The sequence below is a fragment of the Varanus komodoensis genome, unplaced genomic scaffold, assembly GCF_004798865.1.
Source record: "Varanus komodoensis strain SLA01 unplaced genomic scaffold, ASM479886v1 scaffold94, whole genome shotgun sequence".
Taxonomy (NCBI): Eukaryota; Metazoa; Chordata; class Lepidosauria; order Squamata; family Varanidae; genus Varanus; species Varanus komodoensis.
Window position 1 is genome coordinate 951,097 of NW_025336646.1, and position 71,349 is coordinate 1,022,445.

At 45.0% G+C, this 71,349-nt stretch overlaps 2 protein-coding genes across 9 annotated transcripts; one reads left to right on the plus strand and one right to left on the minus strand.

Moving 5' to 3' along the window:
• Positions 1-3,887: 3,887 nt before the first annotated feature.
• ERI1 (exoribonuclease 1) lies at positions 3,888-17,536 on the plus strand. 2 transcript variants are annotated; one of them, XM_044418939.1, is made up of 8 exons: positions 3,888-4,085; positions 6,161-6,348; positions 7,723-7,933; positions 8,674-8,757; positions 9,969-10,078; positions 12,205-12,319; positions 12,892-13,121; positions 15,228-17,536. In XM_044418939.1, the coding sequence occupies exons 1-8, from the start codon at positions 4,002-4,004 to the stop codon at positions 15,244-15,246; spliced, it is 1,041 nt and encodes a 346-aa protein (XP_044274874.1). In that variant the 5' UTR covers positions 3,888-4,001; the 3' UTR covers positions 15,247-17,536. The 2 variants fall into 2 exon arrangements, with proteins under 2 accessions (XP_044274874.1, XP_044274876.1); XM_044418941.1 differs by lacking the exon at positions 15,228-17,536 and having other exon boundaries at positions 12,892-14,751.
• A 30,631-nt stretch (positions 17,537-48,167) lies between these two features.
• Positions 48,168-67,628, minus strand: PPP1R3B (protein phosphatase 1 regulatory subunit 3B). Of its 7 annotated transcripts, none has more exons than XM_044418917.1 (4): positions 67,436-67,628; positions 66,120-66,220; positions 54,240-54,349; positions 48,168-52,857 (listed from the first exon to the last, which is right to left on the minus strand). In XM_044418917.1, the coding sequence occupies exons 3-4, from the start codon at positions 54,287-54,289 to the stop codon at positions 51,969-51,971; spliced, it is 939 nt and encodes a 312-aa protein (XP_044274852.1). In that variant the 5' UTR covers positions 54,290-54,349; positions 66,120-66,220; positions 67,436-67,628; the 3' UTR covers positions 48,168-51,968. The 7 variants fall into 7 exon arrangements, with proteins under 7 accessions (XP_044274852.1, XP_044274854.1, XP_044274856.1 ...); XM_044418919.1 differs by having other exon boundaries at positions 67,474-67,627; XM_044418921.1 differs by lacking the exon at positions 67,436-67,628 and adding an exon at positions 66,959-67,361.
• Between the last annotated feature and the right edge of the window lie 3,721 nt (positions 67,629-71,349).

Here is a 71,349-nt window from a genome sequence, read left to right on the forward strand (position 1 = left end):
TGATCCTTCCACAGTGGGGCACTGAGCAGTCAGTTCAAGAGGAACAAAAGGTGAAAACCCCAAAATGTTTGACATGGACAAATTTCATTGAGACTTCCCTTTGTTACCATTTCTGATTGAGGAAGTGATGCCAATTTCTTCGGGAGCTCAAGGACATGTTGGATTTGGAGTGGACACATCTATTCGATGGCTTCCTGAAGGAGGAGGGAAACTTTATATGCCCCTCTCTTTCAGGGCCAATTCCTACCTTCAGAGGTAAGAGGTCTTGTGCCTAGGAAATACAAGCAAGCAACCTTGTTTGACTAAAAAGATCACTTAGGGTTGGGGTTACTGGGTTGTATCCAATGATTGCCACCCATCAGCAGAATGAAGACCCCAGGACAAACCCCAAATCTCTTCTGGAGGGTTAAGGAAGCCCACTCACAACAATGGCTTTAAGCCATTATTTTGTTGTTACTCTTGCAATTGTTACTAGTATTATTCACTTATACAGCACTTGAAATTTTCTAAATGCTGTAAAAGATAGCAGTCCTTCACTACACACTTAGCATCTGAAAGATGTGATACAAAAGGAGAAAAAGAATGGGGAGGGGAAGCAAGTGAATTCAGGCAGCAGTTCTTGAAATTAAGTAATTTCATCAGTCTCATCTGGTCTGGGCAGGTAGGTAGACCTCCTTGCCTTAAAGAATGCACCCACAGTTAGTTCCCTGGCTGACTACAGAAGCTATGAGGTGATTTCCTTCAGTTTTGCAGACCCAGGGCAACTGGTTGTTGGAGAAAACTGTGTTTATGGCCGGGGTGTTAGTGCGTTTGAAGCAGTCTTCCTGAGCTCTTCCTTCCCTGGCTGATCAATAGAGCCAGCCCAGTCTTTTCCTTGTCATGTTCTTTTCTGGAAGTCAGGCTGAGGCTCCCCAGTTTCCCCTGGTCTCCTGGTTAGTGGCAAAGGCCAGAACGTATCTCACTTCAGCTCTGAAATCGAGGACAGCACTAAGTTGTCACTGCAATGTACAGAGGACTACTGGGGCATTAATTACATCATTGGCTGAATCCAAATCTATGTTACATGTCTGCTTTTTCTGCAGATACTTATACTGCCACCCTGAAGCCAGACATAGATGTTTTGACAAGCCTTTAGAAGTAAGTGACACTCCTTGAGCAGAAAAAATGCTTTCATTTTCTAAAAACCCCTTTATTAGAAATGTATAAAACAGTACAAAAGGTTTGCTGAGTTCTAAAAGGCTTATGAGTTCTGAAAATCTAAATTTCAATTCATTGCTTGCCCCCTGGTGGCAAGTGGAAAAAATACAAACAGCAGAAGGTTTCCATGAAGATGCTCATATAGCATCTTCACAAGGCTTACATAGACTTGCCAGACTGTACTTTTTGCTTGAAATAACCATTTTGCCTATGCTAACAATTTCTTTTTGCCTGTCCTTTTGTTTGAAAGGGTTTTTTCAGTACTAGATCCATACTTAGGTTTGGAGGTAAATTGTTAACTAGAAAATGCACTAGCCACTAGTGTTTCAGTTGTGTATGAAATTTCCTATTCCTAAATTCTCTTAATTCATTATTAAGTTGTATGTGTGACTGAAAACCACTGTCTTTGTGTGTGTGTTTTAACAGTCTCATTTACATTTTTAAAGGATTTTCCCAACACAGGGACCAAGCCAGAGTATGTGCAAAGTGAATCTCTTTCTCCAAAGGAAATATTTAAAGCAGGTGAGCCGTACTAATGTATCGAACACAATATGTGCCATTGTCCAATTTTCAGAAGCAAGTGATCACTCAACAGTTTGCTCAGATATAATATTACTGTCCATCAACACAAAACATCCCCAGGCTATAAATATTAGAATGTGTCTATGCACTTGTCCAGTATGCACTCGAGAGAAGAAACAAGATCCATAGATACATTTTTCTATAGCTACCAAGATACCTATCTCTAATCGCTTGGAGGACCAAACATGGGAAATATAAAAACATGAATGGGGATGAGATCAAACGAGAGAAGCTATGCTGCTATCAGACTTAATGTGATCAATAGAGTAAACTTAGAGACTAAGAACCAAAGGTTCCTATCTGAGACTCATCACACCAGGGTTTTTCTGCCAATAGACTATCCCATTATGAATTGCTGAAGGCAGTACTCTGGCCTGAGCTGTATCTGAGTATTCTTTAACAGGCTGCCCTTTGCTGTTTTAAAAGCCAACGGGGTAATTGTTCTTTGGGTCAAAGACAAAAAACTGCAATGGGTATCAAAATATATGGGTAGCAGCAGCTGCAGTGTGTGAAATGATCTATCTTCCACTAAGAAATGTAAACCTAGGAAAGGAATTCAGTCACTGTCAACATTTTAGCAAGGGATACAGAAAAGGCAAAATTGGGACAAAATAGCGACAGCTGCCAAGGACAGGTAACCAAAAAATAGTGTTAGGATTCTGTCCCACCCTCTACAGAGGTCAGACTGGTTGGTGCACAAAACGGGAGTTTTTATGTAGCAGCACCGTATTATGGAATTCCTTTATTAGGAAGGCCAGGTTGGCCACCTCATTATCAGTAGTGAATAGTGTATTGTACTGTAGAATACATTCTCCCAGAGGTTTTAATGAAATGTACCACCACTCTGTTTTGTAAGAAGATATCCTCTCCTTTCTATTTTCTGTATTTTATTTTTAAATCTACTTTACCTTGAGCATCCACTGGATGGGTGGGCAATGTATACATTTTTCTAATAATAAATAATAGGCAAATAGTAAAGTAAGGCATTTCTGTCTAAACAGGAAGTGTAACACTTTCATCTTGTTCTTTCAGTGTCTGAGGAAGGCAACTATGCTGAACTTGTAATAATATGCAAATATATTTAATGTCATAGACCTGCTGATATGTAACTAATTAGTGGACACACTAAAAGTAGTAACAAACTAATTTGTTAACAGATCAAAAACCAGTACAGAAAGGTCAAGAAATTGCACTGGTCCAAGGTGGAGATGGTTCAACTGTTCCATCTACTAATAATACATTCATGTCCAATGTAAAGGCTGCAGACAAAAACAGAAGACATAAAGCTAATAATTCCAGATCTTCTCTTTGCACCTTAATATAAATATTCCAACCGACTCTAATGATTTTTATGCTAGAACCTCACAGCCAACCCAGAAGAACCCGGGAGCAAATCTATTCATATTTGCACAGAAGAAATCCTACAACTCTTATGGTTTTTGAGATGAGACGACCAGAACTGTTTCCAGATTTCCAAGTGTGGCCATACCCCATAGATGTGGATAATGGCATTACTTTATTACTTTTTTTATTCTATTTTGGAGCAATTTGCAGCTCGCACGGAATTTGCTCTTTTCGCAAGCGCTGAGTACTAAATGGAAAGACGTTTCCAATGAGTTCTCCATCTGGCTACACGCCCTCGAGTCTGGCAGGCTCCTTTGAAACCACTGCTTGAACCTGAACCAGCTGACCACCTGCTATGACTTAGCCTTCCCAGACCTGAAGCGCCCCACAAATACTGGACTACCATTCCCATACTTCCCAGCAGCTGCCCAGCGAATTTGGAAGTTGAGGTCGAAGGCTTCCGAAGAACGCCAGGTTGGGGAAGGCGGTCATGTACACACGCGGGGGGGGGGAGGGTTCACGACGCGGCATTGGACGAGAGAGGAAGGGGCGGAGTCAGCGGAGGAGAATGAGCCAACCAGGCGCGTCTACTTCTAAAGGGGGCAAGGCAAGGAGGGGTGGAGAGCAAGAATTGTAATGGTGGTTTTTGCGCGCGAACTCAGATTCAGATTTCCTTCGCGCCGTAAACCCATGGAAGCCTTTCCTCCGTAGGCCCCGCCCACCAATCAATCATCAGAGCTGGGTGGAGCCAATGCGAGACGAGGTTCCGTCCCTTACGTCACCTTCCCTCCCTCAATTCCCTGCTTCTAGTTTGTGCTTTTTTCTTTTTTTTGAGTTTAATCTTCCGGGGCTCCCGCGTGTAGCGCGGAGACGGAGAGATGGAGGAGCAAAAAGAAAACGTGCCGCAGCAGGAGCGGCCCGCAGAAGACGAGGAAGAAAAAGCCGAAGGTCGCGGCGCGCTGGTGAGTCTCGCAGCGGCCCCCGCCCCGCTCGCGCGAGGAGCCCTCCCCTCCCCCACAAGCGCTGGCGTCACGGGAGCAGCGCGCGCTGAACGAGAGGCGCGCGTCACGTGAGGCGGCGGAAGCCCTTTGAAAGAGCGCGCGCGGCTCGCCCGGAGCGTCCCGCTGCTCGAGTGCCGTTGCGGGTGTCCTGCAGAGACGCTTTCAGAGAAAAGCGACTTATTTTATATTGTTATTTTTTGTATTTTAACTTTATGTTGTGAGCCGCCCCGAGGCGGCATAGAAATGTTTTAATAAAATTAATAAATAAATAAAAAGTGTCGGGGCTGAGTTCCGAGGAAGCCAGGCAGACGTAGGCTTAAGGAGTTTATGATTCCAGTACCTGTGAGGATTACCCGAACTGAGCAGAGCACCCGATCCTTCCGCCATACACAAATCCGCTTTATCGATGCCATTCACTGCACACATTTCTGTGCCGGTCCCCAATAAGTTTAATAGAGCGACTAGAGTCATAAGATAAAATGATCGGTGATCAACAGTAAAGTTTGGACACTGTTGACTGAGACATGCTAAAGGGAAAGCTTAGACATAGGTGTATGACTTAAGCAGGTATCTAAAGATCAAAGCTGCAGGTGCTTGTTTAATGTCCAGCTATTGTCATCTCAGCTGTGAAATTTAGGGAGGGATTGGAGGGGACTCATTCTAAACAATTAGGTCTCAGAAAACTTTGCTAAACTGCTAATCATTCTGGCCTACCTTAAGCCTACCCCTGATTAAAATTGAGTCATTTTTTGCTTGATTGGAAAAAACAAAACTCTTAAAGACTGTCATTTGTTATGACAGAGCCTGTGACACCTTAAAGGCTAAACTTTTATCCTGGCAAAGGTTTTCATGGAGTTCCACTTAAGATGCCCGGAGAGCTGTCAAAGTGATTTTGCTATATTTGCCTAAAACTCTCACTCTGGAGAACTATTGTATGGTGTAATGGTTAAGGGCACTGGAGTGAGACCCAGGAAATCTCAAAAAAAAAAAAAATCGATTTATATCCTGCCTTTTTCCTACAAAGGGCTCAAGGCAGCTTACATCATTCTCCTTCTCCATCTTATCCCCACAACAACAACCCTGTGAGGTAGGTTGGGCTGAGAGTCTGACTGGCCCAAAGTCACCCAGTTGGCTCCATGGCCAAGCGGGGACTCGAACCCGGATCGCCTGAATCCCAGTCGCATGCTCTTAACCACTACGCCACACTGGCTCTAGTCCCCATTCAGCCATGGAGCTCACTGGGTGACTTTAGGCCTGTCACAGACTCTCGGGGTTGTTGTGAGAATAAAATAGATTGGAGGTGGAGAATTATCTAATCCTCCATGAGTTTCTTGAAAGGAAAAAGGAAGGGTATAAATATAATAAATAAAAATACCTCAGAAACCTCGCAGGTTTGTTGTGAGGATAGAATAGAAAGGAGGAAAACCATATAAGCCATCTTGGGTTCCTTGCTAGAGGAAGAAAGAAAGGATAAAAATGCAATTCAGTGTAATAATAATAGTGTGCTGATGGCATCTGATGAAATGGGCTATGGTATACAAAAGATTATGCTTAATAAATCTTTCAAAAACCACAAGACTCTTTGTTGCATTTGCTGTAATAGACTAACACAGCTTATCCTATGGAAATTTATTTTGGTACCATATGTATTAACACGTTTATTTGTCTACATGGTTTTGTGAGACAAAAGACAGTCCACCATTCATGTACTGTTATCCTGAGCTAGATTTCAATAGAAAAATTAAATCCATACAAATAAAGTGGACACTTAGGAAGAGAAGGGATTTCATGTACAATTCCTTTGTGGGGGAAAAACGGTTATTACTCTGATGTAGATCCAAGTTGGAATTAGTTTGGTGTGGGAAGAATTAGAATCAGCACAAGATTGAGCCTGACAAATTTGCCTGTCCATACTTTTTGTATAATACACTGGCAAGTCCAACAGATTTGTTGAGTACAATTATTGTTTTAACCTTTTGAGGGTGAGAAAGAATGTGTTGCTTGTCTTGTGTTTTTTTTCTTTTCTAATCACATAGCCTTTTAACCAGAGTAAGCAGCGCTGTAGATTTGATTACCAAGATGACAGCAAAAACAAATCAATGTGCAGTTCAAGTGACTTCAGTGACCCAGTTTACAAAGAGATTTCTCTGACAAACGGCCATATTAATAGAATGAGCAGAGATGAGCTAAGAGCAAAACTTGCTGAATTCAAGCTTGACACTAGGTAAGCATTTGTTAAGTGCCTGTCTTCTCTGAGAACACAGAATTATGTACCTAGTTATTTATTTAGATGTGAGCTGGTATTAAACCTTATGGTTTTCAGTTCTAAGAAGCTTGGAAATCTGGGAACCTGGAAAAGGAGTAATGACAAAGGCAAATGGCAAAATAATACAATTTAAGTGGAATGGTGTTGCAGGCTGTGTAGACAGAGAAATGTTTAAGATAATCTAAGCTAACCTTTCTCATTCTGGTCACTTCCAGGTATTTTTAACTTCACTTTCCATCAACATTAGCCAACATGGCTAATGGTTGGGAATACTGAGGGTTGTCCAAAACATCTGGTCTAGTCATAGATACTTAATTTGAACTCCATATGAACTATTAGTGATATGGTTTGGAACACCCAATTTATTTATTTACAATACTTTAAAACCACTAAATAACCAGAGTTCTCTGGATGTTGTACAGTACATTAAGTTAAAAACAGAACATAAGCATTAAAACAACAAAATAAAACCAACAGCAAATAATAAAACCAGTACAATAACATAAAAACATGTTAAAACCAGTAGCAGCATAGAGTACTAAAATCACTGAAAACTGTTCTAAAAATGCCTGGAAGGATAAAATGGTTTTCACCTTGCATCAGAAATACCACTATAGAGGTGCCAACTTGGCTTCTCTAAGGAAAGCACCACAATTGGGTAGGGGCACCTGGAGAAGGCCTGAAGTGGTCATCTTAATGCCTGGATAAGGCTTTAAAAGTTGAAACCTCAACCTGTTTTGAAGACAGGGATACTAAACATTTAAATAAATTGTTTTAACGGGGCCTTTAAATGTATAAGTACAAATCTATTTTTGAATTCTGTAGTAGAAGGATCAGGTAAAAGTCTTACAAGGCTACTTTGGTGGGGAAAAGGAATTCCAGAATGAATTGTAGACTCTAAGGGTACACTTCTATATTAGTTTATGCAAAAAACAAAATGGTTGGCTACAACTTGTAAGATTTATTTCTGTTTAAATATGGATAGGATTGTGCCCTAAAATTCTTGGAATATCTCAGGGCACGAGAGTGTTTTGTTTTTTTTAATTGTTTAAATATTTTCAAACCTGCTTTAAGGTTGTCATGTCTTTCTCAAGGGAAGTTGCATAGTAGAAAGAATTTCCTTCTATGGCCTGTTAACTTTCAGCAGATGAAAACAGGCTATTACTGTAATTCCCTTTAGGGGAATTCACCAAAGATAGTGCTGAAGTTTGAAAGGAGAGCAAACATGCAAAGGGACTGGTGTATATTGTCTCTACCTCAACACTGTGTCCATCCAGTACTCTGAGTAGGTGATGGATATAAGCACCATGACATGTTCTATTTCTTTGGCAGAGGAGTGAAAGATGTATTGAAAAAGAGGCTGAAAAACCACTATAAGAAGGAAAAGTTAATGCACAAACAGCCTGCAAGTGCAGATAATTACTATGATTACATCTGTGTTATTGACTTTGAAGCAACTTGTGAAGAAGGAAATCAGCCTGAATTTCCACATGAAATCATTGAATTTCCTATTGTCTTATTAAATACTAGGACATTAGAAATAGTAAGTGGCCATGTTTCTTCTTGTCTTTTATGTAATTTTATAGCTGCTTCAAGTGGTAGAAATATCATTTTAAATGCAACATGTTAAGTCAGGAGGCTATATAGCCTTTTTTAAAAAGAAAATAAACAATATCCCTAAGAAAGTATCTTTTAATAAGTGCTTTCTAATTAATTTAAAGGAATTTTGCCCAGTCGATGATTAAACTATGTATGTTCCTGATACATATCTGGAGCCCTGCATGGGCTGAAGGAATACTTTCAAGTGGGACATAGAGCTAATGAGGATAGAGCTGAGCAACATAGCCAAATAGCTTTGCCAACTCCTGCGCAAAGCTCAGCTTCATTATCCACAGTTGTGGGTTATGTAGTTTGCTCTGGAAGCTGCATCCATGCTTTAAGACAAGCACACCATGCCTGTAATGGTTTGTGCATAATCCTGTAATAGTTATGGTAACAGTCTTGATGCTGTTTGTGAACTAATGAAGATAACTTGGAGGCTGTTCTTATCCATGGCAACAAGGCTGACTGGACTTCTCTTTCATAGATAACAGATGGAAATATTGTAGTTTCAGTGTTAGTTACTGAGGTTCAGATACATTAATCTTTATTTCATCTGGTTGCTTACTAGTTGTTACCTTAATTAGTAGCCTATTTTTCTACCAAAATTCTGTAAAAGAATGGATAGTTTGGGCTTTTGCTGTATTGGTGCCAAATCATCTATGTCTTAACTTTATCTTGTAGGAGGACACATTTCAACAATATGTGAAACCAGAGATAAATCCTCAGCTTTCAGATTTCTGCATTAATCTGACAGGCATCTCCCAGGTAACATTGTTTACAGTTGACCAATCAAAAATATTAATGAAACAGAAGGCTTTAAAAGTTACTAGGGCTCAGGTTTCAGAGCACTAGAATTCAGTGCAAAAAATTGCTTAGGTATACTAATGGTTCCTTGACTTTCCATTCTTTTTCTGGTTAACTTCTTTTCAAACAGTAATTCAAGCATATTGGTTATATTCTATGCCAATGTATCCTGTGGAATCATGGGGTTCCTTTGCATGCCAAGGATAAAGTTCTAATTGAGAAACCTTGAGAAACAGTTTTTTTCCTGTTTAAAGGCATCTTAAACCAATTTCTGCCATCATTAATCTTTCTTTGCAATGTGCAATCACAGGACAGTGCTGAGTTGGTTTAATTGTTTGAGGTTTCTTTAGCCTGTACTCACTGTTCGGGTAGGACATTGGCAGAATTTAACCTAACTGGGGAATTAACTTAAAATGTATCCTAAATTTAGAGGCTCATTGGGAAAAGGATTTCTTAGCTGACAAATCACATGTGTTTGTTTTTTGGAGGCTAAATAAGTTGAAAAACACTGTTCTGGGGATAAGGCAGAATATAAGAGTTAGGAATGAAGCTTCCCAGAATTTATAACATTTAGACAGTAAGTGAATCTGTTGGGGTGGCTTAGTAGCTTAGATTTCAGTAGCTTTTTTGCATCTTCAGTACCTGCTTGTAGTAGGAATAGCCACAAAGTATGTTTGTGGTAAGGATATGCTTTCAAATTCATTATGTTCTTAACAGTTTGGCAGCAATGTATTACCAAACATACCTCCCTAAATCCCTTAAAAGAAGATTACACTTTATAAAGTCTGTTGTTCTTAACTATACCACACTGGCTCTCAGGGAAAAGAGGGCAGAAAGAAATATAATAGAATTAATTCTATTCTTTGGCTATGGTAGTAAAATAAAGAGGAATAATTTGGGATAACTCTAGCCCTGCCTATTGCTAACACGAATGTAGTGCTTGTATAGTAAGGGACAAATTCCTCATTCCTGCTCCAAATTTCACAAAATAGCAAATCTAGGTTTTTTGCTGGTAGATTTAAGGGCTTTCTAGCAAAGTATGGGTATGTCTTCTCCAAACTTCCCTTTTGCAGTACTTTTAGGCCTCAAAATGTGGCATTTGAACTCCTTTTTAAAAGTTGGTTCCCAGTTTGCAACATTTGTATTTTAATAACTTACTGGTATTTTTCCAGGATCTTGTAGACAAAGCAGTTGAATTTCCAAATGTTCTGCAAAATGCTGTCGATTGGATGAAACAGAAGGAATTAGGAAGTAGATATAGCTATTCCATATTAACTGATGGGTATGTATGTAAAGAACTACTTGTGTGTCCAGTTGATGAAAGTTATTTAACTGTTTAATACAAAGCCAGTCATTTTACTGCCATTCAAGGAATAATGTATTACAGAAACAAGGCTGTGTTGGTATTCCTAAGTATTTCTCCATTAGCTTTCTTGACATTGCATCACTGGAATTGTTAGCTGGCCACAAACACATTCAATTTCTCTTTGACAATTCAGAGAATCATTTACTAGTTAGGACTTTTCTGCATAGAGGTTGCAATCCTATTTCTCTTTATTTGTAAGTATTTCTGGGCCAATGCCAAAGTAGGTTTGGTCTTGCCAGTGTCCTCTGTGAAAGGCCTTGAAAGTTATTCCTCCTCTTCAGCACTGAAGTCTGCTTGTTCACTTTCTTCTTGCCTTGGCCCAGATAATGATGGTGATGCAAAGGCATAGAAGTTACTTCTTGTCACCAACTCTTTGCTTGCTATGCAAGCCAGTAAGAGCAAGGATAAGAAAGAAGGTGAAGAGCAAGAGCAGCTGGTGACCATGGCAGCAAGAGGATGGACTGAAAGACGTGGTCCACTGAAGGCATCCCATCCCATCCCAAGAGCCGCCAAAAACCTGGAGCTAGCATTGATGTCTGTCCTTTTAAAATTTATTTATTTATTTAAAACTTTTGTATGCCGTCCCTTATGGATAGCATCTCAGGACGGCTTACAATCCTTATACTCAAAATACAATAAAACAACCATATGCATAAATAAATAACATAATACCAGTAAAAATTTAAATCAAAAGCGAATGTTAAAATGTTAAAATACTTATTTTTAAAATAACAAAAAGGTTTTGACCTGGCGCCAAAAAGAATATAAACTTGGCACCAGGTGAACCTCTCCGGGGAGTGCATTCCACAACCTGGGCGCCACCACAGAGAAGGCCCTGCTCCGGGTAGATGTCCTTTTTACCTCCTTCAGGGAGGGTTCCCTGAACAATTTTAACAAGAATTCCCAAGGCTGGCTTTGTATAGAGTAATACAAAACATTGTTAATCAAAATAATGAAATGAGTACAGTGAATAAAAAGGTGGGAAATTAAAGAGAATGACATAGAACGACATCACTAGATAAAAGTAATAATATCCACATGAAATTTGGGGCAAATTAAGCTTTTTACTGGCAGCTAAGCAGAGTTGGTGTTTGGGGAATGCGTCTAGGAATTCCGTAACAGGCATCGCCTCAGAGGAGCCTCCATCTCTGGTCACCACCTGCCTAACTTCCAGAGGTTGGGGATTCTAGTAACATCATTCCTCTGTTTTGCAAACTTTGGCGGAGGCTCCATTCTGTGCGCCATCACTGTGACCAAACCACTGTCAAAAGAGAATTCCTTCTCTGTTGTGATGGCATTTAGAATGCTGCCCTTAGGGAGACAAGAAGACCAGTACCGTTTCTGTTTTCTTTTCTGCACCCATGTATTTTGAAGACAGTTTTGACATTTAAAATTGAATTATATGCCCAGTATAATTATTTTAGATGGGTTGGGTTTTTTCCAGCTAGTGGGCCTGTGGGTTTTATATCTTTGCTTACCTCTTAGAGTTATTGTTGCTTGGTTCATGGACAGCAGAACCCAGTTTCTTCAAAATGTGCATGTGTGCTAGTCATCACTTGATGCTCCTGCTTCCAGTGGGAGTAATGGGACAAGCCAGGGATGGAACCCAAGGTTTAATAAAAATTCAGGTTTCCGATGCTACGAGCACTCATACACTAAACAAGCTCAGGACAGAGTGATTTTGGGTTATTTAGCTGCTCCTGCTGGGATAAGGAACCAAATGAAAGTGATTAAGCAGCAGCAACTGGCTTACTGACTTGTTCACAACAATACAGGTTGAAAAAAAACCCCTACATTGTCATTATGTGCTCACCAATCTTTTATAATTAAGTGCTTACTGCTGTAGGAGTGCCTCACGCAATGAAGGACCAATTCAGAAAGTTATAAAATAAAAAAGACCTTTGAAGATTATCTAAGCAATTGAAAAGGTTCATATGGAAGCTGATAGTCTTTCAGAGAGTTCTCATATGTAAGTCGCATTGACAGCAAAAAGTCTCATGATATCAGCACCTCGGTCTTAAAATACTATGCTTTTTTTTAAGGTCCTGGGATATGAGTAAGTTTTTAAATATCCAGTGTCGTATTAGCCGTCTGAAATACCCTTCTTTTGCTAAGAAGTGGATCAATATTCGCAAATCCTATGGAAACTTCTACAAGGTTTGTTTCTAGGTGACTTATCTTTTCTGAAAAAAATCAGAGTATATATGGGAAAAGTGAAAGTCCAGCAAGCTCCTTTCCTGTATTAATCAGAGGAAGGAATGCAACTGTATGTTCTGACTAGAAAGGATTTGTTTAAGGTCTTGTGTAGTGAAAGCTTCCATTCCAAGTCAGTACATAAAACAGTGTCAAAGTTCAGAACCTAAACTTAGCTTTTTGTCAAAAACCCAGAGCTGCAGCAACTTCAGTAACTAGATATGTAACTTAAATTAATTCTGCATGGGACAAAATTATAGAAGATATTCTGTTCCCCATCTTTATTTAGAAGTACTTGTGCATTTTTCATCATTACTGCTATTAGTTTATAGAACCCTTTGCCTGGGGGACTAACTCCAGACCTCCAGATTCTCAACATGGCCATGTCCATTTCATCTGAGCACTGACAGGCCTTTGGACTGAAAGAACTTCAGTATCCCTCTTATAGACCATGGAAGATGCTGGGAGGTTTCCCTCCCTGTCAAGAGAGTCCTTTTAGCCATTTCCACTTTAGTACAGTTCAATTCTCTTGCCAGGTGCCCAGAAGCCAAACTAAACTATCAACTATGCTTGAAAAGCTTGGAATGGATTACGATGGACGACCTCACAGTGGGCTTGATGACTCTAAGAATATTGCACGGATAGCAATTCGCATGCTTCAGGATGGATGTGAGCTCCGGGTGAATGAGAAATTACATGGTGGGCTGCTGCTGACGGTCTCTTCCTCTGCACCACTAGAAGGAGCTCCCGCACCACAAATGCCAAGGTTTCGCTAAAAATTAGAGATTGAATTACTCTGTATTGAGTACCAAATCCAGCACCACCTAAGATTTCAATAGGCTGTTTCAATAGACAAAAAAAGTGTTTGTTCCTCTATTTTAACATCTCTCTGATACGTACAATTTGACACAGTACCACAGAAGTATTTCATAATGTTTGTTAATTTCTTGTTCCTCTCAGATGATCACCTGAAAAGCATAATCCTATGCATGTTTAGACAGGAAAAAAATCCTACCTCTTGTATCCCACAGATGCCTAGGTGTTGATCAAGGTTAGAAATTGAGTTATTCTGCATTAAGTACCAAATCCAGTATCTTACAGAATTTGAACAGGCTGTGCTAGTAAACTGCTGGTCGAAGAATGCTGGGAACTATAGGACTTTTTCCTGCCTTAACAGGCATAGGATTATGCCCTTAATCGGATATAAATTTTCCTGGTAGCTGTTAAAATAGTTTCTTATAAAATAAAGTCAAACTGAACCACACAGTTTGGTCCGCAGATGTAATGCTTCTCTTTATCTGACCATTAAAAAATTGGTGGTAGCAATAAAGTGGAGAGATGCATATTTGCTGCCTTTCTTAACATAAATGTATCTGCTTGACTTTGTAGAGCATTGACCAAATTCGTTTCTATTTGATAGATTATTATTTTTGTAAAACAGTGAATGTTGTTTAAGTCTGTCCCTCTTTAGCCTAGTTAATAGAAAATTCATCCTGGAGTAACAAACATTTGTCCTTTTTCGTATTCAAAAAGTTACAGGGCTCTGTCAAATTTAGCCACAGTTAGGCACTGTTTAGTCTCTTTAAATTCAGCTGATGAGTTAAGCATGTGATTAACACTCTCCCTTTGTACTCAGTCAACAGAAATATGCTTAAATTTGGCTGCATCACATTTTTGCTAATTTTCCTCCTTCCATTATCTATTAAAGTGTGCAGTATGACACAGTACAGGGTTGCAATTCCATTATAAAAAGATGAGCAAAAAGGCATATTTTTGTAATTTTGTATAAGATTTAGCTTGGGATCTGAGGTACCATGCTTTAAAGCACCATGACCATTATAGCATCTGTTAGTTTTGTTTCATCTGTCCAAGAAATCCCCCCACAATAACTAACTGTGCCCCACAGTTGTGATGCAAATATACGAGTGTAGATAGGCTTTGTGAGTAGTGAGGCAGGAATAGTGCCACTTTAAATCTATTCTGGCTGTCCTTGAGTCTGTTGTGCTAGATCAAATAGCCAGACTCGATACATGAAGCTGTAGCATGGAACAGGCTGCAGAATGGCACAGCCTAGCCTTGCACAGGATGGCCCTGTCAGTGCTCAAACCACAGGAAGTGATTCGGGGACCATTTAGGCAAGTCTCAGTCGACCGTATGGACCTAGTTCGTAAAGTGCAAACGTTTCTCATCTCAACAAGAATTCCTACCCAAGAATGTATGGTCTCTTTTGGACTAGTTAATGTTTCTCATGATTTTTTGTAAAGTAAATCCCCTAACAATGTATGTAGTTACAAATGCTACTGAAAAGTTCCATAAATCAGTAACTGTTTTGTGCTACCTCTTGGAAGTAAAAAGCAATTTAACATTTTTGGTAATAAAGAGGATCAGTGTTAAAAGCTGGTGTCTGCCTCTTAATTTTCTAATTGGACATCATGCCATTAGATTCAGTGTCTCTGTGCACATGTCATGGTAAGCCGCTTTGCAAATAAGCTACACAGTGTGGGCTATTTAGAGAGCAACCCATGATTTGCCCAACAGACTATTGGGCTCATTGTGGCTTGTTCTTTCCCTCCTTCCTCCTTGTTCTCCTGCTGGTAGATCAGTGTCCTTTCCATCAGATGCTGTTTTATCTCTCCTTCCCTACTCTAATCATGACCCCTTTTCATTTGTGACTGTGGTGTTGTTTTTCAGAGCCTCAAAAAAGTGCAGTTGGGGCCGTTTTTTAACATTACTGTTTTTCCATCCTCAGAAGATGGTGCATTTGTGTTTATTCTTTTATGATGATGATGATCATTTTTTGCAAGAGCTTGTGTGTACTTACAGCTGTCCAGTATGAAAAGACTAGCCCAATCAATTTTCTTGTCTGTTTCAGCTGTCAAAGGGAGCAGTGAAGTGCTGTGGGAAACATACCGACAAGGCAAGCCTGCACATAAGCACACTTACGCACCATTGCCAGGGGTCAATTGCCTAGGTGTCAAAATGCTGTTTAGGGGAAAAAACAGGAAAAGAAGGTACAACCTAAAAGGAGTGAGGGGCAGGGGGAGACCTGCATCTGCCCCTTGTCAATGGGATCCTCTCATTGATCTGAGAGTTCTTAATCGCCACCTTTTCAATATTTCCTGCGCCTCTGTCTACTCCAGAAAAGGAAGATATTAACTCCCCATTCCCCTTCTTTCAGAGTGCTTACATCTGCAGTTGTGTAGTTCTTCCACTATGAATTCACAGGTATTCTACACCAGTAGTTGCTGATCCTTTCCTTTCAGGGAACACATACACCACCGCTTACTGCAGAATTTCCAAGTGCTGTCATAGGATTCTGAGGTACTCACAGGATGAGGTAGTAGTTAGAGGGGCGTAGTGGTTAGAGTGTTGGACTGGCCCAAGAGGATTGGATGCAAATCCTGACTTAGTCATGAGACCCATACAGTTAAATGAAGTAATTCTATGAATGACACGTCTCAGCATGTAATCTGAAATCCATCCTGAATTCCCTAAGATGAAGATGGGTACTGCTGGGCAATCATATTTATTCATTACACTGTATCAGGGAAACTGGTCTGCCACTGCTGAAAGCATTCCTTTATGCAGCACATGGAATTCACTGCCACAAAATGCAGTCATAGCCACTAGCTAATGGCTTTTAAAGGGGGTGACAGGGATTGGTGATAGAGGATATATTTATCAACAGGTATTAGCCATGCATTTCAAGTGGGGATCTACCAGCAAGCCTTCCAGGATTCTCCATTCCATTCTCTCACCCTTGTTTTCTGTCCTTCCCCTCCTGCAGATGGTCTGCATCCCATACCCAATGAACATGATCAGTCCTCAGTTTTGGGGGGTTTTTTTCCTCCCTAGAATTTATTCCCAAAATATTTTTTGTTACCTCTCATTTATTTGTGGATGGATGGATGAGGATTCACATGCAGATAATGTATTGTTAATATATAGTCCTGATGGTGGACTTTCAGATGTATCTGATTAGAAGCAAAAGCTGAAGGAAGCAAAAGCTAAAGCAGACTGACTTTCAGTTTGATCAGACTGGGCTTCTCTTATGTTCTGGCATTGTCCTCATGTTGCAGCACCACAGATCTCCTCCTCTATAGTGCATTCTTAAATGGACGGTACTTTTTTAAAAAGCTTGAAACATGGTAGCACACATGGTTACAGAAAAATGCTGTCAACTGAAAAGATATCCTCAAATTCTCGTGCAGAGGGTGAGCACAAGGTTATCAAACATCTGTAAACAAAACAAGATTGCCAGGGATCACCTGCCTGCTGAATGTATTATGGGATGAAGGCTAAAAAAAGAACAGCTGCCCCAGGGTAGCCTTGATTCAGTTCATTGCAAAATCCTTATCTAGGGGGAGGATCCAGACAAAGTTAAGTATATTTAAGGCCTTTCAATTTCAGTGAAAGAGCTTTAAGCAGGTGTCTCAATCTCCCATTGAAACCAATGGAATGTAAAGTTGCTTAACTTTGGCTGGACTGTGCACTGAATTTCCAAAAAATTCTGTGAACAGTCACATTGGAAGCATTACCGATGTGACAGTCTGAATACAGAACCCCATCCGTGTAGCAGTGCTCATGTGCAGCATGTGGCTGGATGCACTGGTAACATCAGTTGCTACACTTACTAGTTGATCACAGCTATAGCAAACCAAGGCCATTATGTCAATCTGTTTTCTAATGCATCCTCCTTCAGTAGATTTTTGAGATATTTCCACCAACTCCTTTAAAGCCCACAAGTGTGGTTGCTGTTAGGCTCATTTTGTCTTTTACCTGATTTATTTACTTTACCATTCCTGTAACAAAGTCCCAGCTAGATTACTCAATAGCCAGTGCAGGCAAACAAGTCCAGTGAATACTGTGTCCTGACCTCTATTACAAAATTAAAAGTCTCATTAACAACTGCTAATACAGAGAACTGTGTAATTTTAATGATTAAAAACCAAGGGCATGATTTAGTCAAAGTTGAGCTCTTTTCAATATAACTAATTTCAATGGAATTAAGTTTAATTCCCACCCCATGAACTTGCAAAATGCTTAACTTTGCAAAGACTATGGCACAAGTTGGCTGTGATTAATTCAGGGAAGAGAGCCTGAAATCACTGTAGGAAAACAAGAGAATTTAATTTCCTTTTCAGTTCTAGACATTAGGGAAATGGCAGAAAATAAAACAGCAATGATCAGAAATTTATTGGATTTGCCTGGTGCCGTCCTTATATTCTTTTCGGCACCAGGCAAATACCTTCCTTTAAAAAAATTAATAGTTAATGCCACTGAACCTTCTGTTTTGTATTTTTGTCTGTATTTTATTATGTTGCAGTTATTTTTTATTGTGTTTTATCTTGTGACTGTAAGCCGCCCAGAGGTGCTGTGGCAGAATTGGGCAGCATAGAAATGTTTTAAATGAATGCTTGAATGAATGAATTCATGGTCCATACACATAGAAGGATTAAATAATTAATTAATTTTCCGATTTATATCCTGCCTTTTTCCTACAAAGGGCTCAAGGCAGCTTACATCATTCTCCTCCTCCATCTTATCCCCACAACAACAACCCTGTGAGGTAGGTTGGGCTGAGAGTCTGTGACTGGCCCAAAGTCACCCAGTTGGCTCCATGGCTGAGCGGGTTCTCATTTCTACTAATTTGCCCATTTTCAGATTGTGTGGATTCTCTAGCCAAGCATGCTGGTGTAATCAGAGATCTTTTATACGAGGTACCTGTGCCAGTCTCATGTATCTGCAGAGTGCTTCCACCATCGTCTTGAGCTTCATGCTGCAGATGCAGCTTTACTGCATCCGCTTTAAGTACAGGCTGCCCACATGCTCTTTTGGTCATCCTATAGCCACAATTATAGAAAAGCTAGAATGAGGAAACAAACCATTAAAAGTATTTGTTTCAGGTCTAGTTCAAATTTAGTGGCACCTGAGGTTGTTCTGGTTCAGGCTAATAAATGTCCAACAATTGTACTGGCATCACAAACCAGTTTGAGATCAGAGGACACAATCTAAGTATCAGTAATACAAGCATACATAATAATAGGCCAATCCTAGAGCTCCTGAGCTTCATCTGAGCGACCATACAATATAGGGACTCCCTGCTCTAATGCTGAGGAGGAAAAGTGGACATTTCATCGGGGGAGAGAAGAATGGCGGGGCCAGGCAAGAGTTATCCTGAGGCCTCTGCAGCCCTGCTGAGGATTCCACCTAGACGAGGAAAAGAGCCATCCAGTGCAAAATGCCACTGCTTTTCTTCCCCCACTACAATAGATAATTGGAAGCCTCCAAACCAGGGAGTCCCCATCCTCACAAGTGAGACTGTTCTAATAGTGAAAATAGTGGAGCACAACAAGTCAGCACATTAAAGTAATCTAAATTCATTTTTTGACTGGGTAACCTTGATGGATTCTGGGAACACTATCTACATAATCTATCTAGACTTTAGCAAAGCTTTTGACAAAGTGCCATACAGCATCCTGATTAGCAAACTAGCAAAAGGCAAGCTAGATAGTGCAGCCATTAAGTGGATCCACAATTGGCTGCAGAACTGGACTAAAGGAGTGCTCATCAATGGCACTGGGGAGGAAATATTTCAATATTTTTGTTAATGATTTAGATGAGGAAGTACAAGGAAAGAGAATTAAATTTGCAGGTGACACAAAACTGGGTGGAATAGCAAATACCTGGGAGACAGAGATAAGATACAGGGTGATCTTGATAGGTGAGAATGCTGGGCAGAGAGCAACGGAATGAAATTCAGTAGGGACAAATGCCAAGTCCTCCGCTTAGCAACAAGAAACCAAAAAACACTGCTACAAGATGGGGAACTCTTGGCTCAACAATACTGTACATGTAAGGATCTTGGGGTTGTTGTAGATCACAAGCTAAATATGAGCCAACAATAATGCAGCTGCAAAAAAGGGCGAATGCTGTTTTGGACTGCATTCACAGAAGCAGCCCAAACATTTCCAAAACAAATGAAGTACTAGTTCCCCTATACTCAACCCTAGTCAGATGTCACCTGGAGTACTGTGTCCAGTTCTGGGCACCTAGAATGATTTAGGGACTGGAGGCAAAGCCCCATGAGGAAGGATTGAGAGAACAAGGCATGTTCACCCTCAAGAAGAGAAGACTGAGCAGTGATATAATAGCACTGTACAAGTGCCTCAAAGGCTGTCAGAAAGAGGAGGGGCAGGTTCTCGATCACCCCCAGACTGCATGACACAGAATAACAGAATCAGGTTAAAAGAACCCAGATTTAGACACCAGGAAGAATTTCCTCACTGTCAGAGCAGTTCAACAATGGAACCCTATTGCCTAGGGAAGTTGTGGGCTCTTACTTGCTAGAGACATTCAAACAGCCTCTGCACAGTCATCTGAATGGGATGGTGTAACTTAGTGTCCTGCAACAGCAGGGGTGGGACCTCATGATCTTCCTGGCTCCTTCCAAATCTACTATTCTTTGATTCTACGATTCTACGATGCACAAAACAGAAATTGTTAGAATTAATTTGTTTCACAGATCTGAAGTGTTACTGATACTGCTTAAATAGTACAAAAAACAGGGGAAGAAACAACCACATTATTATTAAAGAGGAAGAAATCATTACAGAACTGTCACTGTCATTCGTTCACTTTCAAAAGTATTACAACAGGTGTTGCACAAATGCTGGTTTTAGTCAAACTCTATTTTTGAATCAGTAACCTGATTTACAAAATGAATCTTTCAAGATCATTTTTCACAGGGGTTTTCAACTAATGGTTCGAATTCTGTTCCATTTCAGAAATAAAGAAATGGATGTAGCCATTTTTGCCTTTACTTTGGTTGGACACCCTGAGAAAACAACTAAAGATGTCTAGAGAATTAAGCAGGTGGGGGAAAATGGGAGATTCCTGAGGCAGGTTTGGAGACCAAGTGGCCTTTCCGATGATGCTGGATGGCAGCTCTCCTCATTCCACACCATGGGCTATGCTGGCTGATGGGCCTGACATCTGGGGGTGCGCACAGGTCCAGTTCCCACTCTAGGGCCAATGGTGGTTTACAAGATGGCGACCCAAGTGGAAAGAAGGAAAGAATGGTAGAACTTGAGCCATCCAGGCCGGAGCAGGCCATTCATGGAGGCAAAGCTGGCAACTGCTTGCTTGGGGGACGGTAAGTGAGGATGCCTCATTCAGCTTTGCAACTGTTCAGGGGAACTAGAGAGCTTTCACAGTTCTTGGTCATTTGTTAGGCTATGGTCATGCCGCTCGGCATACAATGAAATGCCAGGTTTATGGGAAGCAGGGCACAATACTCTGGGCTAGCCATGCATCTAATGACATTGGGTGGCTGCCATTTCAGATAGAAGAAGAGGATTTTTTTCCATGCAGTGTACACTTCGCATGACATTCATTAAGAAGAGGATGTTGTGATGACTGACAACCTAGATTTCAATAATGTATCATGCAATTGATGGAAAATCTGCCTCAGTGACTCTTAGCCTATTTTGTTTAATATCCAACCTGAATGATGACATTTCTATCATTTTTGTTGGTCCTAATTATGAGTTTTGGATTTTCGTCATAGGTAGTAGACCTCTGTTTAGTTTGTCCTTGGGGACACACTGTACCATTCCGCTTTATTGGACGGCTACTGCTGGGGTGGAATAGCAAAAAGCCGACCTTTCAGCTTGATCCATCTTCTGTGCTGCCCTCACCCAGCTATTGATTTCTGCTCTGAGAGGCAAATAAATACTTTCCCTACTAGTTTGTGGTTGGTTTTTTGGCAGGACAAATACTTTATACCATGAATCAGATGTGTCTCCCTCCACACACCACACACACAAACTCTCTCTCTCTCTCTCTCTCTCTCTCTCTCTCTCTCTCTCTCTCTCTCTATTTTTGGTGTTTCCAGTTGCTTTACCACATTTGTTTCCTTTTCCCTCTGGCTATGCCTTTGCATCAGCCTACCTGTTGTTTCAGGGAGGACTCTTTCTTCCCCTCCAGACATGTCTTTTGCCACATTACATGACCCACACCTGAGAGGTCCACTCCATAACACGATGGGCTTCACAGTTTGGGTGGATGCACTCTGAAATAGGCAGGGCACTATGAATCAAAGGACATTATAATAAGTAAGCTTTTCAGTGGTGGCATCCCAACCATGGAATTCCCATTCCCATGGACCCCATTCCGCTGCGCTTTAGGCAACAACTGAAAACATCTTTGTTCACCCAGGCTTTGAGATTTAACTGGGCCCTCAGTCTTTGCTGCTTTAAGACTATGTGAGTTGTACTGTGTGTATGCTTTGTTTTAGTTTAGCACAGAGACCACAACAAAGTAATAGTAGTAGTAGTACTGGAAACTTGAAACTTGTGTTCTGCTCTGCCTGTTTGGGTCCCACTGACACACCATGGCTTCTTGTGAGTCCCTCCCCGTGGTCTCTGTGCATCACACATACGGTGCAGTGCCTGCATGGATCCTGTGGCTGGGAAGATTTCCCAAATAAGTGTTTTGGCAGGAATCCTTTCCCCACTCCAGCATTCGTATAGATGGAAGGAGCTCCCACCCATTCCCTCAGTTCTTTGACCAGCCTTTGGTGCCCTGGGAAGTTCTACTTTTTCTCTCTTTTAGTGAGCGTTTTTTCCTCTGTGCTTCTCTGTTGTCTAAAATCTTTTTACCACAGAACATTGCATCATTTGCTCTTTCAAATGTCTTAACTGTTACCCTTTCCCCCCTCTTGCCTCTTAATATGTGTGCGTGCATATTTTTGAAAAAGAAAACCTCTGCTTTCCTCTCACTTTCTCCAGTCCCTGCTTGTCTTTTCTATGGCGTGACACAAAAACTCCCGATTGGGGGCTGCATATTCAAAACAGCAGCTGCACTTGCTGCTTTCTGGGTTGTCAGGTCATGCAAACACTCTTTATAAGTGCAACATTTGTCAAACCTTTTGCCACTTTAATTAACATTTGCTGGGGAACAGAAAAAAAATTGTGTTTGGAGGCTAGATATGGGTGATCAGCTTCTGGTTGTCCAGTCCTCCTCTGAATAATTTGATAATGTCTGACTTCTGTTTTCCAGTTCTCTCGCTCAGGGATACTGATCAAGTGAGATTCTCTAATGGCAAAAGGGTTCACTAAGATATGCCAGGTGAAAAGAAGCTCTGTCGAATTAGACTTTTCTGGGAACTATGGAGCGACATGAAGAACGTTGCATTCCCAGAACTTCAGTTTTCAGTTTATAAGTTTAAAAATTTCTAGCCCATTAACTGCAAAGAGATGCTTGAAGGCATATCAGTCCTGCTTGGTGAATTCTCAGAAAGCAGATGAATTGATATCTAACGATCACAGGGTGGGATGTCATTGGGCTGCTTACCTTTGTCCATGACCAGAAGCAGCAGCATAAATGATGTAACATTTCAAAGAAATTCAGACTTGCATAGGTTGTAGCATTCAGCTTTACTTGGGGCAAACTCGTTCACCTTGTGTAAAATTAAGGCTTCGATCCTATGATCTCTGGGACAGCACCCAAAGTATCACAGGCAAGATGGATCTCACCTTCCTTGTGTCCATGGAAAGGTTGACAGCCTTACTTTTTTGGCGCTGGCATCCTTTTATCTGAAGGGGGGATGATGGGGCATATCGATTATCCAAAGCTCTCTGCCATGCTCCAACAATTGGGAACATTTGCACTGGTCCAAAAGCAGTGGAAGGGAAGAAGTCATGGCAAATGCATTTCCTTTCTCCCTTTTGTCCTGCCCTCAGGAGCTGAGCTTTTCTACACAAGGCTGTTAATCACTGTTTTCAGTCTCATCACAGAACTGAGATCCTGGTTCTGCCCAAAGAGATCTTTACATTTCCTGCTTTTTGCTCCTTAACCTCTAGGAGAAGGTTATACAGTGGAATATTCCCTACAAGTAGGAAAATACATTTTCTTTCACTTGCAGAAATAGCACCCCATTTCCCCTGTTTTTAAAAAACAAACCAACCTAGGAGGGTGCACGTAAAACCTTAGGGAAATCGGAGGTTCATGGCATCCCAAATGAACAACCTGAGCTTCAACTAACTAGTTCATACCAATGTGTTCGCTCCTGCACTCTTGCATGGAAGGATGCTTCTCTCACATCTTCCTGGCTCACAGCCAGATTGGATGTTATTCTGGATACATTGCCATGGCTGATAAAGGCAGGCTCTTATCTACAGGCATACAAACGTCTGTAGTTTCCTGGTGTGCCCACAGGAAACATGACTGAGCCCTTGTGCCAGGGACTTGAGCCATTTCAGAGCGGCATATGAATGATGGGGAACTGCTCATTATTGGCCACGGTGGGGTGGTGGACACAACACAACAGCTAAGGATGGAGCTGGGGGGGGGGGGCAAGGCCCAAGTGGTTGCCTACAGTTGGGCCTTGCAGCCCAGTGTTCAACAGGTGCCACATTTGGCTTGGTCCCAGGACTCATCCACTGGCTCCCGCCTGGTGAATCACAGGCAAAGGACTCCTTGACAACCTCCTCCCCAGAATGAACCTCAAGGTGGGCTTTAGTGGTGTTTCCCCTCATTTGTGTCAGCTGCCTGCCTGTTGCTCTGTCTCTTGGGTCACTGGATACAAGCAGCCAGGGGACGAGGTGCATAATCCAAGGCGAACCCTGCCAGAGTCTCTGTTGCTATTCTCCCCATGAGACTAGAGGGTTCAATGAACCTGGGACCTCAGACGGAGAACAACCATTGCCAGTAGCCAGATGGAAAGCCACGAGGGACCAGGCTGAGACCCTGGGCTACCAGTTGCTTAACCCTGAACTCTTTGTGTGTGTGTGTGTGCATGGACATGATTGATTGTGCCATGGTTCCATAAAATGTTGCACCCCCAACCATACAAGCACAGTAGAAAGCTTTTTAATGGGAGCTGTACTCCCATGCCTCTGCTTGTGTCAGCATCTGGGTCACTCTGGGGTTTCACTTGATGGCTAGAACCTCAGTATTGGCAGGATGGGTCCAAGGCCCTGCAGGAGCTCTCAGTCTCCTGATGAGTGCCAGTTGGGAGCCCTGGTGGAAGAGCTATAGAAAAGGAAGCACTTCCCTCACAAACTGGTCTCAGCAACACAGGTCTGCCTGTTTGTGGTAGCGCCTGCATCTTGCCTGACCAGATCCCGCCTTGCTTTCTCACCTCAACAGTGCAGGTCTTCCTGCTAGCTGTGCTGTGGTTCACTCCTCGCACCTGGCCCTTGCTGCATCTGAACCTTTGCCATGCAGGTTCCTTGCCATTTTGCCTGAGCGGTGCAGGTTCTCCTGCTCACTGTGCTTTAGCTCCTGCATCTTGCCTTACCCCTGTCATGCATCCTGCCCAGTTATCCTGCCTCAAGTTATCCTGCACCTCTGTTTGTCTTCCTAGTTCTCAGTCTCTGGCTTGTTCATGATCACGTCCTTGTCCCGCTCTGATACATACTTTGGGTTCCTGACTTTAGCCTGTTCTGTGATTATGACTTGAACCTTACTATGGGACTGCGGACTCTGTCTTGCCTGACTTTCTGTTGCCCTGGTCCAACTGTCTCTGTCTTGTCTCCTGCCACTCACACCCCAGCTTGCAATGAACAAATTTCCCCATCTGCTTTTACTTGCATTCTCCTCTCAGTTCATCTTCACTCCATTTAGAGCTTTAGACGTGGATCTGTGGAGATCACCCAGCCACGCATGGTGTGGACACAGCCATGTGTTTTATTTAATTATTTATTTGATTATTTATTTATTCGATTTATATCCTGCCTTTTTCCTACAAAGGGCTCAAGGCAGCTTACATTATCTCTCCTCCTCCATCTTATCCCCATAACAACAACCCTGTGAGGTAGGTTGGGCTGAGAGACTGTGACTGGCCCAAAGTCACCCAGTTGGCTCCATGGCCGAGCGGGGACTCGAACCCAGATCCTCTGAGTCCCAGTCCCATGCTCTTAACCACTACACCACACTGGCTCTTGTTGGCACTTTTACTTTCTAGAGAAGTGCAGTGACTACATTTCACTCTCATGCACAGGTTGAGTTCACACAGCATGACAACCCAAGCCATGGGGTGGGGGCGCTGGTTTATGAAGTGCTCACAATGAGCCCAAAAGGTGATTGGGCTCATTGTGGGTACTTCACTCACTCACTTGTGGCTCCTAGCGTGTTGGGGCTCACCCACAAGTTCAGAAAACATGATAGCCCAACATGGGTGACAACAATCCTAAAACAAGCCGTGAGCACTGGAGGGTACTTAGTTTGACAAAACAAGCCATGCTTGGTGAAGCCGCCCTTGGTCGCACGCCACACAACAACCCAGCTGTGATAACAAACAAGGTGTGTTCCCATGTTGTCCCAACCAGGTCATCTACTGGGTTCATGCAGCATTGATTGCTCAATCAATCATGTTAATCAATAGCTGGCTGTTGTGTCATGCAAACACAAGGGCGAGTTACCCACTGCGGGCAGCATTTTTCAGACCAGCCATGTGGAGAATCCATGGGCTGCTACAGGCTTTATTTTGAGCACAATAGGTTCTTGTGTCACCTGAACCTGACAAGAACCGCAGCCAGTAATTCACTCTGCAAAAGTGGCAAGAAACCCCTTGCTGCTTTCTGAGCTATCCTTGCCTACCGCCACGTGTCCCAGGAGTGCCGAGGAAGCACTTGGGTGTGACTGACACAGGCATCCCCCTTCTCTGCTGCAACACTGAGCCATTTTTGGCTGCCAAGTCCACATCTGGAGGGCCTTGAGCTACCCTTTCAAAGTAACCCATTCACGTATTGAAGCAACTTCCTGGGTTGCTTCCCAGCATTTTCCTTTGAAATACAGAGCTCTGAACTTCCCATCTCATCCGTATTAAAGCACTAGTCTGCTCACGTGCCAACGGGTGGCCTTCAAGCCTGCACTGGGGAAACGCCTAGGGCAGTGGTGGCGAACCTATGGCACGCGTGCAGCAGCGGGCACGCAGAGCCCTCTGTCGGCACCCAAGCCAAGTCGCCCCAGCATCACCCCAGCAGCCGAGCATTGGATAACAGCTGTCAGAATCCCGGAATCTCAATTTGAAAAGTGGGAATAAAATTCGGGTTCGTGGGAAAGACCAAGCGTCCAGACCATCTGAGGCTTTATTGTTTTACCCCCAAGGTTCCTGAGGTACACTCACGATAATGCATGCATTACCAGGCAGGCAGAGCTGAACTCTGCTGCAAAGCTTCAATACCATTACAGGGCATTTATAGGTACACAGGTACAGGGCAATTGATGACAAAATGCAGAGGTTACAATAAGATTCTGAGGTCATCACATACAGAACAGATAAAGAAATGTCAGTCAATCACACAGTAACAATGAGATTACAATATTTCGAATTGCCTGTATTGACACTTTAGTTGAGTAACTTGAACCCATCTCCAGGTCTGCTCAGACATGCAAATTCAAGCCACTAGAAACTATTCATGATAAGCTCAGACCCCTATCTCGACTCTAAACATTCTGCATGATCAGGGCACATGAAGCCCTCTGGGCTATCAAAAGATTATTGTAAACTGAATTCCAACAATGACTATTTATAATGTATATTTGGGCTAAAATGGCCTACTGTAGCCTACAGCTAAAGGTGAGAGAAAGGAGTGGGGGAATGCCATTTTAAACAGTGACAGCTTGGTTTTGAGAAGGAAGACAGGATTTGATCCCACAATGCAAAGGCACACAGGAGTAATGTTTTTCAGACAGGATTTACCCAAATTTTCCCAACACAGCACACATAGGGGTCATGCGCATGCTCAGAAAGGAGTAGCAGTGCCAGACGATGACGTCACGAGCCACAACTCATTAGCCGCGACTTATCCGAGCTTTTGCATGGCCGGTCAGTGTGCTGTCAAGGATATATATATATATATATTTGCTTGGACTGGCTGCAAGTTGTTTTTTCTAAACTAAAACCTCAGTATTCAGGTTTTATTGCAGTGTTGGCACTTTGCGATAAATAAGTGGGTTTTGGGTTGCGGTTTGGGCACTTGGTCCCTAAAAGGTTTGCCATCACTGGCCCAGAGGGTGCTCACTGACAAGGGATGGCAGGAACCCCTGTGGACATTTCTCCAGCTTAGGCCGGTCATTCAACTCCCCCTCTGGGTTTCTTTTAACTGGACAGGGAACCTGAACTGTCAGGGAAATCAAGCTGCAAAGGCTCTTGCACTAAGCAGGAAGGTGTCATGGAGCTTCACCCTGCCCCCACTTCTCAGCAATATCCTCAACTATTCCTGTTTTCCCCTTTACAGCCCACAGGGGAACTGCTTTTGCCATTTCCCCATAAAGCGGAAACGGCTTTGTGCACAAAGTTCTCCATCAAAATCAAGGCTGCTTTAATAGGGGGCTTTCAGGGAGATCTCAAGGATTCGGACTGGGATGCACTCAGAGGTATATCCCAGTGCAAATCAACTTCCTGCTCCCCTCATCCCAATTTTAAAGGGATCTGGAGTTTGATGCAACCTGGAGAGAGAAGTGAAAGACCCATGGAAAATCTGATGGTAAGTCAGGCTCACCATAATATTCTGCAGAAGAACCACCCATGTGGCAAATTGCCTCATCGGGTTTGCATGACGCACAGACCAGCCCATGTTTTCACACCCTCTAGAGAAGCTGCTACAGTGCGAATAAGCATTCCAGATCTGGGGTATGGACACAATCGTGCTTTGTCACTTTTGCTTCCTAGAAAAGTACAGTGTCTAGACTTCCATTACGGAGCAAACACACACCCTTGGAGAGGCTGCTGAAGTGCAGAGGAGAATTTTAGCAAATAAAGCATTCCAGTTCTTCTTGCTGTGCAGTAACAAGTCAAACAGGTTGGACAGTCTGTCTACAATTTAGTTCTCCTCTGTTTGCTTTCAAGCAATGATTTAGCTTCCCGGGTCTGCCTTTTGTGCCCCCTTTCCATAATGTTTACTTTTTGTCTTGCAAAGATGTTTATGGAGATTAACTTAAGTATGGTTTTCCTTCCCATTGAAAGAAGTGGCCCAACTGGAAGACAAGGTGAAACAGCAGATTGTGTGAGGCCACCTGAACCAGCAGGTTTTCTAATTCCTTTTCTTTTTGAATCCAAACAATGGGGAAATGAGGCAGTTTTGGCTGCTTGAAAAAGACATTTTATATAGAGAGTGTCGGATAAAAGATCCTAACATCTTGGAAGAGTTTAATAGGTTTTTCTAGTATTGGCATGAAAGTAGTAATATGGATTGGGATTATATATCCAAGTGATTGTGATAGCACTAAAATGTTTGCTTGTTCAACTGCGCATATTTTACTTCATAAAATGTATTTTTAAAAGGAATGGAAGTTTGCACCACATTTTCAAAAGGGCAAGGGCTGGCAACAGTCCGCATGATACAGCAATGTTTTCTTTGGCCTTGTCCAGTTGAAGCAAATGAAACTTATCTGAATACCACCTTCTAGGCTACTCATTACAATAGTCACCATTCTTCAAAAATATTTTTTCTGCAAATCTGCTTACCCCCTCCAGTGTTTCTTTGCCACTGTTAATATCCTTGCTTGTCAATTTAGATCACCCCCTCTCTTAATTGACTTGACTTACGCCATCCTGCAGCCAAGGTAGGCTACATAGCAAAATGTTCTCATCCTGCTCAATGTATGAAGCCTAGTCAGCTTGCACAGTCAGTGTGAGCTGCCAACACTGACTGTGGTTTTTGTTGTTTCTTATAGTGAAAAAGTAGGTGAAACTTGGAGTGAAAGGGGAAGTTAATGGTTGCTCCATAACAGTTCCAAGTACTCCACACTAAATTCTCCTCTCGCAAGGGCTCCTGCCCTACCAACAAAGAAAAACAGGTGGCAACCAAGGATTTAAAAGACACCACCAGTGGGGAAGGGAGGCACCAGGAAAAGGAAGAGCACGACGCATTATACAGTATTTGATACATGTTTTGCAGGCAATTCAAGCCACTATTTCATCATGAACAATCTTGAGAATCTTACTACCACTCTATACGACTCTGGTGCGCCCACAACTGGAGTATTGTGTTCAGTTTTGGGCCCCTTGTTACAGGAAGGATATAGCCAGGTTAGAGCCAGTGCAGCGTAGGGCCCAAGGTTGGTGGCCAGTTTGCAGGGAAAGCTGTATGAGGCGAGACTGAGGGAACTGGGTCTCTTCAGCCTGGAGAAGAGGAGACTCAGAGGGGATCTGTTGTCGACATACAGGTATGTGAGGGGGTGTCACACGGAGATTGGTAGAGACCTGTTCTCCCCTGCAGAGGAAGGCAGGACGCGCTCCAGCGGAGCAAAGCTCAGGGAGCCAAGGTTCAATTTAGATGCCAGGAAGCACTTCCTGACCGTTAGGACCCCGAGGGTATGGAATGGGCTTCCACGGGACGTGGTTGAGGCCCCATTGGTGAAGGTGTTCAAGGACAGGCTAGACATCTTCAGGGCAATGCCGTGGCAAAGGCTGACTCTCCAGTGATCCCATTGCTTTATCCCCGCCATTGATTTTAATGAGACTGCGGTATGGCTAACGTGCTGGATGTTGAGATCAATGACATAGTCTGGGGGGCTTATTCAAAGCAGCTCCAGTCATGCTGCAAAAGGATTTGGAGATTTTGTTTCAGAGATATTGGACTCCTAGGGCAGAGCCTGCCAAGATTCCAGAAGAAAGCAACGCGGTTTAATTATTCGAGCTCCAAATTCATTAAGCAGCAGTATAATAAGCAAGTCTGAACTCTGCTGCCTTTGCAGTTTGCTAAGGCCCATTGTCGCTGCTGCCAAGCAAATATTTCTATGGTGGATTCGTCAGGGTGACATGCCGTGGCTGGCCAGGTTGCACGGCCCCTTGCATGTCTCCCCTCTCGGCAGCCTGGGAAGTGTGCAAGCACTGGGCAGAGTGCCAGAGCCCCAGCACTCGTGGGAACTGACACAACCCCTTTGTCTCTGCGGCTCAGTAGCTCATCCCTTAATACAGCCCACCAAGTCAGCCCCCCGTCCCGGAGAAGTGCCCGTCGACCCCCTCGCTGCCACCCCAAAGACAGGCAGGGCAACGTGGAGAGCCACCAGCTCTGACGAGGGGGCGACGTTTTTTCTGAGTGTGCATTTTCCTTGACGGCCTTCCCTTTAGGGGGAAGTCTTTCTGGGGGTGTGGAAGATTCTTTCATCATTACCCCGTTAGAGAAGTACGTTCATGAGGCCTGACCTCAGCCGTTCCGCTGCAGGAGATTGTAAGACAGCAGCTGCGGAGCACAATTACTTGGATTTCCAGATCAGGGCTTGAATCAGCAAGGATTATTTCTGAGTAAATAGGCGGAGAAGGTTATGCTGGAGTTCCTGACCTGCTTGCCAAAGATAGGTTGTTGGGAATTATTCCCCCATGGCAAGTTCCTGCATTAGAAAGACTTGCAGTTGGGTCCAGCACAAACTTTCTGCTTGAGGAAGGGCCTGATGCCCAGTTTGGGGCATGTCCCCCTCCCGTGCCTACCATCAGCTTACCTTGTTCAGCAGGGTGTCCTAATTCTTTGCGTGGCAATTTCAGGGGGCAGAAGGGACTGCTGCAAGAAGAACAGGTGGGAAAGTGGGTCCCATGAAAATGTGAATCCACCCCCTGGATTTGGGCACCCTGTTTCTGCTTAGCCATGTCTTTTCAGAATGGAGCATTTGGACACATATCTCCTCCAAATGACCTTGACCAGGCAGATAGAAGGGATGTGAATTCATCTATTGCTATTTCATATTTTGCAATCTTCAATTCCTTGGCACTCTACTAACCATTTGTTGTAGGAATATTTAATCCTTCCTTCCTCCCTCCCACCACTTCCTTTAAACAGAACTCATAACTCTTAGAAACTTTTACAATTTTAGAAAGTTTCATATCTCATGGAAAATGTCACAATCCCTTTATTGGGACACTGATTCCCGTTAATTAACATGGCACTGGATGTGGCTGGAGTTACGCAGGAACAAAGTTCACACGTCATGCTTGTTAGCACCGGAATCGCTTAGCAAGCGCTATTTGGCCAAACTGTTGCCAATCAAAGGGGGTGCTGAGCTCCCACAGTGTCACTGCACATGTGAAGAGGGTGAGGCATGGTGTCACCTGGCTATGCTGCCTAATTGAACGTAACTACTGGCCATGTTCCCCAGCAGCTTTAGCATTCATAAGAAATTCAGTGGGGTGCACCAGCAAGATAGCCATGGCCAGCAAGTGAAGTTCTCTTCCCAGAGGGGGAAATAAGCCATGGTGCGTACTGGAGAGATGTGCATAATTACCCTAGCTTGCTGCATTGTGCAAACACATGGAAAAGTGGGTTGGTACCATGGTTAACAAACCATTCGGACAAACAAACATGCCATTGCGGAGTTCTGACGTGGCTTGTTAACTGCAGCAACAACCCACCTTTGTTGGGCTTGCATGGCACAGGAAGCTGAGCTGCTGAGGGTGAGTGTTTATTTATTTATTTGTTTGGGGGATTTCTATCCCATCCTATACAAATGTCTCAGGATGGCGATACAAAACAGTATAGTGGCAACATACAAAAATATAATATAATATTAATATCCAATAAAGCCAATATTATAAACCACAGTTAATCCTTAAAATACAGGGAAAATAAAAAGGTTTTGGCCTGTTGCTGAAATGAATAAAGCACTGGAGCCAGGCGCACCTCTGGCAGCAGGTTCCAGAGCCAGGGCGCTACCACAGAAAAGGCCCTTCTCCGGGTGGCTGCTCTTCTGATCTCCTTCAAAGTGGGCTCCTGCAGAAGGACCTCAGACGAGGATCTTCGATGGGCAGGTCTATACAGAAGGGGTATGCGAAGCCTGCCCCTGCCATGCCATGCCATGCCGCCAGTAAGCATGGGGGGGTAGAAGCCACTGTGGCTTGTCACCCGCACCTCACGCGCCCTTCTTTGCTACCTTCGGCAGATGGTGGTGAACTCATTTGCGACCGAGTCTCATCTACATGATGTCCGTTGATGTCTATGGGTAGCTTTCACTCCCGTTCCGGAACCAGGAAACGACCTAGCGACATCCTGAACTGGTTTTCTCTACCCTTTTGTATCACAGTGTCTCTTCCTCCTTCCTTTTTTGCCAGCCGTTCTCACTGTGCTATTTTTGCTGGTTCTCTCTGCACCCTCTGGGGAAGTGCTCCATAATTATTGTTTGCATCTTCTGCAACCCCAGGATTGCTCTGTGCCTGCATATGCCCCCCACTTAGGCACGGGTGCAGCCGTTTCACTATGTGAGCATTGGCTCTCTTGCCTGGAGATCAGAAAGAAAATCTACCCTGAGCTAGTTGCCCGAATGTCATTATAAAGTTTAAATCAGTATAAAACGTTTTAACCAGTATACAATGGTAGGAAAGGTTCGCCACATACCAGCTTCTCAAAAACAGGAAACCCATTGTGTGGGAAATTACCCTTGGTAACTGCCACTGCTAATTCCCATTCCCATCTGAAGGAGTTTACAATCTTAATTTTGGCACTGGCAGAAGACAGCAGGAAGGGAAGTGAAAGACAAGGATAATGAGATGGATCAGGGCCAGCCCAAGTTATCTTGCTGCCCGAAGCAAGGAATTCAATAGCACTCCTCTCCCATTTCGCGTACAAAAGCCAATTGGATTAGCACTTGCGTCTTCCTTCAACAGCAGTTATGGGACAGCACACCTGAAGGCAGCAGGCTAAATTGGAGGGAATGTAGCTCAGGCCCAGTGGCGCACAGCTCTCCTCTAACACCTTGCTTCCACCTCCCAGCATCTGCTGCCTGAGGCATCCACCTCACTTTGCTAATAAGGTGGCCAGTCCTTGAAGCAACATGCTGAAATGCAGTGAAATATCATAGAATCATGGAATAGTAGAGTTGGAAGGGGCCAGAGGGCCACTGGGTCCAATCCACTGCTAGTGCAGGATTTCCAAGTTAGACCAACCCTCTCAGATGGCTGTCCAGATGCATCTTGAATGCCTCTCATGAGGGAAAGCCCACAACCTCCCAGGATAATTGCTTCCATTGCTGTGCTGCTCTAACAGTCAAGAAATTTTTCCTGCTATCTAGCCAAAATCTGGCTTTCCGTTTCTTTTTTCCTAGGTGTGCAGAACTTGGCATTTATCCCTATTGAATTTCATCCTGTTGTTTTCAGTCAGCACTCCAATCTATCAAGATCACCTTGAAGCTTCTTTCTGCCCTCCAGGGTATTAGCTACCCCACCCAGTTTTGTGTCTTCTGCAAATCTGATAATTGTTCCCTGCACTTCCTCACCCAGATCATTAATAATAATCTTGAAGAGCACTGGGCCCAGGATTGAACCCTGCTTAGTTCTGGGATTTGATGAGCCAATGGAGGAGCTGAGGTTAAGCTAAAGCCTCAATGAAGGAATGATTTGAAGGGGAAAGGGAGAAAGAGAGAAATTGTACCTAGCAGGTCATCTGGCTGGGGGCTCCACCATGAGATGAAAGAATGAGTGGCTTTTTTTTTAGTGGCTGAAGGGCAGACCAGGAATGGCAGCACATTGGAAATAATGGCAGGACTGAAGGATCAGACAGGTCTGTAGAAAGCTATAAAGTTTAGAGCAAATACTTTGTGTTGGGTGCAAAGGGAATAAGAAGCCAGTGAAGGGATTTAGAAAGGGGGTGGGGACAATACATGTTCTGACAACAGTGGAATTGAGGTAGAAGGAGTGAGCTGGAAGAAGGAAAAACCAGAGAGAATGGATTAGATCAGACCACCATCGCCTTGTAGTGTGTTTCAATTATGACAGAAAACTCAGTGACACATGCAAGAGCAGTACATGCAAAGAAGAGGGTGCCCTGAAGCACATTCTGAACCGATGGAGTTGGTTTCATAACCAGCACTGAGCTGAGTTCATGGTCCTTTAAAAAAACAAAAACAAACACTTTTATCCATGGGTCTTTATCCGAATGAAAGGGTGTTTGAATGGTGCCAGGAGCTCCCCTTTGTGAAGGGAATCAGTTGTGTCCCCACGCCCTGCCTGCCGCCGGTGTCCACGCTATGCAGTTAAATATCAAGATAGACCGATGATAAGCTTCGGGAGACCACATCTAAAATTGGTTTGCGGCTTATCCCCTGGACCTTTGACTGTGAGGAGAGGCTCGCCAGCAGCAGCAGCAGCAGCAGCAGCGACCAAGTAAGATTACCTCTGAATGCCAACAATGCCACATGCTCAGGCTCCATGTGCCCACTCGCCTCTTCGCAAGCTCATGTTACCAAATCATAGCTCAACACCGCGGCCTCGGTTGCCTTCGGGGAGCTGAACCTTCCAAGCATCAAGGAGCCAGTTCTTAACTTTCATACAACACTATCTGGAACTGCACATGGTACTTAGGCTTGTAACACAATAAGGTCGAGCAACAGCGATCATGTGATTTTTCACTTTTACACATGGGATTGCAAGTTAATGGAATATAAATAGATATTACTCCCACAAGGGGCTATTTGTCAACAAGAAATAGATTGCATTTGGCGGAATAGTATCATAGGGTGCCTGACTCCCAATATGGGCCACTTTCTCTCTTTACTACTGGCTAGGATCCGATTCCTCCTCATCCTGGATAACAGAATCTGTAGCTGACTTTGCTTGCCAGGAGGACAAGAACCATCGCCTCGAGTGACTTTTCTGTGCCTGGTACAGACTTGGAACATTCTTTCCCATCCCCAAAAGCTGTGTCTGTTTTGAAAAATAGGAATATTCCTCAGTCTGTGATGTACGCAAAGAGTGCAACGATGTCGGGCTTGTTGGATTTACCCCATTGTTTGTTTATTTTGGCCAGAATCTCACAATCCACTGACTGGAGCCACATGCAAAAGCAGTACATGGAAAGAAGAGGGTGCCCTGAAGCACATTCTGAACCGATGGAGCTGCTTTCATAACCAGCACCAAACTGAGTTCATGGTCCTTTAAAGCACTGAACTGAGTTCATGGTCCTTAAAAAAACACACTAGGTTACTCCCAGCTTTCCTCATTTCAGCAACATAATTTGTGTGGAAAAAACACTGTTTGGGTTTTTTAGGGGTGGGCTGTTATGCAAATTATCTTACATTTTTATCCTGATAGCAAGGCAGGGCAGGTATGCAAATTCAACAAACGCGGGTGACACGTGCCCTTCAGTGGAGTTTCTCTCCTGCGATCTACTGTCAGTTTATTTATTGCCTCATTCTACCACCCAGTAGCCAAAGCTCTCTGGGATGTTTTTTTGTGTGCTCTGGAGACCAGCGGCCCGACACATTTAGTGACATCCCGTTCAGGGCCCTTAAACCTGATCAGCAGCCCTGGCTCTCACAGTTCTTGGGCTTGCCTCATCCCTGATTCCCTCCCTGGGCCAGCCAGATGCCACCCCAGGTGGCTCTTTCTTCCTGCACCCAGAAAATGCCAGAAGGAGCTCCGGGGCTTTGGGTCCTGGAGGGAGGCCATGCTGCACATCTCTCTGCCTCTCAAAGTCGGAGAGTGAGCATCTGCTGGGGCTGCCTGTCTGCACAGAAATGCACGCTCTCTCTCCCCTGCTCGCTCGAAGGGGGCTTCACATGATGCCTGGAATCCCCACCTGCATCGGGCATGCGCTGGGGTCTTCACGGCCCTTATCTGTGCTAAAGCAAGGGCCTCCGGCAGTGGGGCCAGCCAACAGGCCTGGTGCTTGGGAGGAGGCCTGCAATGCACCCCCACTCAGTAGCTACGCTATGCCTCCTTGACAGCAGAAATCCCACAACAATTTGAGACAGTGCAGTAAACAGACTCTCCATCCAGTCAAGGTGCATCATACCACAAGCTGTCCAGGAGGTAAGATCCCACAAGTGCCTTCCCCTTCCTTGGCAGTAAAACTACAACAGTAATAAACTGGATAATGCACTATCTTCTCCTGACACCCCCAGTTAGTTTCCCTCCCTCAGCCTCATGACAGGGCTGGCCCTGTGGGAAGGCTTGGTCTAGACCAAGGGTCTCAAACTCAGCTTACCTGGGGGCTGCTGGAAGTAGAGTCTGGGTAAGGCTGGGCCGCATCTAGTATTCCACCCCCGCAGTGGGGGTGGGCCGCTCATCCCGCAGCCGGCCCGCGTGCCGCAGGCGCTTTGAAGGCCGCAGGGCCTCTCCCCCGTGCCCTGCCCATCCCGGCAATTGGCCCGCGGGCCGTGAGTTTGAGACCCCTGGTCTAGACGATGCATTGGGGAGCCCCCAGTCTGCTTTGCCAGCGCTCGCTTGAGCGTTTTCCTCAGGAGTCTCTGCTGGTGTTCTGTAGCAGGTCTCCCTTCCAAATGGTTTCCTAAAAGCAGAATATTTCAGTCACTAATCTGGATGGCAAAAGGCCCTTGCTGCCACAAAGCTCTTTTGTTTGTCTGTGGCAACAAAAGTACTCTCCACCCACACTAGCTGGCTAGCTTTGCCGAATGGAAAACTTGTAAGCCTGTTTAAAGGGGAAAAAGAAAGGGAAGGAAGAAAAAAGCAGATGTGGCTTCCTGCTCAACCTTCAGCCAAAAGGGCCTATAATCATCCTGCAGCCCTTGTGAGCGTACCCTGCAAAAGGGAGCGGGTAGATTTCCCAATGGTAAGGTTGTGTTTGCCCAACACAGCAGAGTTTCTGCAGAGTGACTTATATTTTGTGAATGGATCACCCTGAGAATTCATGGCTTGTTTCTGTGCCTTGTTGTATCATCTGAACCCAAAGGGGTGATTTTATTATGGGTTGCCAGAAACTGCTAAAGAGCTGCAAAAACAAAAGCCTGCCACATCTCATGATCTTACTTGTGCTGCTTTCCCTCACCCCTTCTTAGCCCCTAAACCATATGCCCCTAAAATCGCAGCTTAGGAGGCGACTGCTGACAAGAAAGGGCGGTGACAGGCAGAAACGGGAGTGCAGAGCCAAATGTGGCTGTAGAGCAGGCGCTTTGAGAGCTCTTATTTCAGCATAAAGCAAAGCAGCTTTCCAAAAGCAAGCTCCAAAACGGAAGATTAAATTGACAAGAGAGGAGTATCCATCTTGGAGCCTTGTACCACAGCAAAATCCCACCCACCCCCACCCCTGCCGCCCCCAGAAGGCAGGGAAGCTGGCAGGCACGTTCCTGTATTCATGAGGGTTCTGAAATTAACTCCATTTCACAGTCAGATGTGGTGGCGAGAGTTTCGCCAGAGGCGTCAATCTGCTCAGATCAGTTGCCGAAAGGGGGCTGATGAAGGGACTCAGGCAGCACGGGGGCCTGCTGCAAAGGCACCTGGGATACGCACCCAAAGGAGGACTCAGGGAAGGAGGCATGACCGGCATCATCGTCTGTCAGGTGGCCTAGAAACATGTGAGGAAAACAAGTCAAGGCTGGGACTCCACTGGGGTTTCTCGCCTCGGCTCCCCGGACTCTGGTCCACTTTCTCTCTGCTCCAAGTCCAGCTTGCACTGAGTATCTGCATAGGCATCCAGCAGGAAGCAAGTCCACGTGTTGCACACTGCAGTTCAGGTGTGCAAGTACAACTAAGAACCAATTTGTGCACATGCCAACCATGTACCTGCTGTGCAAGCTGAGTTCTGCTTCTGCACACATGATTTATGTGCAGCCTAGGCCAGGGCAAGGTAAAGAGACAGCTTAGGGCCTGGAGATCTAAAAGAGCATCTCCTCCTGCATACACCTAGCTGGACCCTTAGATCATCGATGGAGGCTCTTTTCCATGAGCCACCTTTAAAGCAAGTAAAAAGTGCGGCTACAAGAGGAAGGGCCTTCTCGGCTGTGGCACCCATTTATGGAATCTGCTTCCCAGAGAGATATGTCTCTCCTGTCCCCTCACTCCGGGGATCAGACAAGATGGCCTGGGAGACCCCTTCTGACTCACTCTGTTTCTTTGATTCTATGTTTGGTGGCAGGTTAAAACCTTTTTGCTTTTTGGCCATTTTTATTGTTCACTATATTACCTGGTTTTATACTGGTTTTTAAGACTGTCATTTGTACATGTGGTATCATTATTTGATTGTTAATTATTATGCTTTGGTTTACTGTTGGTTTGTGCATGCCTGTTGGATTTTACTGCTGCACGGGTGTCTTACAACAGGCGTATTTGTTTTAAATCTGTTATTAAACTGAATATTACATGCCACACTGTTTTAACCATATTCTGTACACCATTCTGAGAGTGTTGTGCTATGGTATAGAAATGCCTAAATAAATGAATGAATGCCTAAAATAAGAAAGAAGTCCAGAGAGCTCAAAAGAGCTTGATTCCGGGCAGATCTTCACATCACCAGGTTGGCTTTGCAGGATGTGTGAACCTGCCTATTTTCTACACAGTGTCAGAGTGGGATTATTTCTTGTTCCAAAAGAGGGGAACTGAGCTGGAAGGGATGGCTGGGAAAGAACTGTAGGCTGCAAGATGGAGAAAGTAAAGAGAAAAAAGCACCTCCTCATAAGGTCCACAGAAGCTTTTGTTACAGCTGCGTACACCCTTGCCAAACAGTACAAGTTCCGTAGTTCACACAGAGGAAGGTCAGGTTCTGTTCTCGCTCATACCAGGGTGTAGGATGTGGAACAATCCATTCAAGTTGTGTCAAACCAATTTCAGGCTAGATTTCAGGAAAGGTTTCCTCACTGTCAGAGCAACATGACAGAGGAAGCAGCTGCCTCGAGAGGTGGTGGGCTCTCCCACACTAGAGACATTCAGAAAGAAACTGGACTGTCATCTGAGTGGGATGGTGTAATTTAGAGTAAAAAGCGAGAATACAGTAACAGATAAATGATGTTTGCCAGTTGCAAATGTATTATTAGGTAAGCTTGGCATTTTCAAACGTGCAATTAATGTTTTTCAGGTGATCATCCTTAGTAAATAAGTGAGAGACTAGAGATATGTAACTGAAATATGTACACATCCCTAAGTGAAACAAAACTTATAAATAGCATCAGCAAAACTGAAAGTACCTCAAGAACTCTTGTGAAGGAAAGATGAACCCTGTTAAATTAAGCACGTGGTGGTCATTTCATACACATTTCTTTGGATTGCTAAAATTAGTGTAGGGTTTCGTACCTTTATGTTTTTGTTATTCTTAAGCAATGTAAGGGAAACAAATGCTGCAGCCTTATAATATTCACAAGCATTCCAGATGTATATATAATAAACCATTTAAATCACAACCGTTTCTGATTAACTATTTGTGGTGTACTGGGGCAAAAATTGTCACAGGGTACTTTTTAGCATTGCAAAGTAAACATGCAAAACTTGATAATTGTAGTGGCCCTTCACCTGCTCTAGCCATTACAACTAATGTTGAAGAAAGGTGAGAATGTTTTGCAGGACTTCTGGAGGAACAGAAGCCCTGCTCTAAGTTATCAGAATAATTTTCTATACATACGGATTTCTTTTCCTATGCAGATGGCCCTAAACCACATGGGAACGTTCCAACACAAACTGAGCTTGTTGCTGGGTGAATGATCCTGTGCAAGTTAACTTAATTGCACTGGGGGAAAAAATTCCAGAAATCCCACATCACTGGGTATGGCAGAACTTCATGAGTTGCACTTTAACTGATTACCCAAGAAGAGCAATCACAGATAAGAAAGAATCGGAAGGGTGCTGGAGTTCAATAAAGGAGGCACCGCTGCCGCTGGGAGAGGCATTTCAGGCTCTGCTTCAACAAGCCTGCTGGGCCGCCTTTCATGCTCCCTTCAAAGGTCTTTGTTGGGCTGGCCCTGAAGTCTGCCTGGCTTCTTACCCAAGTCAGATCAGTGAAACAAGATACAGTGTGCAATCCTATTTACACATGCCTCTGGAAAAGTTAACGAGCTGCTTCTCTGGCAGTATATTTTCAAGCACTTTATAAGGAGGGCAACTAAACGACCGCACACCCTGAGCATACAGACCTGGGAATGAACCTGAGGAAGAGGCCAGCAGGAACCAGCTCTCCCTCCTGGCCGAGTGAGGAAAGCCAAAAGCAAGGTCCCCTTCTGGAGTCATGGTCCGGGCAGCATGGCCCGCTTTGGCCCATTGTACGCACAATGACTCTTTTCATTGGTGTCCCAGAGCCGCGAGCCACCTCTACATTCCAGCTAATGAGAGCTCGTCAAGCCACAGTTGAGATGAAAAGAAATTGTCCCAAATTCTGCTGACTAAGAGATAACCATCACTGGGAATGTGCTCTCGACACAGTCCAATAGCAGAAGAAGGTCATCTATTTTGGAAGGCCATCCTTTTTGTAAGTCCAATTACCAATCTGGGAAACACTCAAGATGGCACTTATCTTAACGAACCTAGAAAGCAACAGACCATGGGGCTGTTTCCCTACCATGTGATTTGCACCGTGCAGGAACAGACTGAGCATCAAATGTCAAGTATGCTTCTGCTGTGTTGTATCTGCCTCACCCCCCTGTCCCACCATGAACCCCCCAGCCTTAAAGCTACCCTGTTGTGGTGGGGGAATTGGCACCACTGGGAGATTTCCACTGAGAGGCTAAGAGTGCTTGGTTGGGGAGCTGCCAGGACCATTGTAGAGTGGGAAAGGATTAGTCCCACTCCTCACACACCAAAGCCCTGCTTGCTCCTCCCTGCACTGCCTGTTCAGATGTGGTTCAGAACATGCACAGTAATTGCTTTCACATCTCACCCAGCTTGGCCCTGTGCAGTGCGTATTGACTCAGCCTGCATGGCTCTACCCGGCCCTGGTCACCAGAGTGAACTCTGGGGAGATCAGCCTCATGGAGCAGAGATGCCTCTTGGACACCATGCTTGCTGGATGGCACGTTTACAGCACTGGTGGACAGACTTTGGGCTCATGGGATCCACTTTCTTTACTAGACTCCATCCCCACACTGTTGACTACCAAACTCCCCCTGCTGAGAGACAACATAGGAGATAATTCAACGGGGCACCCATGGAATTCATAGCTCTGATGAGAGGGTAGCCTTCTCCAACCTGGGAGCCACCAGATGTGTTGGGCTCAGCTTCCAGCATACTCCCATCCAGCTGTGGGAGGCTGTGACAGAGCATCCAATGTAGGATTATATCTCTGACCCATGTTATGTTGCAGCACAGCAATTAGAACTCTTGTGACTTCATACACAAAGGGAGCACTTTGCCCAAGGTATTGGAGCCCCACGATTCACATGTCACTTGGGTGTCTTAATACTTTTCTGCTTAGAAGAGTACCTAACAATTGGCTAGTCTTCGGATTTCGGACTCAACCCTCCAACCTACTCCCCAACAGGTTTGCTCTCTCTGTCTCTCTCTCTTTCTGATGTGTCTGCTTGAGTGAAGTTGGATAGGAGTTTTTTAAAAAGCACAAACTTTAAGATTAAAAATAAAGGCACCAGGTAGTTTCTGGTGCCAGGTCCATAACTGACTTCAAAAATTAAGGCTGGAACCCAAAGCACTGATCCAGCTGGCCTAGTGGGACTTTTGCCTCACTTTCTTTGAGTGGCAAACCAAATCATATCAAATCAAATCCTTCTGAGCAGTTCTTCACTTCCAAAAGTGGTTTGCCACATCTGGGCTAGCATTCAAGAAATGCAAAGCTTCTTGGGCACACAGTCTCCTGGATTCTGGTTCAACTCAACTTTTCCAAAACGCAAAGAACAAATCTGGCAAAGGAATCTGGTTGGTGGGGGAAATAAAACTGCTCCTATTGGGAGCAAGTACTAAATGGGCCTATGGGTGCATGCTTATTCACCAAGAAGCCCCCCAAAGTCAATTGGCTTCCTCCTGCTAAGTTATTTTCTCCAGGAGTAGCTGTGTTGCAGCAAAAACAGCAGCGTTCTATGAGATTAAGAAATTTATCATGGCATAAGCGTTTGTGGACTAAAGTCCATTCAGTTAGATATGTGGAATGTTACTCTGGCCTAGATGCATCCCTAAACTTTGCACCTTCTATTTCTACAGTGTTTCCTGTTTTGTTCCTCTGCTGAGACTATTTTTACACAGTGGAGTGTATTTTGACAACTGAGGGAGCCAACTAGCTGCCAAGCTTTTAGGAAACATTCTCAAGAGGGCAGAGTTATTGCAGGGGGAGACAAGTAGTCATGGTTGGAGCACATGTGGTTATGAGTTATCAACTAGCCGGGTCCCCCACACTGAATAACTTCTGTTCAACTTGATTTGGTCTGCTGATAATCCCCACACTGATAAACACTTGATGCTTGGTTATTTGTTTACTGTTGCCAGGATGACCAAAGCATCCTCACCCATCCTTAGGTTCTATAATAAAATTTGGGGCATAGAAACAGACGCATCAAAAAAGAGCAACAGAGGAATGCCAGAAAACTGGCAGAGTTCTGGAATGTGGGTTTCACGTGTGGAAAGTTTAGACGGCTCTAGGTTCCAACCATAGAAGAACGTGTTCATATACTGAATGTCATGTGCCCACACCCCTGGTTTAGCCGAAAGCTAGTTCTCTTTCTTTGCATTCCTACTGAGTTGCATAGCAGTCCAGAGCACTTACTGTTTGACCTGCTGTATTTTGCTAGATAGTTAAGGACAAGAGAAGGCATTTCGTATGAATTCTGTCAGTTCTGTAAGCAGCAGGCACCCTCAAGAGGAGCACCAGGACTAGGGGTGATGAAGATACAAGGAAAACTTGGCACAAGAGAGTAGTGCCAAAGGCAAAGAGTCAGGAACAGGCAAGCATCAGATACCAGCGAGACACAGCAAATCCTGTGGCTCCCAGGTGGTCTGCATGATTGCACAGTCCTGATCCTGCAAGCACCAGATCCGAGGCCAATCCTGCAAGCATCCCCAAGGTGGCCTGGACCGCCTGGTCTATCAAGCCAACAGGGGAGCAGCACCGTTCTGCTGGTCTTGACAGACGGTGGGGCAGTGAGATCCAGTGCAGCTGCTCTTAACCCTCCAAACAAAGAGGATTTGGGGCATCCTATTGAGGATGGAAAGAGCATGAAGGAAAAGGGCCCCCCTCTGCACTTCTCCCACCCTGCAAAACTCCTAGATGACTTTTTCAGCTGTCTGAGCAGAGGCTGAGTCCCCACTGCGTTATACGCTGTCCTGGCAGAGCCTTGCAACTCCTCCCCCCAGTGCAATTTGCACAGATTTCCCCTGCCCACCTATTAATCCCCACCTATTAACTTGCCATGGTATTTCTGGGTGGTGGCTTTTTATTTGTCAGGGAACTGTGATAGCGGCAGTGGTGAGTGCTCGGAAAAGGAGCCATGAAGTGTGTGTGGCCATTAACTAGAGACCTGGGGACATGTTGAAAGGCGGAGGGCGCCCATTCAACACCATGCATCGAAAGGGTGGCATTGCTAAAGGGTGATATTGGCCCCCTGGATGCCAGGATGCTGCCTGAAGGCTGGAGGGGAAGAACAAGCCATGGCGAGCCCAATGGCCCCCTAACTTAATTGTGGGGTGGCTTGGCATGCCAAAGCCCTAAACGGCTTGGGTCCTGGTTACCTGAAGGAGCGCTTACATCCATATACGCCCGGCCGCCCCTTGAGATCTGCGGGAGAGGCCCTTCTCCGGGAACCCTCCGTGAAAGAAATCAGGAGGTGAGTACTCGGAGGAGGGCTTTCTCTGTGGTGGCGCCCAATCTATGGAATGCACTCCCCAGAGAGGTCCGCCTGGCGCCATCGCTATTTGTTTTTCGGCGCCAGGCAAAGACCTTTTTATTTAAACGTCATTTTAATTGTTAACAATATTTGCTTATTTATCTGGCCAGGGCGACTTCTTTTATATTGTTATTTATTTTATATTGTTAATTTTATATTGTTATTTTTGTATTTATTGTATTTTATTTGTGCTGTGAGCCGCCCCGAGGCTTCGGCAAGGGGCCGCATAGAAATGTTTAAATAAATAAATAAATAAATAAATAAATGCAGCCTGTGGGGAAGACGTCCGTCAAAGAGGAAAAAGCCAAGTGTCGTGTTTGCAAAACCAACACAAGCAAAGGAGCTTTTCTTTTCAGAGACATTTCATCATTTGTGTGGGTCTCTCTCTTTTTCTGTTTTTTGCTCCGTTTGGATCTTTTGCAAACAAGTCTCCCACCTCAACTGCCAAACAAAAAATCCATGGAAAAAGCCGCCCTTACTTCTCCCAGAGCAACACTGGGGCCTGATGTTCCTGCTCCCTGCCCCCCTCCCCCCCCCCCCCGCAGCACGCCCTGTGAGGAGTTTGCAAATATTTGTCCTCACGTGACCCAGACACCAGAGTGCGAGGGGATGGGCGGGGAGCTGCTCCCTGGCCCCGGAGAGCCTGGAGGGCTGCAGCTCTGCCAGGTCCAAGGCTCCAGACGGTAGGTGCCGGCCGGATTGCACAGCTACCTAACACACAAGGGAGGGAATGTTCCCAGGCGGGACTCCGTGTCTCTTGCCAGCTGGGACATGCCTTGTTTCCAGCCATCTCTTGCACCGTGCGGGGGAAGCAGCCTGGAGGGGCAAACATGGGTGCTCTTCAGGCTTGCCTGCAGGGGCTGCCAAGGACACCAAGTGCCACAGGTCAGCCTGGCCGGGCACTTGCCCAAGGTCACGCCTGAGGTGGGCCCACCGATGAGCGGCCCTCGGAGTCGCTTGTCCCCTTGACTTTCGCAACCTGCCTGATCAGCTGCTGCCCACTTGGACCCGGGCGCAGGGTGTGTGACTGCCCCCTTGCTGCTGGCTGCCTGCCCTTTCAGCAAGCAAGTGGGAGCAAAGATGAGCACCAGGATGCAGTGGGAAGCTGGAGTAACTGGGAAGGCGGCCTTTGCAGGATGCCTTGTCCCCGGGCCTTCAGAATGTGGAGCCAGCACTGCTTGTGAGGTTCAAACTCAGTCCGGAACCTAGAGGTGCATTGCTCGTTTGCTTGATCCCTGTTGGTCGCTTCCTGATAAGACTCATGGACTCATAGACTTTGCATTGGAGAGGTACTATTCAAAGCAGCATTGCACCTGGACTAAGGTACATGTAACTTCTAAAGTGTGAGGCCATCTGCCCCAGCTGGTCATGGTGACAATCACAGCTTTTAGAAACTGGCAAGGCAGGGAATACAAGTTATAATAGCCAATTAAAAGAAAAATTACATGTCCTACCCCAGGTCCACCGGGGTTGTAGGAATATGAAGAGCCCTGTCCAGGAATGCTCTCATGTCTTCCTCAGGTGACTGAGGGCTGAGCCTTGGCTGTGAAGATTTGCCAGGTCTAAATCCTGGCACAAATTAAGCCTCACATGTGGGTAGTCCAGATTACATCACCCGATACGAGAATGGGGTGAAGCCTCACAGCATTCTGTGAATTTTCAAGCAGGTCCTGTGTATACAACCTGGCACATGTTGACGTCAGTACTGGAAGATCACAGAAGTCATGTGAGAACTTGTGAGTTGGACACAGGGGGCTCCCAACTGCGCCCACACAGTCACAACACCGGAGAATTTTCACTGCGGCTCCGGCAAATCCCACCCCGTCCCCTCAAATTTTCCCTGGGGTTTAGGGTCCATGGTTTCACAGATGCAGAACACAAAACTCACTCTCTCTGTGCACACATGTGCCTAAGAGGTAAGACTTCCGTTGGAGGCAAGTCCCAGAAATTCAACCTTGCTTTGTGCCAAGGAATCAGGCTGGATGGTCTTGGGAAGCCTTTGCCATTGGGAAAATCTTCTGCATTTCCTGAGCATCACCAGAGCTCAGCTGCAAGTTCAGCGATCATGGAGGGCATTCCTCTCCCACATTATTCTTTCCTCGCAACAACTTTGTGTTGTAGCTTAGGCTGAAAGACGATGACCGGCCCAAGATTCATGCACTGAGTCTCATGTCGAATGGGGGGGAGGGGCATTTGATCCTGTGCCTGCCTTGTCAAAGTTCAACACTTCCAGCATTTTATACTTACAACAACCCTATAAGGTAGAATAGGCTGCAAGAGGAGGCTGTACCCAGGAGAAGTTGAGCTTCATGTCTGGACAGAGATTTAATCTGTGTTTTCATGTTTAGCTCCAGAACACAAGCTGCTTTGTACTTTCACTCTCTGCCCCACAATTAAAATAAGCACTCATGGGAGCACAACGTATTACTGGAAGCCCACCATCTGCACCTGATGATCTTTTTGTCTTTGCATTTTGATTTGTGGTGCACCCTGCCCTCAGGGCAAGCAAGGAAACTCCATTTCCTCGCCACCACCCAGCCACTCCTATAATTTATACATGGTGGGCTGACAAAATAATGGTGCGCCTACAGCAAGGTGCCTCTGCGATCCGAGCTCCAGCACCACACACACTCCCGTGCCAGGCAATTTCAAAGGGCGATATTTCACAGCAGGAAATTATCTTGTATCTCCTTTTATTGTTTGATAAAAACAGCCCACCTACCCACAAGCCCCTTCATTTTTCTCCAACTCCAGCCAAGCTGCACGGAATATAAGAAAGGGATGGAATGTCGTCTCTACCTGCAGAAACATGCAGGCACCAGGGAACACAATGATCGAAAATGGAGTATCAAAACCGGAAACGACAAGCTGTTCTGTGTTTAGGAGTCTTCAGCGTGTGGTCCTCCCGTTTCCCCGCTGCTTTATCAATCTCCTTTCTGAACAACACATAAGGCAGAAATGGCATAGCTGCGTAATGGCTTCTGCCTGGCAGCTTCCCTCTGGAAGCACCCTCTGATATGGTCCTGTATTCTGGAAGTCCGTTTATTCCATTTCTGGGGAGCCCAATAATGGATGTCGTCTGGCTGGATTTTACGAGAACCACCCCTCAGGGAGATGAGAAGGGTGGCAACTAGGCCAGGGGCCTTTTCTGCTGCTGCTGCTCATCTCTGGCACTCCCTCCCTAGGGAAATTTGCCTGGCGGCATCTCTATTTTCCTTTCGGCATCAGGCAAAGATGTATCTTTTATGGATTTTTTTAACGTTTATCCTGTATGCTGTGGCCCTTTTTGTTTTTTTATATAGATGTTTAATTTATTATGTTTTGATTGGTTTTTAATGTGTTTTTACTCTTGTTATGTTTGACATTGTAAGCCGCCTAGGAAGGCCTCGGCAATTATAGGCGGCCTATAAATATAAATAAATAAGCATCTTTCAGGAGCAGATTCGTCCAGCACCACCGGATTTCTTAAGCTGAAGTTCCATACGGAAGATTGCACCACTGAGGACTGCACGGCCGTGAAGCATGGGCTCTTGGCCTGACTGGCCATGTTACTTCAGACCAACCCGAGGAAGAGCAACGGTGGCTGCCGTCCTGTGTTCTTCCAATGGTGTAAGTCCCACCTAAGGCGGGCTGGTGTGCTTCTGTAGGAGCAGGTTAAACACACGGGGGGTTGCGCTTCTGGCCGCGCCATTTAACAGCAGGAGCAACAAATGGAGTTATTTCTGCTCCTTGCAAATGAAACCGGTCAAAGTTTGGAGCAGTTTTGTAGAGTCACATAACACTTCATGATCACGACCAGTAGCTGCCCATCTGCGCTTAGAAGAGACACCTGTTTTACAACAATGGGGCTTAGTTTACTGCACTCTCCTGTAGCCGTCGACTCAAAATTAAGTCCCACTGAATTCAATGGGACTTAGGTGCAGCCAACTGGGGACATGGGATGTAATCTTATACAGTTACTGGACAGTAAACCCTATTGCACTCAAGGGACTCGCTTCTGAGCCTATCTGTCCACTGCACTGTTAATTTGTCCCCCAATACATGTTGTCTACGGTGTTCTTTCCCTCCAATAGGACCAACCTCAGAAGAATCCCAATGTATCCTCTACCATCAAGCCTTCAATTTAGATCTTTAACAAAGCCTAGCCAAGACAGACAGAGGAAGCTGCCTTTCAATGAGTTAGGCCATTGGTCCATCTTGCCCAGTATTGTCAGCTCTGACTGACAGTCTCTCTCCAGGGTTCAAGCAGGAATTTCTCCAGCCCAGCTGATTTCTGGGTGTGAAGTACATGCTCTCCCACTGCGCCAGAGTCCTTCCAAACAAAACACTGTGCTTCTTTGTAACATTTTATTTATTATTTGATGTCAAATAAAAACAAAACCAAGGTGATATTTCAGAAAACACTACAGAAAAGAAACCCACTGTGATTGTAAAGTGCATTTTTCAGTTGTGTACAAAATATTTTAAAACATGCAAGGCACTCTGAAGCATAAAATGAAAGATAAAAAATATTATTCCCCAGTTACATTCATACTGAGAAGAGAGATGGGAAAGGTCCAAGCAGTTGGCTTTAAAAATGAGTAACAGAGCTGAAATGAAAGTGCGCTTGGGAGAACTGTTCCGGGTTTACGTTTCACAGTATTATCTCTAGCCACTGCCTAGCAGGTTACACATACACACACACATACACACGCCAGCAGGCTTTGGCGAAGCCTGCAATCATCCTCACCCCTCGAGGCACAATTTAGAATAATTTCACAATAAATTACTGTCCTGAAGTCACCTGAAACCAGTTCCACATGCTACCAATCATTCTGAGCCACAGAAGCATCGAATTATGGAAAATACTGGATTCTAACCTTTGAAATGAACAGCCAAACTGATTTCTGTACTAGTTTTGCTGGAGTTCTTCACTTCCAGATAGCTTCCCTAGTTACTGCAGTCCTGGGTCCAGTTCCCCAGAATGCTAGTTTTACCTGCAGGAAGGAGATCATGTGAGCTGGGCCTACAGCGTTAAGCCTGGCTTCACACATGAGAGACTCAGCATAGTCAGGACATGCAAGATTAGGGCTACTTTTGACCCATCCTCACATCAGGCCCATAGATAGGAGATGGCACATAATTCAAAGCCTGCTCACTGGGTAAAGCCTCGAATCCAAGAAATGAGCTTATTGGTTAATTGCAACTCAGTTTTCCCCCTTGAATGAATCTAAATCATTTGGCATCCATTTGGCATTTATTACAGACAGCTCAAATTTGCCACTTTGTTGGGGGTTTGCATTTATGACTTCTACTCAAGCGTAAAGTGCAAAAAAGGCATACTTTCCCTGCTAAGGTGAGGATTTCTTATATGACTGTTAAGGTGACTGTTTCCTGAATATGCGAGGGGATGAAACTGTTTTATACAGGGGTTCTGTAATCATTGTAGCTGCAATCTCAAACATTGATTTTACATTATTTTTCCACTCTGTGTGTAACCCTATTCATAGATGGCAAATCTCCTGCTAAGTTTACGTTCAGTCCCTAGTGAGTGCGCAGAGTTGCAGCCTTAATTCCAACAGGTTGCATTGATCATGCTTGTATTTCTTCCCTTAAGGCAGGGAAGGGCAACTTGTGGCTCTCCACATGTTTTTGCTTGGAACTCCCACCAGGAAGGTGCAACCTGTAGCCCCAAACATCTGGAGGGCCCAGTCCCTGCATTTAAACATTTGGATGCAGAATTGTCATGTCTCCTCAGCTCCAGCCTCCCCACTCTCCAGAAGTGGAGGGTGCACTGGGGCACAGAGGACGGGAAATGTCATTTTACCAGCAGTATCCTTCCACAGGTGGCATGACGGTTCTGGATCCGACCCAAAGGCTGTAAAGGCTGCAACCATTTACTCTAACAGCAAAAGCTCATGGCTCCACTTTATTATCATCTGCACCTCTGGGAAGTCCATCGCTTCCTCTGTCACTCTGTTAAGACTTTGAACTATCCAGCAGGACCACCTTCCCATAACAGAAAGGGTAAGCTAACGCATTAGGGTGGCTGGGGGCTCGAATAGCCTGCTGGGAAAGCCCCCTGCCAACTAGGATGGAAGTGTCACCTCCCAGGGAGCCGGATGTGGCCTGAGGCCCCCAGAGTGCAACTCTGGAGGGATCCCTTTCTTTGAGGCATCACCTCACTTGGGTACTTATGCTGGAATTGCCAATCTGCAGGTGTTCAACAGCTCATTTTTCCTGCCAAGTACAAATTCAAGTTCAATGTATGCAAACTGAACAAATGAAATGACATGGCCCATTACAGCGAGATAAGGAAGTGCTGGCTTTTCAGCATTATAAAGAAGTTAGTAATGGCACATGGGGAGCCCTTCCCATATTTAACTTGGAGCTGACATGCCAAGACAAGGCTCTCGCCTCACATGAAGCAGGCAAGCCCGCACCAGGCTCCCTTTGCAGAAACCGGCCTCGCCGCCGCCGCTGATCTACAAGGGACAGCACTGTTCAGGCTCCTCCACGTCCCCTTCCAAATCCAGATTCTCCACACCGTTTCGATTCACTTGTGCCTAAGCTGCAAGCCTCCACCCGTGCTGATCTCTTTCAGATGTTCTGAGTTGTCCAGTCATTCCCTCAAGGTCAGCAGGGATAAGGGCAGGCGCATTCTGGCCTCGCCACTGCACCCCGATGCCACTCTGGGTCAGCCTTCCAGTGAGAGGCTTCCTTTTGTGTTCAAGAAGTTACACGGACGCCTCTTAAGCGCAGCATCCCGGTGAATCACTGTAATTCCCCGCAGCTGTGCACTGGGCTGAAAATGCCAGGAAGAGAAGCAAGGAGGAACTTTGTGGGAAAACCAGCAGTCATGATTTAGATTGCTTTGGGGCAAGGATGATCTCCTTTCTTTGGCTATCCCTGCTGCTTCGCTCCTCTTCTTCCCACACTGCAGGAACATGGGAAGCTGTTTTGCACCAGGCCATGTTATTCAGCTAAGCCAGGGACCATCTGTTGCGACAGGTAGCTGATCTCCAAGATTTCAGGTAATGGCCTGCTTCAGCCCTACCTGGAGACTCCGGGGACTGAACTGGGGAGCTTTGGCATACAACGCTGCTACTGAACTAGGTCCCACCTACAGCCGTGCATGAAATTGGCTGCCACAGATATTCTTTCTATGAAAGGACATGCCTTGATCGATTTTGTCAGTAACATCCTATTCATAGCCATTTGATAACATCATGAAACAAAAATAATTCGTTAAAAATTCTCTAATCAGACAACTAAATTCACCAGGCCCAAAGGAACTTATACTTACATAACATAGTGGCATGAAGAGTCAGAGTTAAAAAAATAGAAATATTTATTCTTCACACCTCCCAACCCAAAGACATTGTCAAGGCACCTAAATGTGATAGCAAGTCCCTCACCTCTCCTAACAAACATTTACACTGAAACTACACAATTACATAACTGAGCTACACATAGACTTTCTACTTCAGCAGCTGCAACACGCTCTCACCCACCCACCCACACGCACAACACAATGTACTCTTTTAGAACTACAAACGCTCAGACAGAACGGTGAGCCTGGTAGCATCCCACAAATGACGGTATTTCCAAAAATGGAAGGAAGCAGAGTCATCATTCCAGCTAAAATTCCAGCCACTTCCATTTGAAAGTCTTGGTCTCCCCAGCTGGGCAACGTGCTTAGGAAAGAATGGGAAAATATGAGCAACGCCCACATCCAAGTGGCCAGTCTCTCCACCGTCATTCCTTGTCGAGCACAGAATAGCATTTTAGGGACGTGTAGCAAATTTAGACTCTGGAATATCACACATGAAGGGAGATAAAAGTTTCCCCGCACAGCTCACAGTACTGTGAGGTACCTCATGACAACATGTAAGCAGAACTGCTTGAACGGAAGCTGTGAGTGGTCCTGTCCAGGAAGGCATCTCCCCTTTGTTTTAGCTGTTTGAGTTCATAATAACCGAGGCAATGAGGAGACCATCTGTTCCTAAGCCCACGGCAGCCAGGAGTTCCACAAGTCTTTTTCTTTCGGTTTCTGTAACTATACCTCCTTTGGCAATTGTGACGCTGCAGCAGACTCCTCCAAGTTTTTTTCATTTGAATCCTGCATAGTAATTGCACAGAGCACATCTTTGATTCAGTAATAGGGCCCGAGCTTTTCATACCCTGAATAGCTTGGCCACTCGGGAAACAGGCCATAGGAGCACCTCGGGCTTCCGAACTGGTCAAAGGCAATTCCAAAGCCAGGCTCATCCTGAGGCTGAGAAATCTCCCGAGCTGATTTGAGTTCAGACCGTATGATCCTGTAGTTCTGGCCGTTGTTGCTGTCCCAATACACCCTGCCATCGCACTCGTAACACACTGCAAACTCTATCCTTTCATGGGGTTGGACTCTTTCTGGCAAGCTGATCTCAAAGGAGAAAGTGTCCTTATCTGAACCTGCATATGTGTCCTTAACATACTGGCATGGGCAGTCTGTGAAGGTTTTCCAGGTATCAAATGTCATCCGGATCTTCACGGCCTTCTCAAACGCAAGATTCCTGACTTTCACGGTGCCCATGATGGCTTTATCTTTCAATGTGCAGTTCTCAAGACAGACATAATCTGCCTGAAGACGATTCCGGAAATCTAAATAGTCTGCAGAAGGCTGTACAAAATCCAAGACAAAATCATCTCTCTCCACTGTGGTCAGGCCCACAATGTTGTCTATTAGTTCTGTGATATTGAATGGAATATCGTGGGGGTTGTCAAATTCTGAGAACACTTTAACCACCGTTAGAGCCAAGCCCCTGCTGTCAGCAAAGGAAACCTTCTTCTTCGCTTTCTTCTGCAACGCTTTTATTTCAGCTTCCCGCTCATTCAGTTCAGAGCTGCTGTTCAAGTGGATGCAGGGCCGCAAAGGTTTCTTGGGCTTTGGGGCTATCTTGCAGGCGAAGCTCTCTCGTCGCAAAGGGGCCGTGCGCAGGCAGAGCTGCATGGCCACGTCCACCGCCATTGTGGGCTTGTGAGGAAAAGAGTCCAGTATTCTGGGGAAGGAAGGACCAAGACAGACATGTCACACATGATGCAACTACAAGCTGAGGTTGCAAACACTCCAGAGCAAGCCAGACCCAGTCCCGGTTCTCTGATAAGGATCCTTGGCGGAGGAACAGTCTGCCATGCTTTGCAAGCTCATAGTTTGTATTTTGGCATGCCTAATGTTGTTGGAAAAGGCAAAGCATGAAAATGCTCTGGGTACAACAGAAAAGGTACAGGTAGCTGAAGGGAGGAAAACCAAGCATAAAACAAAGCCAAGCCAAGTATCAGATTTAAAACACATCATTTCCTCCAGACAGGCTTAAAACAAATTAACCCAGCTGAACATGAAACTCAGTGCAATACAAACACCTTAATATCTCCATGAATTATCTTGTAAATATACCTGAACTGGTTATGGAAAGTTATTTACCTGTATATTTACCCACTGTTCCTGGCTCCTGTTTTGTGTCTATATTCCTTTGATGGGTACAACTTCCCTTAAGATATTGTAAAATTTCAGCACCTTAACAAATACTTTTTCAAAAATTAGATTCCATGGTCCTCTAAATTAAAGCCCACTTTTCTATAAAAAAGAATAAACTGGGCATGGGGCTGACCTTTTGAAGTTAAACAACTTAGTATCATACCATATTTTCTATTTATTTTCATGGGTCTTGATGGCTCAAGATTTCATGTCTAGTCAAATGTAAACCCATGGATTTCAGCTGCACATGCTCCAAGATAAATGTTACACTCTTCAACTGATTTTAATATTCTTGGTATAGAGAACCAGACAGAAAATTCCACAATTGATCCCTTTGTCTCTGAGCAGATACAAAGTTAAGTTAAGGACTGCTTAATCAAAGAATTTCACATTGTGCCCTTAATAGAAAAACTCTTACTGAAACCCAGAGTATTTTGATCGTTCTATAAACTTACATGCACAGTTGTTGAAAAATATGTCAATTATCAAAAGAAGAAAAACATGATATGACCCATTTTTCTTAATGATTTACACTATTGTTTCATTCTCAGAAATTAAAATGATTTCAAGTCAATTAAGCCAAGCTATCACGTAGAACTGTGCAATCTTTCATACACAGGAAAGCTCAATGCCAACTTTAAGACCTAAAGGTCAAATTTCTGCTGCAGCTTTTCCTGGCATGTCAAATGGAACGCAATAGCACAATTTCCCCTCTCCTACACCACTAATGCTGCTGCTGAATTAATAATAATAATAATAATAATAATAATAATAATAATAATGAGAAGGAGGTGATGATAAGCATTCTTACTGAGGACATTCTTACTCTTAAAAAAGATCTTAAAGATCTTGCTCAAAAGCATCCGTGAAAAGTAGCCAAGTTGCCTATCCATCTGTATTGCTCACCCTGAAACCCAGAAGTTGCTGGATGGAAAGCGCACTTCAGTCTTCAGCATCTTAAACCGCGGGTGCTTCAACACAGCCGTCCCACTGCAGCAAGCACACGGATTCCAGGACTACTCGGGAAACAAAGCCCAGACAACAGAATTCATAGGTCTTCTGTGGGAGGGCTCCCTGGCCAGCAAACTGTCCCGCCCTCAAGTACTGGAAACTTCCCTCCGAAGGGTGTGTAGAAACAGGAAAATGAATAAGCACAAGCGACCGTTCACTGCATTGACTCTTTGAACTTGGCTGAAAAGGAAGCCATGGCAGACATGCCTCTTCGCAGGAACACAGCTCACACCGCCTGACACATTTCAGGAATTTACTTATCTTGAAACAGTTTGCAAAATGAAAGTGGCTGCAGCACTGTGTCAATCAGGCCAAGACCCACAGCTGTGTTGGCTTCCGTTCTGGGTAAAACCCTGCCCCCAATCCAAGAACTCATGACAAGAAGCTTCACACTCCTCCTGTGTACGTCACCACTTCCTAGCCCAGTGGCACATCTTTAGTTTAGCCCAGGCTGCAAGCAGTGGATCCTGTCATCTTTGTCTAGGATGGATGTCTCAATAATCTCTACATCAGAGGAGTGTCATCATGCATTGTTCCAGGAAATGCTAGCAATTTACATATATGTAGGTTAGTAGACTATGTATCAAGTTGTGGCAAGATTCTAGGCCACATTGTGTCATATACTAGATTTTAACAAGCAGTTTACTGTTCTCTTCTGGAGGGAAAAAGAAAAAAGAAAAAGGGTGCAATCTTAAACATGTTTAAACAGGAAAAAAGACCTACAATTCCCAGAGTTCCTTAGCCAGCAAGGAAACATGTATTGGATTGGGCCTGAAATCTGTCTCAGCAGATCCTGGAATCTTAAAAAGGGTATGGCCAAATCTTTCAAAAAAAGAAAAAAGAAAAGAAAAAAGAGAAGCATGCAAATTAGAGTCTCCACCCAGAATTCAGCTAGGTGACCGGGCAGGCAGAGAAGGTTGGCAAGCAATTGTAGCACATGAATACATGTTTAATATTTATTTATATTTATTTTTTGATTTATATCCTGCCTTTTTCCTACAAAGGGCTCAAGGCAGCTTACATCATCATCCTCCATCATATTCCCACAACAACAACCCTGTGAGGTAGGTTGGGCTGAGAGTCTGTGACTGGCCCAAAGTCACCCAGTTGGCTCCATGGCTGAGCAGGGACTACAACCCAGATCGTCTGAGTCCCAGTCCCAGGCTCTTAACCACTACGCCACACAGTGAGGGAGAACCTGAAAACAGTATGGTGTAGCGCTTTAAGAGTGCTGGACTAGGATGATCCAGTTTCAGATCCGTATTCTGAGTCATCTCCTTTCCACCAAGCTTTCTTGTAGTGTTTTTGCGCAGATAAAATGGGAGTGGAGAACTGCATTAGAGGAAAAGAGGGATAGAAGTGTACTAAAAATAATAATACTGGTGAGTACGGAACCCATGCCCAGTCCTTAGACAAGATTGATGAACTTCCTGTTTTTTAGAAATGTATTTTTAGAAATGCATCTGATTTAAAGTAGAGTGGACTGCACTTAGAAATTACCAAAGCACAGATCACTGATAGCAGGCTAACTCTGTCCAGATAGGGGCCACCTGGTAGAAGGCACTCTGAGCAACAGAAGCCACCTGGGCCTCAAATGACAACAATGGCTCCAGGGGCACCCACAAATGACAAACCTGCTTCTTCAAGAGCAGCACAACCCCCATCTAGAATAGGTTGGATTTCCTTGAATTGGTCAGAGGAACCGCCCGCCATCATCGTCTCAGTCTTTTCTAGACTGAGCTTCAGTTTGCTAGCCCTCATCCAGGCCATTGCTGCGGCCAGGCAGCAGTTCAGCACATCCACAGCCTCACCTGCTGAAGATGAAAAGGAGAAATAGAGCTGCATGTCCTCAGCACATTCCAAAATGCTGGATGAGCTCACTCAGTGGTTTAATGTGAGTTTGATGTTTAATAGCAGGGGGACAAAAGCATCCCTGCACTGGAGGATCCAAGGGGCAGAGCAATGTCCCCTCCGGAGCCTGCCATCCAAGCAGAAGCAGAACACTGCAATGCAGACAGTCACTCCGGGATGATACTGTCCATGGTCAACAGTACTGAAAGCTACTGAGGTCCAGGAGTACCATGAGGGACACGCTCCCTCTCTCTCCCCCCCTCCACAGGTCAACATAAACAGTGCAACCAAAGCTGTTTTTGTGCCAAACCAGGCCGGAACCTGGACTGAAATGGATCCAGATAGCCAGTCTCATCCAAAAGTGCCTGAAACTGGTTAACTACCACCCACTCAAGAACTTTGGCACCAGTCCAAAATTATTGAATTTTTCTGGGCCCAGGGAAGCTTTCTTTAGGAGGGGTCTCACCACCACTTGTTTCCAGCAGGGAGGAACCACACCTTCTCATAAAGAGGCAATAATCACCTCCCTGGCCCAGCCAGCATTTCTCTGCTAGCTTTTATTAGCCAAGAGGAGCAAGGATTGAGCACGGATGCGATTGCACAAACCAGTCCGAGCACCTCGTCAACATTCTCGAGCCGCGCTAACTGTAATTCACCCAAAGAAACCTGACAAGGCTGTGCTCCGGGTATCTCACCAGACTTCGCGACAGTAACACTGAAGTCTAAGTCCTGATGGAGACAAGAGATTTTGTCCTGAAAGTGTCTAGCAAATGTCTTGCGGAAGGTCTCACGATGGCTCTGGGATGTCCTTGGTGTCTGGATCAGGGCCTGAGAGAGCCTGCAAGTGCCTGCAGATGCAGGAACACCTTTGCAGGCATTCCCAGGAAACAGCAGAGGAGCAGAACAGCCGGAGGGCCTCAAGACCGGCCCAAGAAGCCTCCCTGCACTGCTGCTCTTTGCCACAGCGACACAAGCCATCTTTGCGACTCCCTCGCACTCTGGCTCTCCAGCCTTGCTCCAGTCCGCTCCTGCCTGTTCCTGTTTCTACCCTTGTCTCCAGTCTGACCCTGACTCCCAGGCACCTGCACTCATCCTGCCTGACCTTGCCTTGCGCTTGAATGTGACTGTATCTCCGGAACTTGATGTTTGGATTGAACTTTGGATGATGACATCTTGGACTGTGTTTGCTTGGCTCTATCATCTCCCTGGCATTGACCCTGGACTGTTAAAGAAGACGCCTCTTGCTTCTGCCCCTCTGAACCTGCTGCAGGACTCTGCCCAGCACGTGTGCCCTCGTCCTGGAGTTGCAACCTTAGCTGCCCACACCCTGATCCTTATACTTGGAGCCAGCACGCAGAAGCCCCCAGATGATCCTGGAATGCTCTGCTGGGGGGCAAAGAGAAGATGCAATGGAGGCATCCAGATATTTGTACAGATATTCAAATAGATGGGAGTTGCAATCCAGGCTGGGGAAGGCTGCTGTAGACTATTTACCTTCCAGGGAGTGAGGAGTCTCCAACTAGAGGGAAAAACAGAAGGCAACAGGTACAAGCTTCAGCCAATCCAATTTAAGGCTGGGTATGTATTACAAGAGTCCATATGCAAAGCAGAGTTTTCCAAGCCCAGGAATTTTGCATACTCCGAAGCCAATGAGCCTTTGGCAACTATGAAGTGCTCTCTATTTATGTAATTCTGACTAATGCACCCATAGATTCTGCCAACAGAAAAACTGCATCTGACTGATTCCAAGACACACCCATTTTGTGGGCAGATCAAACTTCGACTTGTTTCTGCTACTGCCTTGATGCAATCCTTGACAACCAGAGTCTCAATACTGCAGCTACTTCCAAGGGAGCTTTCTGATCCTACTGCAACTGATGGACACTATTCCACATATTGGTTTAGGCAGCATTTTCTGAACCTGGAAAGATCACTAATAGCAGACAAGCTGCCCCAAGACTCTGTCTACACTGCAAGCTTTTCGAGGGTGCCTTTACCACGGATGTGAGGCAAGAGCAAGGCCCAGTGTGCAGGTCTGCACATCCTGCTAAGCCACCCTGTGAAGAACCCATGGCGGCCTGACCATTTGCAGAACCCACAGCAGGCCCGGAAGACTCTCTCTCTCTCTCTTCTCCAATTGCCCTTCCTCCTCAGTCCTCCAGCTGGCATGTAGCCCAGAATCTTTCATGGCAAAACCTGTCTTTCCCCTCCCTTTCCAACTTGTTTGCTGCTGTTTTCTGTGGGTTTCCTTGGAGCCTCAAAAATGCACAATTGGAGTTGTAATTTTTAAAAGGTTTTTAGCCCCAGAAAAGTGCGCAACAATATACATGTTTTTCTTACTAACACTGCTATCGCCCTCATTCTTATTGTCAGTCTATCGTAAGTTCCCTCTTAAGGCTGTCTAACATGTGTAGCCTTGCCTGGTGAATTTCCTTGCATGTTTCAGCTGTCAAAGGGAGCTGTGAATAAAGGAGGAACAAGGAACTGGGCAAGGTAAGACTGCATATAGGCTAATTTGTACACATTTGCCTGGGACCAGTTGTCAAGATGTCTATTGAAAAGCCCTCATGAAGGGGAAAAACAGTAAAAGATGATGCATGGAAAATGGAGGAGGGAAATAACTCCCTTTTAGCAATATAATCCCCCCAATTTGAAATGCTGAACTGACACTTCTCTATTATTACTTCACGGCATTTATACCCCACCTTTTTTCTTCTTGTGAGGAACTCAAGGTAGCTTACATAGCTCCATTTTATCTTCACAAAAACAGCCCTGGGAGGACGTTTGGCTGAGAGTGAGAGACTGGCTCAAAGTCTCCCACGGAGCTTCATGGCCAAGCAGGGACTAGAACCCACATCATGCGGGTCCCCAGGCCAGCCCTGTAACTACTGCGGCAGCCTGGCTATCTTCTCAATGCCCTCCACCTTTCCAACACTCTCCTGAATCTCCAGAAAAGCAAGCTATTACCCCCACACACACACACACACTTTTCTCTGCTCGTTTTCAGAGCTCTTTCTGCTGTGGTTGCAGGTAAAAGAATGCAGAAATAGAAGGGAATGTGACAGCTGGGAAGTAAATAGAGAGGAAACCTGTGCACCTGAAACAGCCCCCTTCTATACTGGGATTCCACATCCTGCAATCCCACATCCCACAATTTCTAGCATCATTCAGGTACCCACTGACAAAGCACCCACCAATTGCAACTGGACAACTGTTCCTTCCTCACACTGCAATTCATCTACTTTCACCCTGTTTGAAACCATAGCCAAAATGTTTGATTTTTTAAAAGAGCAACTTCCTCCATGATGTTAGGAGCCATATATAAAAACAGAACTCTCATTCAATTAAAAAAGTGTGGTTTTATCTTGGGAGACACCAAACACTGGAGCTAGGCTGTTTGGAATCCATTTTTAAAGCTGTTGTGGGAAAGGGATAATTTTGCCCTCTGAAAGCAAGGGCCCGCCTGCAAAGTAATCCAGTGTCTTGTCTGCAAGATTTATTTCCAAGCTGAACTACTATTACCAGTCTGCAAACTAATTCAAAGTTGCGTGCTGTTTCTGCATTTATTTCCTTATATGCCCATTTTATGTTCGGCTCAGTTTACACGGCCAAGCAAAATCGTTTGGTTACAATTAACTCCTAGCCCCAGTGGAAGGTTTTGCTCTGGCTCAAACTTTGTGCACTCACTCCCAAAAAATAAAGTTGCCTTGAGTTATTTCTGTTGACGAGCTGGAAGGACAGAGCTTCCCACAGGACTGGATTAGAACGCAGTTTGCTGACATTTTCCTGCTTAAGGGATTTCAAGATCTGGTGGAACAACAAAGCCAGCAGACAGAGGTTCACTCCTCAATCTGCAAGATTTCAAAACCAGCACCTATGTTTACATGCATACATGTTACTTGTATACTGCCCTCAGCTCCTTTGAGGAATGGTGGGATGAAAATGTACATAAATTTTAAAAGACAGGAAAAAATGAATACCATCACTTTTTATAAAAATAGTTATGAATGCCAGTGAAGTTAAAACAAACTTTTGGCAGCTCCAATTTTACTCTAGCAAGTATTTTTGCACTCCATGTATTTAATGTATGATGGCCTCTAACTCAGAGGAGCTTAATTAGAAAGAAAGAATGAAGAAGGGAAGGAGGGAGGGAGGGAGAGACACAATCACAGAGGATGTATCTACCAATAGCTGTTAAATAAAATAACTAATGGAGCCTCCATGTTCAGGAACTCTGTGTGTGTGTGTGCGCATGTGTGTGTGTCTGAGAGAGACAGAGAGAGAGAGAGAGACAGAGAGACAGAGAGAGAGAGACAGAGCGCGAGAGCAAGCGAAGGAGCGAACAAGATGCTGCAGAAAAGGGAACAGGGAAGGCAGCCACTTTCATACTCCATTTGAAAGTTGTATCAATACCCAGTGGCCTGGTTCAGCCAAAGTATCTCACTTTAGATTTAGAGGTCCTTAGGAAGAAACGAAAATGCCTGTCAAAGGTGAGGTACAGTCTATTGAAAATAGTAAGGAAATACAATATGAGGCTGCATATAAACAAGCGAAAGGAAGCTTATGTTCCCTTTCTCTGGGGCAGCATGTTTCCCCAAGGGATGCGCCGAGGGCCTCCAAAGTCACCTAGTGAGCAAGGCAGCAGTTCCTTTCCCCAGGCTGAGGACAAAAGATAACATCTCCTGCCAAGATTTTATAAAGTTCCCTGTTCCTGCTGCATTGGAGGTTCCCACAGGCTCTAACACTTTCCACCCTTCCTGGGAGACCAGGGGCGGGATGATGATGCTACCTCAGTAAAGCAGTCTCAGTTCTCACAGCTATTATCTAGGCAATGCCCTGAGGGAGGCTGCTTCAGGGCAATTCTTTCTGGTGCTCTTCCTAACAAGCTGGAGGCCAGAGGGTCTTGGCATGGCTCCCCAAAACTACCCTGACTTTTGAAACCGGTGCAAGTTCACTGGACTACCTGGTGAACCTTAAGGGCCTCCTCGTCAGCCTTCAGGGAAAGCTCTCCCAATTTGGGAGCATTCAGAGGCATGTCGGCAGCTGCTGCTGAAGTCAAAAAATCAGAATATGGGGAACTTTGTAAGGCAGCCCTTACAATCATGTCCTCTGTCTCAAGTTGTTCTTTGGAAAGGGGAGGGGGAGAAAATAATAGCCATTTCCAACAGTTTAAGCTCTTCCAGCAGTAGTAACGCAAAGACAAGGTCAAGGTCGCCTTGCTATTGGCATATGATGACAGACATTTCTCTACAACAAGGCTTTGCCCAATCCTTCGCTGGCAGCGGACTTCCTCTCTCCCTGCCCCCATCATCTCCCGTAACCCTTTCATCAGCTCTTCATTTGTGTTATATCCGTTATGATGAAAGAGCAGGTTTTCCCTTTTTGATCACTTTAAAGCGGGAGCAGGGAGAAAGAAGAGCAGGGGCTGATAGAGGATTTGCAGCAGATCAGCAGATATCCGACACTTGATGGTTTAATAAATAGCGAAAACAAAAGGCTGGCTCCTCCCTCCTAAATGAAGCAACTAAATTCAAGACACCTACAAGAACAGATTTTGTTTTATAAATTTATTTGCATGCAAGCTTCTGTTCTGGTAATTGAAAGCAAGTTCTTAGACTCAGTATATGCTCAGAGGCACTCTCTCCACTCTAGGAGTGCCTTCCTGCACTACTGTTTTGCTTCTGGCTCCAGTTGCAGACCCCAGTCTTCTGGTGAAAAGCATCATCCACGATACTTTTACATCCCTGATACTGCGGATGAGGAAACATATCGCTCCCTCTCTCGTCATGCTACAGCCTGGGGTCATTCCAGTCTATCAAAAGCTGTGGGTTGCTGGGAGACTGGGACATGCCAAAGAAAGTCCTTCTTCACAAGGCACGTAGCTAAACTGGGGAATTCACTTCCATAGGAGGTAGCGATGTTCAGATTGCTTACAAGGGAGCAAGACAGCTTCATGGAGCGTAAGACTCACAAGGGCTATGACTCTGTGCTACATCTGGTGTCAGAGTAGGGGCTACTCTCCTAAAAGAGGCACCCCAGTCGATGGCGAACACAAGCAGGGTGTGTGCGTGTGCGTCTTACTTGTGGACTTCCCACTGGCAGCTGCGAGGACTGAATGCTGGGCTAGGTAAACCCTTGGCCTGATGCAGCATGGCTCTTTCTGGGAAAACCAGAGTGGATTCTCCCCACCCCTGCTCTCTTTCCTTGCAGGTCACAGAACAGCATAATCCCTCTTGCACACTCCAGGTGCTTCAGCCCACAAGTTTTCATGCTGGCTGGCTATGACAGGAGCTGTAAGCCCAATGCAACCGGAGGGCATCAGGCTGGGGAAGGGTGATCTAGTCGCTCTGGTGTCCTCATCTGCAGAGTCATTCATTTCAAGAGACCCATGAGCCACCACGGAGCACTCCCTACTCCAAGTTCACCTGACTTGGAGATTTTCTCCTCCACTACCAGTTCTCAATTACCACGAGAGGCCAGAATCAAAGCTTTAAATCCTGGAGGTCTGCCTGCACCCCCAAAACCATAATGGAATTGGTGATACGGGCAAATCCAAACCACAGCCTTAATGAAACTTAAGCTGGCTTTATAAAAATAAAATTAAAAAGGCTGGGAGTTGGGGGTGGCAGTGGCTTTATGACTACCAAGATAACTACAGAAGCATGTAGATTAATTATTGTGTGTCAAGGCATTCACCCAACAAGGACTTAAAATCCAATTCCAGGAGTGTGAGTTCCATTGAAAATCAGCTTGCAGCCCAGACGATGACAGGACACTACATACATCATTCCTTATGTGGAAAGGGTGTCTTTGCAGGCATAGCCCAGAAGAGGATGTGAAAACTACACTCTCCACATTAGCACCATGAGCTGCAACGCAAAGGATGGAAGGACAGGTGACATGCACCTTCATTGCAAAGCACCCTTGGCCTACTGCATCACAACAGTGACATGACTTGTTAGGCATCCAATTATAGGAAAGGAGTGACACTGAAGGTATCTGGCCACTTGCCCCAGAGCTCTCAAAGAGAAGGAAGGTGCTAAGAGACAACCCAAAGCAACAAAGCAAAGCAAACTGTTGCTAAAGTAGCCAAAGCCAGATCTATTTCTTCCTCTGAAACCAGCTTTGTTTACAGTTCCAACAATAGCAATGAAAAGCCCTGGTCATGCTGCATACACATGGAAACAAATTCTGCTCATTTTAAATGGCATTTACCTGAATGTGTTTCTGATATTACATCTTTGGTACCACCACCACCACCATGGGCCCCTCAAAGCCACAGCAAAATTCAATTAGCCTTCATAAAACTGCCATGTTTGTATCTTCCAAGTGTGACATACATTAAAGTTACTACTTTTTATCTTTTGAACAACCCTGTGAGGTAGATGACAAGAGACGGGGTTACCCAGGGAGTCTCATCGCTAAGTAGAACTTCAAATCCAGATCTCCTTGGTCTTACTGTAAAGATGCACTCCTTCCCCAATCTGGCTGAGGATGCTGGGAGTGGAGGGCCCCAGGCTGGAATGAGTGCCCACCACCACATCACACGGCAGGGGCTCCATTCAGGTCAGTGCTTCAGGTCCCCACCTCTCCAAGCCGCACACGGTTCCACCCCCTTCCTGATACATCTGAGGCAGGTCCTCTTTATGAAGAAAGAGCCCATGGATACCATGGCAGGGGCTAATTCTCACAAAACCCCTCGCATCCCATGCTCCTCCACCATGCAACTGGAGCACCAGCCTAGAAAACACATGAACTCGGTGAGCATATGACTCCCTTCCACACTCTGGGGTCAGTATTGAAGCCAGGATGTGTGAAAACATTCAGAGGGAACACTTTTAATTCATGCTGAAGGATCCATGGAGAGGCCAGCTGCTGGTCTATATTGCTGGTATATTGATGCTTTCTGGGAAGGCAACAGGAATTGAGAAAACTAGATACCCCAAGCCAGCATTCAAAGAATTTCACCAAATTCATGCCCGAGCTGTGCAATGGCTTTGCACAGCCTTTTCAGAGCATACATGACATCGCACTGGATGTGCTTCTAATTGACAATGTCCTAACAAAGCCCTGAGGCCACTGGAAACGTAAGAACTGCTTTCTTGGATCAGATTAACCTCCTTTGAGCTCTCCACTCAATTACCAAGCAGCACCAGCCCAATGTCTCTGGAAAGTTCTAGAAGCAGGGCAGGAAGGTGACAGCCTTTCCTTTTTGTACACAACTGCTTGGTTCACATGTAAAAACAACCCAGTGTGTGAGCTGACATTAAATGGTGAGTTGATGCCATGTGCAAATCCGGCACTGTGGAAGAGAACCCATGGCTTGGTGCTGCATTCTGAATACTGTGTAATTTGTGATTAACAACCCACCATTAAACCACAGTGCAGGCTTCACACATAACAACCCATGATTCAACAACAAGCCATACTCAGTCCCTGCTATGGGCTGTCATGTGCAAACCAGGCCACCGTCTGGTATTCAGAAGGTGAGCTGCCTTTGTACAAGGCTCCAGTTAGGAATTAACAACAAAGAGCTGTGGGAAAACAACAAATATTGTGCATGTCCTTGTTTCTCTTAGTCAAAACAGATGCTTGCATTTTATTAGCATGGCTGCGTGATGTCATATGTCATTCCTCTCGCAATTCCCTGTTCCTGTTGAGCTTAGCCGCAATCTCAAAGTTGCCAGGAAGGAAGGAATTTTTCCACCAACAGTATTTTTGTTCCTTATTAAAATGCGAAGAATTGTGCTGCTGGTGCTGCTGGTGGTGGGACAATTGACTTAGTCTCGAATGCGCAATTAAGCCCGGCTAGCTCTACAAAGACCTGCTCCTGGTGGAGATGAAAACTGTCAGAACTGGTTTCTTGATACAGATCAACACAGCTCCAAGTATTTCTGGACTCTTCTTGGAGGCATGGTTAAGGAAACCGTCATCAGTGCCTGCACTCCAATTTTGCCATGACATCCCTGGCCCTGGCCCTCCATTTTGTGTTAACAGTTCAGAACCTAGAAAGAATCCTGCACGGCCTGATGTTGTCCAGTCCTACAATGGACTATACTTAATGGACTTTACATTCTTCCCTCCTGCCTTACAGCCGAACTGGAAGGAGTGTGTTTAACAAGCACATGGGTGTCTCGTCTGGCCCTCCGAAGTATGAGCATGAAAAACGCTAGCATACAATAGACCTTAGTGTCAGGAATATACAAAGCTTACTCTCTCTGCACGAGACCACTAATGTTTTTGTAACAACTGCATCCACTGATAATTATGCAATCCTGGCTAACTTAGCAGCCTTGTTTAAAGTTAAATATTTGTTGTATTTCTATTTACTAAAATAGTCCGCTGTGTAGAATTATGTATGGGTCGTGCAGGAGACGCATGCACTCAATCACCCCGCCCCCTCCAGCAAAAAACACAATTATGCAATACAAAGCCCATCCTCCTCAGCATCTGGAACAAGGGCTTGGGAAACAGTACATCCAATAGGACAAAACCAGATGTGTTGCAGATGTGTTTATGCAGAATTCTGCAGAAGTAAATTCTGCATAAACACAGAGGACTGCAGATTTTAAAATGGTTGCACAGTCCCTTCTTCTTTGAGCTATAGCTCTGGGATGTCAGATACTGGACAGAGTTTTCAGCACCTCACCAAAATACAATTTCAATTTCCAGAATGCTTTAGAGCCACCCAGAAAAGTACAAAGTAGGTACAATTTTGTCATTTGGATATGGTTTGGCTTCATCTTTGTGCAGGCAACAACATTTTAAGGCTGAAAACCTATATCCACTTACCATGCAATACACCTCACTGAGTTCAATGAGACTTACTTCTGAGTAAGCCTGTACAGGATTGTAGTGTAAGCAAGGGAGTCCAGAAAGGTTCCTTCTGTATTTTTTTTAATAGTCATGTTATGTTTTACATACCTCATAGGGACAAGGGAGGTTAGCAGTAAAGATGTTTCAAGCTGTCCAGAGCCAGAATGGTACCAGGATTTCACATCTCAAAGGAGCCAAGGATTCACTACCTAAAACAACACGAGGTGGTCTGGTAAGAGATCTCCTAAAAATAACTGCAGGTCTCCCCACCCCCCTTTTACATGCATGCCAAAGAATGCTATATTCCACATTGTACAGATAACATATCTAGAGAGGCAACCTCTATTCACACATCTAGTGCACACCCCTTTAAACACCCAGAAGTGGATCCAAAGGGGAACTGTGCCTGAAAAAAAGATCACAGCTTTAATCCCAAAACAAATTTTCCTAGGAGTAAGCCCTACAGAATTTAATGGAACTACTTCCAAACAATTGACCATCTCTTGCACAAGGGGCTTGGATAGTCTCGAAGCTGTTCGGAAGGATAGTGTTTCTCATTTTTAAAAAAGGGTTCTAGTTCTCATGCCTTCAAGCAAATTGGAAAAAAAACCTGTAAAACAATTTCCGCATTAAAAATTTCAGCTATAGTAATTAATGCTTTTAAATTGTTTTGGGAGAAAATTCCATTAGGATGAAACAGATTTAATTTTAAAGCATGTCTTGACTGTTCCGAGAAGGCACGGTTGTTGCCAAGGCGGGTCATCTTCGGACTACAGAGGAAATCCAAAACTGAAGGGGTAACAACCCTCCGATTCACACCTTGAAAAGCCGCTTTTGTTCACGGATGGCTCCTCGCCTTTAGCTCCACGGAGAAAGCCGCTTTCTTCTGCCTCCCTCCACACCCCATTCAAAGGAGCAACTCAAGCCGGAAAAGCAAAAGCAAATACCCTCCGTTCTCCTTTCTCTGTCCCGCAGCAGCCAGGTGCAACAAAGCATGATCCTCTCGGGATTCACGCTACAGGTTGCCGAGTTACTTGCAAGCTTTTCGTCCGAAGTGGGTTTTCCTTGCAACGCGACCCAGTGTAAGCAACCTCCGTCGGTTTCAACGGCGTTTACTCCCCATTAAGGGTGCACAGGATCGGAGCCCGATCCTCTTACGTCTACGCCAGGTACGCAGTCTCTCATTTCTCTGCATGCACGCACACCCCCGCGGGAAGCGCTGCGGGGGGTCGTTGTAGCCCGATGTTCTCATGCTTACCCGGAAGCAAGACTGAACCCTTGGCTACGTTCCCTAGGCTAAAATGCATTTTTGACATGACTCATTTTGGAACCGACCTCGGAAGCAAATGCTACGGAAGAAATCGACTCAGCCCATCCCGAAGCAGGGACACCTGCCTAAGTTTTCTGCAATTCCAGCCCCGTACCTAGAGCACTTGTGGGTGCTTGGAGCCCCAGAGCGTACCAGGGCTGCCGGTTTTTTACGAACAACAGCTTTTATAGCCTTCCAGTTCGGATTTGCCTGCAGAGCCAGCGACACTGGCAAGGATGATCCGCTCCGCCCTGCCCACCCAACCGCTCCCGGGTCATTCAGCTCCGGTTCCAGCGTGGATGTGCTCCGCTCTCGTTACTTCTTAAGAATGTTCGTTCCATCGCGAACGCACCAGCAGGGGAGGAAGCTGCGCTGTAGCCAATGGTTGCGCACGGACCCTTCCCGGCCAGCCAATGACGGTGGAGCTTCCCCGTAAGTGAGCATCAGGCAGGCACGTGAACGCCAGCCTGGCTATGTGGGAGTGACCGTAACGCCAGCATGCGATAAAGCGCCTCTGCAGCTCACGGGGCTGGGGAGAGGGGTGGGTAACTAGAACGGGACGGAGGGAAAAGCCACCCCAAGGAGGGAGGGAGAGGGGAGACGGCGGCGCTTGGTGGTTTGCAGCCCCGCACATCAGCTCATGGGCGGGGAGTCCAGTGTGAACTTAGAGGCCTCCAGTTCAAAGAATTTCACCTGGGCAGTTTTAGGCCTCCTCTGGGTTGTTGTTGTTTTTTTAATTTATTATTACGTGTATTTCTTGCGTTTTTCCTCCCTTTTTACAAAGGCTCCAAGACCGTACATACAGTCATCTTTTCCTCATTTTATCTTCACAAGAACCCTGTGAGGAAGGTTAGGTTGAGAATCAGTGATTGGTCCAAAGTTACCCACTCTGCTTCATGGCCGAACAGCGATTAGAACCTGCATCTCCCGAGGGTCAGTGCAGCATTCTCACAGCTACACCACTCTGGCCAATTTTTCAAGGCTGCTCATACGCTGCCAGGGTAGTGTTGTCCCCTTGGCATGTCACCAGCCTCAGAAAGATACGTGGCCTGCAGCCTGTCCCCAGTGCAGCAGTATCACGCCGAGGCCTTGAATCACAGACAGAGAGATGTAAAGGTACCAGTCAGCCTTTCTGTGCTTGCCTAGAATAGCTTGAAAAATCTATTCTGGGTGTCAGGGTTTTGGCAGAAGGAAACATTAATTCTGTGCTTCCCCCAAATGTCTTGAAGCAGAACGCAATGTTTCTGCACCATTAATCATCATTGTAATGTCAAATGATTGGCATGTGGGTATAAATCATTCCTGTGTTGAAAAGTAACTGACACTGGATTCTGAATTTAGGTACTGCAAGGAGGACAACCTCCCTGTGCCCATGCCAAAAAGGTCATGAAGCAGTGCACTGTCCATTCTGCTGCCATTCCAGGAGAGGTGTGTCTGAAAAGAAAGAAATATTTTTCTGTTCTTTGATAGTCTTCAGAATGGGACAGTTAAAACATACTGCACTTTAATGTGATTCTTGAAGTTTTTCCAAAGCTCCATTAGAGCAGGGATCTGGATCTTTTTTTTAATGTGTATAAAAGCAAATTATGTTTTTTTAATTCTAGGGCCTTGCTATATGTGATTAATAGGAAAGACTAAAAGTGCTTCTAAGCAGAGTCTTTTGTCACCAGTGAATACTCACAAGTGGGCTGCATATGAGACGAAAGGATAGGCTTCTGATTGGAATGCAGGCGTGTGCTTCCATTGATACCTCTCTTTAAAAAAGAGGAAATTCTAAAAAAGTTAAACAGTGCTCTGTTCAAAGCGGGATGCAGGGCCTTTATAGTATGCTGCTTCTCTGCCTCACAAACGCAGACAGAAGAACTTCACCCTGGTGCTCAGCCACTCTGGAGCGGATGGCTAGATCCAGATTGGCCCTTTGCCCACTCGCTCCTTTCTCCAGCTTGATTTTAGATTGTAAGCTTCTCTCCTCCTATACATTGTAAAGCTCCATGCATACAGACGGTGCCATAAAAATAGCTATGTTCATTCCGGCCATCTGAAGAACCTTAGTTAGAAACACCCCAATGCTGGAAGCAGGAGTAGAAATGTTTAGGCTAGAGGGTGAATGTCCCCAGGAAGAATACACTCTGCAGAAAACTGAAGCACTGTTATTAAGACGAATGAGGCTAGGCTGACCCAGTAGCTAATGCAAGTTGTCCCCCACCCCCACCCCCCGGGCAGCAGAATTCAAGGGAATAGGAAAAATGCTAGCAGGGGAAATATAATTCTCCAGTACCCAACTCTAGAGACTGCATGTACATGGGTGTGTATGAGGGCACAAGATTGCCACATCCCCCTGCGATCCTCCACTTCAGCCCAAGCAGGGAGTATGAGCAAAGGACTACAGTCAAAAAGTCATGCTTGGAGAAAATCATGTACATATGTGGTGCTGAGCGGAGGTGAAGAAACTAATTTTGCTTTCAGTAGAAAAATAGCTGAATTTTACCCTGACAAATGTTTGTAGAAGGCCATGCAAATAATTGCTCACCAGGCAGTTGCTTGAAAGTAGCAGGGATACTTCATAGAGGGAAGGAAAATTTCTGCAATTTATTTAGTGCAACTCCTGCCAATGTTTGGATATTTGGGATAGCTAGGGTCCATATTCAAGGTGAGCCTCTCTTCAGCTCTGCTTTTGCACGTGTATGTGTGCAGGGGTGTCCAGCTAACAGTGCCATTTGTACTCTACTAGCAGAAACCAGCATGTGCTCAATGTCTATAGTAATTACTAGTATGGCAGGATTCCTGCATGCATACATATGTGACTATATGTACATAAAGTTCTACATCATACTAAAGGAGGGACCACTGTCCCTGGGAGTTTACAATCCAAAATGGATTTGACTTTAGGTCTGGCAATGTATGCATCTGCAGGAATGTGTCAAGAGAATCAGACAAAGCCTGCATAGGCGAGCAAAGCAAGTAGAAGTCAGTGTGCAGGGTAGACAAGTCAAATTCAGGGACAAGAAGACAGTGAAGTAAATGGGGAAGGAGGATTATGAATATGGCCTGGAAAAGGAGGACAAGTAATCTGGGAACCAAGGAAGATGGTGCTAGCATGGGATTCTGGGGAAGACTTGGATTAAGAATGCTGTACCAATTCAAACAGTCTTTTTTCTTTCACATCAACTCTTATCAGTTATGAAACCACAATTTTACCAGACATTCAGTCTTCTGTTCCAGATTCGGCCTGCTGTGATGTGGCCTTGACCGATTAGCTTCCCTGTGTCTTCTGATGTTCCATCCAGGTAGGATTGGTGTGTACTGTTGACAATGTGCACTGCTCTTTGGACCATGAAAATGCTAGCAGCAGTGGGGTGGGATGGTGGGGTGATCTCTGTGGCACAAGAGGGCCCAAACTGTATGTTACTGGCATGCCCCTGGTTGACTCTTTTGCTTTTCTGTTTTTTAATGCTGAAAACAGCCTCTGGACTTGAGCAGCTCCTCAACCCTTTTAATATGGGTTCTTTTCCTCCCATTGAAAATCTGCTTTTTTATATCCCTTGCAGGCAGGTACTGCTACTGCTGATAGCACACAGGTGGATTTTTTACTACTACTACTTCTTCTTTTAGCAGAAAAATCACAGCAAGGACGGGGTAAGCCAAGGAAGGGTTAACCTCCTGCTCTTTTCTTCCACTGACACTCAAAGGCTTGGAGATTCTTTTCAGTTCAAGAGGAGGAAACATCCAAGAAAAGACCCACCATGGTGCATGCCATGTTTCATTTGGCCCTGAGCTAGCCTTCCCCAATCAAATGCATTAGACTACATCTCCCATCATCCTAGCCTAGCATGGCCAGTGTCAGCTGGAGGAGAGGGAGATGGAGACCAATTTTTCTATAAGTCTACAAAGTGTTCTTTGCCACTTGTAGGAATCCCGCTTCCTGTCCTGAAAAAGGATTTGTGCCGAAGGCAACATTTTAAGTGGCAGTATCTTCCAGTAATGTTAATGTTGTAGGAAAACTTTAAGCTGTGCTCCAGAGGATGTTAA

Bases quoted from the DNA above. Each gene is read 5' to 3' on its own strand.
- ERI1 (XM_044418939.1), top strand. From the start codon at position 4,002: ATGGAGGAGCAAAAAGAAAACGTGCCGCAGCAGGAGCGGCCCGCAGAA. The intron at 6,349-7,722 runs GTAAGCATTTGT...TTTCTTTGGCAG, and splicing joins GAATTCAAGCTTGACACTAG to AGGAGTGAAAGATGTATTGA. The intron at 7,934-8,673 runs GTAAGTGGCCAT...TTTATCTTGTAG, and splicing joins ATACTAGGACATTAGAAATA to GAGGACACATTTCAACAATA.
- PPP1R3B (XM_044418917.1), bottom strand. From the start codon at position 54,289: ATGCTGAAGACTGAAGTGCGCTTTCCATCCAGCAACTTCTGGGTTTCA. The intron at 52,858-54,239 runs GTGAGCAATACA...TTCCTTCCCCAG, and splicing joins AGCAACTTCTGGGTTTCAGG to AATACTGGACTCTTTTCCTC.